We start from the raw sequence: 72,089 nt of genomic DNA, 5'->3' as shown, positions 1-72,089 counted from the left end.
CATCAAAATCCTTCATCTCTAGGGAACTCACCCACTAGAAAAAAAAAAAAAAAACCTACCATCTAAGTTTACCTCACAAGATCTACAAATATCTTCTAATACTATTGTTTCTCCTAATGGAGTAGACATGGTAATACAAACATCCCAAGGCTCAAAGGGAATAGACAATCCACGTAGAAATCTAGATGCTAACTCTTAACCTTCAAACTGAAATCAACAAAGATTCAACACAAGTTTAAACAAAACTGACTCAACCACACACTACTAAGGACTATAAGGACTCAGACCTCGTCTCAATGATGAAATGCAAGATATGTAACTTAATAAACTACAGCTCTCATATCACAATTGTCACACCCCAAATCCGGGCATAACCGGCCGTGGCCCACAGGGACTTAGCCCAAGGCACGCGTAAGACTAAACATGAACCCAAAATCACAAAGAATAAATGTGATGATAGCCCAGAAATAAATAAATCAAAACTCAATCCAGTGACATGCCACAATTGAAAAACGAGTCATAACCAACTTCCTAAAAATATATATATACTAAATGGGACACAAACCGCCCACATCCTAAAATAATTCTAAATAAAACTCAACCACAATGTATGCACAAAACTCAACAAGAAACCTAAAACAAATTAAATAAATGCCCTAGAGGTCCATGAAATTTAGTCCTCGCTACACCATGAGTCCACTCTAAGTCCTTCTAACACCTAGAAATGCTAAACAACTAAGTCAGCTGATATCTCAGTGAGTAGCAACATGGATAGTAAATACAGTTTTAAAAACATGGTTCAATTCCAAAATAAGATATATATCACAGAAACTAGATTGACATACAGTTTGGTAAATACAATTTGTTTCAAAAAGAAGGTTCCACAGTTCAACACTTAAAATACTCATGTCTCAAGAACATGATAAATGACATTTTTCACTTAAAACAGATTATAACATGAATACCAATAATTTTCTGAGTACCAATAAAAATAAATAATATGCCACACAGTTCTCAAGGCTATAAGCCCCGTTGGATCCAATACCGAACAAAGAGTCATCCTCAGGGTGGCACCTGGGCCTTTTCTCAAAGACGATCCGATTGAAGGTCACCTAGTTGTTTTCAAATGTCTTTTCCTTACAATTGTTGAGTACTAGAGTCATCACGGCCCAACTCGGATCTGTTCCGTAGTGGCCAGAGTCACCACACACAGTGGAATAATTTCCCTAGACGAAATACACACATGGTCCCAATAATCAATACACATCAGTTTCGCAAAACATGATAGTTCATCATTATAAACATGAGACCAAAACAAATAGTTTACAGTATGCCAAGTTCACACATGTTTTAGAAATAATTTGATTCAATTGATAATATTATAATTTATCAAAACAGTTTAATCATGAAACAACAATTTAATTTTTCCAACAGTTCAGGGTAGGGGAACATTTATAAAAGTATGTAGCATGAAACTACTCACCTGAAACCGAAATAATATAATCCTTGAATAGAGTATAAAAGTCCAACTAGTGCCCTGAACAAAGTATTAAAACTACACGTCACCACTAATTCAAACATACTAAAAGGAATAATAAACTAAGTAACCCCAAACTAAAGCGTACTAACACGACTCAACCCAACTCACCGTTACTCTTAAATATTACCTAAATTCATGTTCTTCAAGGTCTAAAATCACCCAAGACATGGGTTCCGATTGACACTTAACTAAAAATAACTTTAAGATAAAATAGAGTTTTAAACAAGTTTTCCCAATCTATTCGCTAACTTTGAAAATTACAAAACCCACTCCACCCTATTCAAAAAATTCCAAAAATCTCCAGATATCAACTAATATATCCTAAATTTCAAACCCAATTGGTTTCACTTGATTTTCTTATCAAAATAATTATCTACAATATATTATATCCAAATAGGTTGTTTTCTGCATCACTTTAAAGAAATTGATGGTTCTATTAATATACACGAGCAATCAATGCAAGGTAAAAAACATACGAAACTAAACTCGTAACCGGTTCTAATGACACTAATTTGATAATTTTTGGGCTTATACCCAAAGAGAACAACACTCCCGAATTTACTGTTTAAAACCAGCTTTCTGGACAGATTTGAACGCATCAGATTATATGGTTTTCTTATCCCAAAAATTATGAAAAAATTCAGATATGCAATTCAATATGTAATTGATCAACTGTAAAAATTTTAGTTTAAAACTCACTCGTTTGATATGGTTTCTTGATTTTTAAAGTTCGTAATTATGTGAAGAATTTTTGAACTAAGAATAATACCCATTCTTTATACATGAATTTAACTCCTCAAATTTCTTAACAGTATATATATATACACAAAATACATAAACCTACAACCTCTCCTTCAATGATCTAAATAATAATAGAGGAAGGATAAAGAACAAAAACAAAGAGAAGAAGAAAGATAGAGACCTACCACACACCCAAAAGTTATTCCTTGTTTGCAAACCCCCTTTTTTTTTTTCTTCTTTTCTCTCAACTTTTTTTCTCCCCGTGGCTGTTGTGGCTTCTGCTATAGAATGTATTAGGCAACCTAGGGTTACCTTATGTATCTACACAAAAGGCCCTAAAATATTCTCTTTTGTTTTACTTTATTTTCTAACCCATTAATTTAAATAAAATATAACAAAATATACTTACTAACTGGGCACTTAAATTTATTTATTTATTTATTTATTTTGAAATAATAAATATTACCTCTAAATTAAAGACTTTCACCATAAATTTATTTTAGGTTTAAAAATTAATTAAAAGACTTTGCAAATATTTAATTTGCACTCTAGGATTCACCACCAAAATATTTGAGATTTGTAAAATTATTATTATTTAATTATTTACTTAATTTGTATATTCGGGTTCTCACATGGCGTGCATGAATGCAACTCTAATATGTAACCTAAACATAATGCCACTAAATGATGCAAGCATGCAAATGATGACATGCAAACATGCTACTAGAATACACAATACTATGAAATAATCAATGGCATACTCAATGCACGTGAAAACTGTATGGCATACGCAATGCACATATGGAGACTAACAATGAAATGATCAAGGCATACACAATGCAATGGTCAATCATGCAACAACATGGACTAAATGGCATATACAATACGAGATGGACTTAAAACCAAGATAGGTGAGCCTTAGCCACACCCAAATCAGTGTCCAAACATGATGAAATTAGGCAACAAAAACACATGCAAACATGCACAAATGCAAGGGACCAAACGTAAGGCACCAAATGCAACTCTACCAAAGCATGGCAATGGATGAAATATGGCATACAATCACACATTTTCCAGCTCTGAAATGACATGCAAGATGGTCCCGAATCATGTAAACACCTCGCACAATGCATGCTAGATGGACCGGATACCGAAACTAGTGAAGTGTATTACACTAGAGGTACACAAAGCAATGCACAAATGGCCAAACCAGTCCTAAACAGACCCTAGGTAGGTCCAAGACTGTGGGAAAAGTGGACTAAAATGATGGCTCGAAAGGCATGGAAATGAAGCTCATGCAATGGTCCAAAAACGAGGCATACAAGCACAACTCTCAAACGCATTTAAAGAGTGGAAAACATGAGAATATGGCCTACATGTAAGTACTGAAATATGACGCACAATGCTCCCAAAACATGGAAACACCTCCACATAAGCATGCCATAGGCTCCAAAACTCAAAGCTAGGTAAGGGTATTGAACTACAACCATGCATAGCAAGCATCATTCAACCATGAGGCATAAAAACAGAGCTAAGGTAGTCCAAAAATGCACAAAATCAGTTTAAAGCATGGCCAAAAAGTGCTAGAAGCAAAGGCCAAAATGGCATGAATGTAAGCTACTAAAAAGGATTTGCACTACAAGCATGTGACGCAATCAAGAGGTCACCAAACCAAAAAAAACCAAAGGAATGACATGCCAAATAAAGCCCAAAAAACCATTGAGACATGGTCTATGCATGCAAGAATGATAGGTTCCTTTGATAGGCTATAAAGAGGGTTGTTCTACACATGCAAGATAGACACCCAAAATGGAAAAATGGGCTCTGGACAGAGCCTATACAAGTCCTAAAACCCACCAAAAATGGCCTAAAACATGGCTTGGAAGCATGCAAATAAGGGCTCCTTTGTTAGGCCAAATATGCTAGTAAATAAGACAAGGGGTGAGAGGGTCACCCCTCTTTGATTTTGGTGCCCAAAACAGCATGCTAGCCACTGAAATTCCATTGGATTTCAGTGGCTAGGAGACCAAACAAAGGTCAATGCAAAGGCCCTAAGGCATGGCTCAAAATAAGATGAAATGAAGCATACAAAGGGGGTAGATGACCCCAACAGAAAAATGGCCTTAAACAAACATGTTAAGGACCTCAAAATAAGACTTTTTTCAGTTTTTGAAAAAGCCCAAATATGCTTGCAAGTATAGCTAAAAGATGAAACAAAATAAAGACCAAAAAAGGTAATAGGGTGTTACCCTTGAAGCTCAAGCACTCCAGCAGCTTCTGGACCAAAACAGCAACTATTTAGCCTCTGAAAACAAGGTCCAAGGTGCTTAGGTTGATAGTGGAGGTTTTATGCTAGGAGATGGTATGCAAAGGGATCAAGAACTTCAACCTTTCAAGGCCTAAGCGGAGAGATATAGAGGGATATGTAAGTATGAGCCTTAGTCAACTCTTGAACACTTGCAAAGGAAGAGGAGCCCTTTTTTTAAAGAGCCAAGGGTCCAAAGCTTCTCCTAGAAGCTTAAAAACAAGAGTGAAGATCCTCCATACACGTGTATGGAGGATCCAATCTGTGCCCTCCAACTGGCACAGCTGGAATCAACTTAGTGAGACAGAAAAGGGGAAAGCTGGCCGACTAGTTCAAGTGGTCGGCCGACCACTTGCCCTGGTCGGTCGACCAGGGTCAAAAGGGTCAATGCATAAAAGCTGGTCAGTAGCCTCTAATGAGGGTCTCCACATGAAATGCATGCAAGTGGTATGGTGGGAGACCAGCAATTGTGGCCCAAAAGTGAGGGAGACCAGCTACCTGACAAGAAAACCGGCCGGTGGGAGAAAAGTGGTCTCCAAGAAGAAAAGGTGGTCTCCCACCCTTGTACCACCTTCAAAACAATGAAAATAGGGTCGACGCCAAAAATGAACCAAGACGGATGCAAAATGAGGGTTCGGGGGCCAAAACGGGCAGCCGGGTGCCCCGAAAACTGACCGTTAAGCATCGAAAGTGGTGTACGACCACGAAGGTAGTCTCCCGGGCCACAGTGTCCCTCTAGAGAGAGGAAACAAGGTGTGCCAAAAACCGGAGCAAACAGAGAAAGTTAAGCGGTCCCGAACCAAGGCGCACGGCCGACGGCTCCGAAAATTGGGAACTGGTCTCCCAATGGGAACAGTGGTCTACGACCCCGAAAAGTAGCCTACGGCCACTGAGAGATGGTCTACGAGACCTCTCCCTCCCTTCGGGAAGAGAAAACAGAACCTAGTTCGCAAACCGAGGCAAAGCACAAAAGAGTCCCAAAGTTCGGAGGCAAGGCTCTCGGCCAAGACTCCGTAACCTCAGAACGAGCACATCATGCGCAGTCATCGGGCGCTCACTCGATGACGTCTGAGTCCTAAGGTCGTTCAAAAATGGGGTGTCTACACCTAATGGTCATCATCGAGGCCTTGGCCCTCCAACGAGTTACGAAGTCAGAAAAGCTCTCCTTCGGCTCCTGTCCAGTCGTCTCAAGATCACGAGTTGTGATCTCGATCTGTGTGTTATAGAAGTATTGAGCTACAAAGGCCTCAGCCATTTCCTCCCAGTTCCTCTTGACGGAATCTTCCAATTTTGCATACCAAATGGCCGGTACACCCGACAAGGTCCGGTCGAATAAAGAAAGCTTTTGTATTCTGGTGAGGCCCATCGGCCTTAGTTTGTCCGAAAACAGCCGCAAATGCACCATGGGATCCCTAGATCCGTCAAAGCAGTCAATACGTTGCATCTTAAACCGTTCCGGCAAAGTGATGGCTGCATCGGTATACCCGTCCTCAATGTCCGGAATGGACTTCACACCTTGAGATTTCCTAAATAGTTTCTCAAGCTTGCTCACCTTTAATGCCGTGGGGTCCACCTCGAACTCAAAAAGAGAATCCGGTAGATTGATAGGCATGGGTGCCTTGGATAGTTGTGGTAGAATCGGGGGTGAAGGTGGCCCCGTTGGGATGTCTGTATCCTCCTAGACATTCTGGACATTTGCCGTCTCCCCGGGTATTGGGACTCTTGGTGGGGGAGGAGCTTGGTGTGAAGCAGATGCTCCGGTTTGCTGTTGTAGCCTGGCAATTAACTCTGCCTATTGAGCCATGACCTCTGCCAGTTGTTTGGCAAATTCTGTTTGATGCACAACGTCTTGCTGCATAGTTTTCATACTATCTTGGAGTTGACGCATCATTTCCTCCATTCTTGCTAAACTGCCCTGAGCTAACTGTACTGCCGGTATATCTGCCTCTACAGTAGACTCGAAAATCTCAACCTGACTGCTCAAGGACCACTGATCTGGGAGCCGCGGTACCGATACACTGTGCCTCACTGACCTCTGTCTAGCAACCGTGGGTACAGAGTAGAACAATGGTTGTCCATCTATCAAATCCTCAGATCGATGGAGTCTGCGACTTCTAGTCCAGAGTGCTTAGGGAATATCTGCTTGGTCGAAAACAATTGTGCTAAACTACCTAGCAAAAACATAAATAAAGCATAATAAGGAAATAAAAAACCAGAAAAACGGACAGCATAACGGCTTAAATAAACACAACACACAGTCGGTCATTGACAACACACAGTTGGTATTTATAAGCTGAATATACTGTTCTCAAACACTGATTGTTGTTTCCAAATCATTGCCCCAAATCAGAATCTAATACCCACGGGTAAAATTGATTCCCAAATACTGATACTGATGCCCGCAGGCCTGATACCCAGACTTGCATACTGATACATGCATTCCTGCAGAGACACAATCTAAAAGCACATAGCAAGCAAGTGAGAGCCAAAACACCCCTATATTGGGGTAGGGTTTCCCTATCCTATTTTGTCAGGAGCTAGGGTTTCACTATGCACACAGCGGTTTCAAACAACCTATAATCGGGTAAACAACCTATCCTAGTTTGGAATAGTCACTATGGATCCCGAATATGCACTAGGTCGAATGGTCAAAAAGGGGGCCCCGGTAAAAATCGGGGTTTGTGTTCCCATCATGGCAGAGCCCATAACCGGACAGCCTCATGACAGGCTTCTTAAAGCGAGCCTCTGGCAAACCGTTCAGGAATAGCAGATGGCAAACACAGTGTCCTAGGCGCACCAATGCAAATGCAATGCAAAGAAACATATAAGTGTAGTCAAAACAAGATATCATGAGTTTGAGTCAAGTTCTCTAAACACCCTAGCAGAGTCGCCAGAAACTGTAGACGTCCCCGAACGTCCCGGAAAAATCCCGTTTTGTCCATTGGGCTCACTACAGTTCAGACTCAATGTCATGGTTCTTAATCTGATCTCACAAAGTGAAATACGAGATTGATAAATCACCAAAGAGTCCAAATCCGGCAAATCATTTTGAAAAACAGATTTTTAGAAAGAAATGTCAAACATGAACTGCTTTGCTAGATACAGAGTCACCACTTAAGTATTTTATTTTGGGGGAATTTAGGAAACCCTGACTCGTGCCTAAGGCCACGTGCCCGTCATCACCAAAGTTGTCTTGGCTGGGGAACTTGGGTACGATTGGGGAAGGTCATGCAATGAGCACACCCGCTCACCCGATCAAAGATCGGCCACTACTAAACATGATATCTTGTTTTTGAAAGCATATGTGCTCTTATTCCGGTTATTAACCTAGAATCACTATGTGATGCGCATAGCATACAAGTATAGACTGGATCGCCTAAGTTGCAACATCTCATGTTGGTTTTTGAAAACGGTTTGCTAATCTCGAGTAGGCTAAAATGCGGATTTTTCCACCCTCAAGTGGGCTTAGAAAACATGGTGATTTGTCACTCTCAAGTGGGTTTAATACTCGCAATCAATGAATTGTTCCAATTCAGGTAATCCAACCTTCACCCACAGGCATTTAGACAGATATATCACATAAGCAGTTAGCCTCATGGCAAGCATGCTATCATGGCAGTCACTCACACACATGCAAGGATGCTAAAGCATAAACACTTACTGAGTACTCCAAGCCAAAACAGAAACTAGTTAGTAATCAATGCATGATCCTAGTTTATGTTAAGATGGCTAATGCAACACAAGCAAAATGCGACTAAGATGGGCTCGGCTATTCTAAGATGGCATATGAGATGCTACAGATAACACGTATTCAACTCGGAATTGAAATACAATGCAGTTAGTATGATGCGCCAAGCCTGGTGCATGCAAAACAGATGAATGAATGCAAACCTGCGAAGAATAAAGATGCTAATTGAAACATGCCCTAAAGCTAACCATCGTAAGCTGGTAAATAAAAGGGAGAAAGACGTGGGGTTGGAAGACATGCATCACACACACGCACACTTATTACAATAGTTGGCCCTCTCGACAGAGGGTCCGAATAAGTAATACAACGCCAACTAGCTAATCTAAGCTAATCTAATTAAGCTAGTTATTACACAACCAAAATGAATAATAAATTACAGCTCATTATTACACAACTCTAATTAATTAACAAACTAACTAAGTAAGAAATTAAACTAGCATGCAAACTACATGAATGTGGACTGCCTCAGCTCTGCCTTGAATGATAAGGGATGCATGCATGCTTGAGTCGCCTTGTCGGGAAATCCGTCGCGATGCCCCGGTTTGCCTTTGTTTGCCATTGATTTCAAAAATTTGCACAAAGCTCTAGAGAGATGAAACTCCACCCCGGGGACGGTGGGAAGGCTGCCGACCAACTTATAGGCATGGGAGACCAACTACCGACCACCTTTTGTGGTGGAAACCAAAGAAGGTGGTCGGCCTGCCTGAAAACCTGGTCTGCCGAGCAGGTTCTTCTCTTGGATTCTATTTTTCTGTAACAAAGGGAAAGAGAGAGGCATGACACGGTATTTGCAATACATGTGTGCACGACCACTCTCATCATCATTGCAAAAGCTCAAGGGAGTGTAGTCCTCGACCCTCGAGCCACCAATCACGCATTTTGATGCATGATGGCCGAGGAGCCGAATTGCACGACTCAATGTGAAATGAATGCACACACAAGCACCTAAAGCCAACAACTCCGTCATGGGTAGTCAAGAGTGTCGGTGACCGGGAATTGAGGCACGTTTCATCACTTCAAGTATGAAACATCCCTCGTTTCCCGGGTTCGGACTAACTCCTATTCCGAACACAATGCAACAAATAATGGCATGCACAATGTAACTTTAAGTATGCAACCTAAATGCTATGCAACTAAGTGATGCAAACATGCAAAGGATGACATGCAAACATGCAATTAGCATACACAATGCTATGAACTAACAATGGCATACTCAATGCACATGGTACTTAGCATACACAATGCACCTAAGAACTAACATACATAATGAGATGAACAAGGCATGCACAATACAATGATCAATCATGAGAAAATGTGGCATACTCAATGCTATGGAATACAATGGCATACTCAATGCAAAAATGGGCTTAAACCAAAATGAATGGGCCTCAGCCACACCCAAATCAGTGGCCAAACATGATGAAAACAAGACTCCAAAACTCATGCTAGCATACACAATGCAAGGACCTAAGCCCAAGGGCACAAAATGCAACTCTACAAAAGCATTGAAAGGATGAAATATGGCATACAATGACACATGTTCCAGCTCTGAAATGACATACAAAATGGCTCCAAATCTTGCAAACAATTCACACAATGCATGTTGAAAGGCTCAAGTACCGAAGCTAGTGAAGCACATTACACTAGAGGCATGCAAGGCGATGCTCAAATGACAAAACCAACTCCAAACAGACCTTATGCAGGCCCAAAATAGTGGCAAAATAAGCCAAGATGGTGGCTTGAAAGGCATAAGAACGAAGCTCAATGCAAACGCTCATAAATGGGGTATAATGATGCAACTCTCGAACACATTGAAAGAGTGACAAACATGAGAATATGGCCAAGAAATAAACTCTAAAATATCATGCTCAATGATGCTAAAACATGCAAACACCTCAAGTTAAGCATGCAAGGGGATTCAAAACTCAAGGCTAAGCAACGCTATTACACTACAACCATACATGGCAGGCATCATTTGACCAAGGGACCTCAAAAAAGAGCTAAGGAAGCCCACAATATGAACAAAATCAGTTTGGAGCATGGCCAAAATATGCTAGCATGGAGGGCCAAAACAACATGCATTATAAGCTAGTGAACATGATTTACACTACAAGCATGTGATGCATATGAGAGGCTACCAAACCAGCCACAAACAGAATCATGGCATGCCAAATGGTGGCCAAAAACCCACTGAAACATGACCAATACATACAAGAATGAGGTGTTACTTTGATAGGCTACATGGGATTGTTCTACACATGCAAGAGGAAAACAAAAGGTAACCAAACCAGCCATAGACAAAGCCTAGGTAGGTCCTAAAAGTCACTAAAAAGGGCTTGAACTAAGGGTAGGAAGTGTGGAAATATATGCTCCCTTGGAAAGCCAAAAATGCAAGCAAACAAGGCCAAAAGAGAGAGGGTCACCCCTCTTTGATTTTGGCCCTCAAAACCACATGCCAACAACTGAAAATCCGCTAGATTTCAGTGGCTAAAGGGCCAAGCTAAGCTCAATACAAAGGTCTCATTGCATGGCTGAAAACAAGGCTAAATGGAGCATGCAAGAGGGTAGATGACCCCCAACACCAAAAGAGCCTTAAACAAACATGAAAATCACTTAAATATGAACCTTTTTTCGTTGACAACAAAGCTCAAATAGGCATGCAAATGAGGCCAAGAGAAGGATCAAAATAATGCTTAAAAGAGGGAAAAGTGATTACCCTTGAAGCTTAGCAAAACCAACAAACTTTGGGAGCAAAAACTTGCTCTTTAACCTCTAAAACCAACCTCCAAGGACCTTAAATCAATGGTGGAAGTGTATGGATATGAGGTGTAGTGTAAAAGGGTCAAGAACAATGCACCTTATGAGCCAAATATAGGGATATAGAGCGATATGTATTGTTTTGCCTGAGAGGAATTTTTCAACCTAGTTCAAGGAGGGGGAGGGCCTCTCTTACAGACAAACAAGGCCAACGGTTCTTCAAGAAGCAAAAAACAAGGCTCAAGATCCTTAATACACGTGTATGGAGGATACAGTCTGTGCCTTTTAGCTGGCAGAGCTGGCACCTACTCAAACAGACAAAACCAGAGGGAGGTGGCCGACCAGAAAAGGTGGTCGGCCGACCACTTTCCTTGGTCGGCCGACCAGGACAAGTGGTCTCCCAGATAAAAAAGTGGTCGGCCAGGGAAAATGGTGGTCTCCAAACTGAAAGAAAGCCAATGGTGGGGTGGGAAAGCAGAAAAAGTGGCCCAAAGATCAAGAAAACTAGTTTCCCGACAAGAAAATCGGCTGGCGGAGAAAAGTGGTATCCAAGGAGAAAAGATGGTCTCCCAACCATGTACCACGTCCCAAACAAGGAAAACAAGGTTCATGCCAAAAATGAACCAACACAGATGCAAAACGAGAGTTCGGGATGCAAAACGCACGGCCGGGGACCTCGAAAACTGGCTGTTGAGCACAATAAGTGGCGTACGACCACAAAAGTGGTCTCCCGGATGACAGTGTCCCTCTATACAGAGGAAACAAGGTGTGTTCCAAAAACCGTACCAAACGAAGAATGTTAAGCACTCCCGAACCAAGGCGCATGGCCAACCGCTCCAAAAACCGAAAACTAGTCTCCAAACGGGAACAGTGGCCTACGACCACGAAAAAAAGTAGCCCACGACCCCAGAGAGATGGTCTACAAGACCTCTCCCTCCCTCCGGGAAGAGAAAACAAGACTTAGTCCACAGATCGAGTCAAAGCACAAAGGGTCCCGAGGTCCGGAGGTCAGGTTCTCGGCCAAGAACTCTGAAACCTCGAAACGAGCACAACATACGCGATCACCAAGCGCTCAATCGATGACGTCTGAGTCTTAAGGTCGGTCAAAAATGGGGTGTCTACACCTGTGTTTGGATCAACATCCGATTCCAAACACAATGTAATGCAAGGCAAGCACACACAATGCAATGCGACAAGCATGCAAAAGTCATGCAATGCAACAAGCATTCAACAACGTGCAACAACATGTTATCTAATCAACATGCTAAACATCATGAACGTGCAACATGCAAAAACCATGAGCATGCAACAACATGCAAACAACAATGTCATGTAACAACATGCAAATGTCAATGCAATGGCAAGAGCCATGAAATGCAACAATTAGTGGACTTAAACCGCATATGGACAGACCTGAGAGGGTCCAAAAATAGTGGCCAACATACCAAAACTTAGGCACAAAAGGGGCCAAGGACACATGCTCGTGTGATGGCTCCTCAACTAGGCATAAGAACACAACTCTCAAACATGATGAAGAAGTGAACTCTGAAATTACATTCCAAATGAGGCTAAATCATGCACAAATGGCAAACGAAGCATGCTAGTGGGCTCAAAGCTTAAAGCTAGCCAAGAGACTTACACCATGGCCATATCAAGCAAGCCCCAAAGGGGGAAGGTGACTCAAAACAGTCCCAAGGCAGGTCAAAATAAAGCCAAAACATGCATGGAATGAAGCCAAAACAAGCGATCATGGTGAGCACAAAACATGACGATTACAAGGCCAAGGAGGAGGATTACACTACACCTACCAAAACCAAGCATGAGATGACTTCACCCACTAAAATCTAAGTTATGGCATGTCAAAATAACCCCAAAAATGCACTGATATGGCAGCCCAAAAATTTAGGCAATAAGGCATGCACCTAGACTCATACATAAGGCATCAAGCAAGACTCACCAAAAGCATAGAAATAGTGGAGCATGGGAGAGTATGGCCACACTATACATATTGAAACCATGGTCGAAATGAGACCAAAGCATGCAAACAACTCAAGTAAGCCATGCTAGAGACCAGGAAACTCAAAGCTAATGAGCAAGAATGCATTATGACTATACAAAGCATGGCATGCATGACCAAAACAACATAAATTAGAGCTTAAGCATGCTAAAACATGGACAAAATCTTCTTGGAGTTAAGCCAAAACATGCTAGAATGATGGTCTAAACACATGATGCATGTTAGGCTAGTGAATGGATTTGCACTACAAATGCAAGGAGCATGCATGATATGATCAAACCAAGCCAAAACAGTGTTATATCATGGCAAAACAAGGCCTAAGATATACTGAAATGGAGCCACAAAGAGGTAGAAAAACATGCCAACTTGGTGAGCCATCAACACAAGCATTCAAGAGAAGAAGAGGGGGGACAACCCCCTCCTATTTAAGGCCTCAAAACACACTTTCCACCAATGAAATTCTTCTGGAATTCAGTGGTAGAAAGGCCAAATAAAGGTGAAAACAAAGGCCTAAAGAGATGATTCAAAACAAGGCCAAACAAGGCTCTAAAGGGGGTAGACCACCCCCAACACCAAAGAGGCCTCAAACAAACATGTTAAGCACTTCAAAACAAGACGTTTGTCAGTTAAAAGCAAGGCCTAAAACAATATGCACGGATGGCCAATATGGTATACAAACAAAAGATTAAAAGGGGAATACACTCACCCTTGAAGCACAATTTTGAAACCAGCAGCTTCTGAGGCAAAAACCCACTTTCAGAGCTTAAATAGCACTACCAAGAATCTCAGCTCAAAGATGGTGGTGTATTGCTAGGTGTTGTAGAGCAAAGGTGAAGACAAAACACACTTTAAGGCTCAAACTCAAACAAATATATAGAGAGAGGAAGAAATATAGAGAGATATATATCTTGTATATCAAATCTCAGAACCTCTGGAAAGGGAGAGGGGCCTCCCTTCTTATAGAAAATCAAGTCCCAAGCTTGTTGAGCAAGCTTGGAGCTTGTTAAAATCCATCTATGCACGTGTACGACAAATAACCAACAGCTGGCACCAGCTGGAAGAAAAATATCGGCAAAAGCAGAAAAAGGGGTCTCGGCCAAAAAAATGGCCGATCGACCAAAATTAGTGCCGACCGGCCAACACTGATGGCTGATGAAGAGAAAAATGGCCGATAAGCACAAGGCTTGGCCGATGGGTTGTAGGGAGGCCAACAAGCCACCCCCTTCCCTCAGAAACAAAACCACAAGCTCTTGGTTCACAACCAAGCACAAAACAGACAAGTTGAAAGGCTCCAAGGCAAGGCGCACGGCCGAGACCTTCAGAAACTCAAAACGAACACGAGCATAGATGATCATCGAGTGTTCAAATGATGACATCCAAGTCTTGAGGACAGTCAAAAATAAGGTGTCTACAGTTGCCGATCTTTGACAGAACTCGGAAGTCATAAGATGACGAGAGTGAATGTCAAAGCCCAGAGACGACCCATTTTTGACAAGGTCGAAGACTTAGACAAACATACACGATAACAATAAGATGCGCCCGCAGGCAAGGGCAAAATGCAAAAGACATGCACGATGCGGAACATAACTTATGATTATGCAAAGAGGGATGTGATAAAGCAATTATGCAAAATAAATGCAACACTTTAAGCGAATGTTATGCAAGCAAGTAAACACGAGCCAAACTACATCTCATGCAGAAAGGATGTAAGAAAATTATACAATTCTCCCTGCGTCTCACGTGGAGAAGGCTAAAAGCAACTACCGAGAATACCCGGAGTCACAACCACAACATCTCTCAGCGTATCATACGCAAGAGAGGAAAGAGCAACACTTCTCAGCGTATCAGACACAAGAGAGGGAAAGGTACACCTCTTAGTGTATCACACGCAAGAGAGGGAAAGGTACACCTCTTAGTGTATCACACGCAAAAGAGGGAAGGAAGCATCTATCAGTGCATCACACGCAAGAGAGGAAAAGAAGCATCTCTCAGCATATCACACGCAAGAGAGGAAAAGAAGGCATCTCTCAACGTATCACATGCAAGAGATGAAAAGAAGCATCTCTGAGCGTATCACACGCAAAAGAGGAAAAGAAGCATCTCTCAGCGTATCACACGCAAGAGAGGAAAAGTAGCATCTCTCAGCGTATCACACGCGCAAGAGAGGAAATGAAGCATCTCTCAGCATATCCCACGCAAGAGAGGAAAATGTAGCATCTCTTAGCGTATCACACGCAAGAGAGGAAACGGAAGCAGTGCTAGGACTAAGGAATTACATAAACATCGAAGTGAATCCCAATGCTCCTAACAATGTAGGGCACGATAACAATGGAAAGGTGCACAATAATGCAAGTGAGTGTGCATAATAATGCAAGTAACGTGCACGACAATGCAAGTGAGGTATGCATAACAATGCAACGAATCGTGTGCGCGACAGCGCAAGATGTATGTTCCATGCAACGACATAGAGATGCGCATATTCAATGTAGGCATGACAAAACACTGTAATGCAACACATTCAAAAGCAATTTTCGCATCTTGCGATATAAAAAAGGATACGAAAAAGGATACATCTTGTGCGTATCGAGTGCCGCACACGGAAGACATGGTTCGAGGTCACCACGGAGGCCGCTTAAGCTTCAAAAGTGTATTTTCTCGCACTTTCTTGAGATATGAGGACACAAATTAGCAGAAAAACCCAAAACAAGGGTATTGGAGGTTCATCGGCCACAGGAGGCATCCATCGGCTAGCCATCGGCCATAAAACAAGCGTATCGACTAACAATTTAGCTGACCGGTTAACAAATTAGCCGATCGGACAAAAGTAGCAGATTCGGGGCAGTTTTGTCCATTTGCCTCGGGTCTTTAAGTATAGGGTTCAAAACCCTATCCTTTCACTTTCACTTTGCCGAAAAACATTTCCCTCTCACTCTAGATCACTTTTTTCCCTTTGATCCGAGCTTTACACACTTTTCCAAGCGTCCCACAACTTTCGATTCGCGAAACCCTCAAGATTTTACACACTTTGAACCGATTGGAAAGTGATTTCGGTGCCAGATTCTTGATTTCCATCACTTGGGGGTTTGTTTCTCCCGAGTTATCCTTGGTTTCTGAGCCTCGACATTTTCTTCCATTTTTCACCCCTCAGGGTTGACTTTCGGCTGACTTTTGGCATTCTCAGCCATTTTCTATACCATCGACCATTTTCTCCCTCTTCTTGAGATGGCAGATGATATTCCAGAGGGTGGGTCTTCTCCAAGGATGGAGATGGATCCCGAGTTCGAGCTCTTGCTGCTCAGTGTTCAACCTTTCGACCTGGCAACGTGCGAGCCTGAGGTACATGTGTTGCCTCCCAAAAGTATTCGCCAGTTTAGGAGCTTCGCGCAAGGTGTGCTAGGGGAGCTCCTACTATGCAAGCTAGAGTCGCGCTTATGCTACGGCGCTGCCATGGTGCAGTCTTCTCTTTTACTTTCTACGATGTAGATCACATGTCTTGGATAGCTAATACTGCCCTTTATCTGATAATCACAAACACATTTGTACATCGTATGCTTTGTTCACCTTGAGCACATTCATACACGATATCTGTCTCAACTCGAACATATGCACACACACTACATTTTTATCAACTCTGAACACATCCAAACACTGTATTTGTGACACTGCTTTGCATCTGTTTGTCTTTGAACACAGGGAGATTCCCATGCCTTCCGGGGGTATGGGAATACCATCGCACGAGGCTGGTACATAGAGCTACCCGACGAGGTTCACCATATCGTTGATGAGGCCGGTTTTGGCATTTTCTGCATGGAACTCTCGTGCCTCACTGCGAGTAGGCCCTTTCTTGGTCCGCAAGTGGAGAGGTGGTGGGACACCACCGATTCCTTCCACCTTTCTACTGTAGGGGGGATGACGATGACTCCCTTTGACTTCTCCATTCTCACTGGCATCGGAGTAGGGCTTGATCCGATCCTCTTTGACACTGACATGGGCGAGTGGGATGCTGCCCAGATCTTCTTGCTTGGCGCTCGTCCATCTCTCTCCCGGCCAGGGTTCATGAGACACTCATGGTTCGAGGACCAGTTTCGGGCACAGACGCTGAGGACCCGCAAGGAAGTTGGGCAGTATGCCCGAGGGTTTCTTATGTTCTTGCTGGGCACCACTCTCTTCGAATCTCAATCATCATTAATTGAACCACATAAAGTCCACTGAAATAAACAATTTAATGTAATTGGAAAAAATGAAACAAATTCGATCATTTGTATAATACATACAGACACACACATACATATGTATGTATTATAAACACATATACCAGTCTATAGATATATATACATAATAGAGAAGAAGAAGTTAACGTAAGAGCTGAAGAAAGATGAAGCCAAAACCTTTACCAAGGATAGATTGGGGAAGAATCAGAGTTGTTCATCATTGACACAAATGTTTAAAAAGAAAAACCTAAAAATCTCTACACTACCAAAACATCGATAACACAAATGTTTCAAGAGCCCAAAATCGAAACTATACGTCGATCAAACAAACTAACCAAATACAAACTAATTGAATATAGATCCAGGCAATTTCAGAAGCGAAAATCACTACAAGAAAAAACACTTTCCGTGACCAACATTGTGGTCGCGAAAAGTAGCATATTTGGTCGCTAAAACCTTTTCGCGACCAAAATATGTTGGTTGCGAGTTGGTCGCTGAAGCCTCGTCACAGATAGTTTTCTGCGACCAAAAAAGCCTTTGGTCTTTGGTCGCCAAAAGTTAGCGCCTTGACCCAAAAAAAATAATTCTTTTGTGGTGCCTGGGACTTGAACTCCTGACCAAGGAGCCACCATGCACCCAATCCACTCTGCCAATAACATGTTTCTTGTTCATATTCGGCAAACAATATATATAACCTATAAAAATTGGGTTATATATTATTTCATAAAACTTTTAATGCCTAAATAGAAAAATAGCATGTAATTATAGTAGTATAATTTTTTTAAAAATTTATCCCGCCATAACTTTCCGCGACCAACTTTTTTTTTTTGGTCGCCAAAGGGTAATCTTCCGCGACAAAAAAAAAATTTGGTCGCCAATAGTATACTTTCCGCGACCAACTTTTTTTTTTGGTCGCCAAAAGGTGATCTTCTGCGACAAAAAAAGCCTTTGGTTACCAATAGTATACTTTCCGCGACCAACTTTTTTTTTGGTCGCCAAAGGGTAATCTTCCGTGACCAAAAAAGCCTTTGGTCGCCAATAGTATACTTTCCGCGACCAACTTTTTTTTTTGGTCGCCAAAGGGTATACTTTCTGTGACCAACATTTTTTTTAGTCGCCAAAAGGTGATCTTCCGCGACCAAAAAAGCCTTTGGTCGCCAATAGGTATACTTTTCGCTACCAACTTTTTTTTTAGTCGCCAAAAGGTGATTTTTCGTGACCAAAAATTACTAATTTTTGATGGCACTAGGTGTAAAGACACCCCTACGGGCTTAATAACTCGAGTTGAAAAGGCTACGAATCCGAACAAGTCATTCTTCTTATTTTTCCTTAACTGTGCAATGTCCATGTCCCTTAAGCTTTCTAATTAACCCATGTAGCAAGTTTTGGGCCAATGGCTCCCAAACCAGACGGTTTTAGGGCATTAGGTGTAAAGACACCCCTACGGGCTTAATAACTCGAGTAAAAAAGGCTACGGACCCAAACTAGTCAAGTGGTTTTTTTTTTTTTTTTTAAGAATCTTGGCTCCTCATTTATTCTTTTCTGCAACTCTAGCTATTATCAATGATGTACACCAGGGATTATAATAAAAAGATCACTGCTATGATAGTGTGCTCATGTGAATTAAGGCATACTCATGACAAGTGTACTAATACCGCAAACATAGACAACTCTCCTCGTGCAAACATGGCATGCAAGTATCTACCCAATAAATCCTTTTCATACAAGTCTACTATGATCTCCAAATAACATATGCAAATATCATCACCCTACTAGCAAAAAGTCACATCAGGTGAAGTAATGCAGTCAAGTGAAACAGGTATAAGCATGAATTATGAGCCAAGTAAGAATGCACAAAAGAAAATATAACCCTCATCCCCTAACTTGAATATGACATTGTCCTCAATGGAAAAGTAAAGAGAAATGAGAGAAAATTACCAGAATTGTAGGTGCACATCCAGGTAGGCAGAGAGTAACATATACACACTTCACTCTTTTTTTTTTCTTTTTTTTTGAAAAAAAAAACAAAAAAGAAAAAGGAAAATAAAAAGAAAAATAAAAGAGACAAAGCAGTATACAGGCGGGTACTACGGAGAAGCCGGTGGTGGTGGTGGTGGGAAATATTGGGCAAACAAGGCTTGCATCAAAGCGCGCGTCTCGAAGGCGTTATCCTGACCCTGTTGCTGGATGGCGAGGTTGTCGGCGTGTAGCTGATCGAAGCGCGCCTGAGAATAGTCGCGATGAGCTTAAAAATCCGTGCGCAACTCCATGAGACTCTGGTGGTGATCACGAACAGTACGGTGGACTTGATCGACAGAGTGCTGAAGTTGTAAGTACTCCTCGCGAGTCATGTAGAGTGGGTCCCCTTGGGGAGGCACGGGGGGAACAGGATGAGCTAGGTGGTCATGGACGGGGTCCTGGGCCTCATCAACCGAGGCACCTACCGGCTGCGGGATGTGAGATATGCTGTGCTGCCATTCCCGCTGGCCGAATGTCAGATACCCTCTATCAATCTCCTCATCCTCAGCAATGGGGAGGTGGTTCAGCTCAAACACAAGTGTTAACAAATTGGCGAATGGTAGGGGCCAAGTCAGGTTCTGCATAGGAGTAGGCCGAACTGCCTCACGTAGAAATTTCTGCAGATGCAGCAAAATGAAATCCTCAAGCGGGACCTGATAGCCAAGCTGATACCCGTGTAAAACCCGCACAAACTCCAAACGGCACTCAGCTCGATGCCCAAGTGGAAGGACATTCTTATGGACCACGGAATCAAGGAAAAGCAAGCGGCTAGGTAGCTTGCTCCGCCGCAAGCATGTGAAACTGGGGTCACCGTGGGCTCCCGGGAAGTATTGCTGGATGAGGCGATGTATGGGTTGGCGATCCTCAACTTCCGGGAAAGACTGATATTCCGGTTTGGCGAAAAACTCTAACACTGTGGCAATCATGGCTGAGGTGATGTGAACAACATGACCATCAATGTTAGAGAGCAGTCCAACCGCAGTGGGTGTCTCATGCAGGTTTTGGTAGAATAGGCGCACCAGACGAGGATAAGTGGGCGCTGTCACAGCGCAAATGCCCAACTGTTGCCGGAGTCGGAGCTGCTCAACCGCCCAAGTAGTGTTCTCGTCATGCTGGAAAAATGGCAGGTTGAACTGCGTGAGCTTGTGAAGAGGCCGTGAAGCCCACTCCGGCCGGGGCAAGTCTCCTGGTGGTGGTGGCGAGGATGGTGGTGATGATGGTGGTGGTGGCGCCGAAGAGGAGGCACCCCTGGCCTTTTTGGAGGCCCGAGAAGAGACAGGGCGACTCATATCATGCACACACCAACAACAAATACAGATACCTGTGAAACCAGCATGAGAATCAAATAAATTATGAAAGAACAAATTTGCCCATTAATGTACCACATGCAATTCCCACTTTTTTTTTTTTTTTTTTTTTGTGTAAAAACGAAATTAATTAAATAAATGAAGTAAAATGTCATTAAATTAAATTAACTAAACTATAAAATAAACTAAACTAAACTAGACTATAAAATAACTAAACTGCAAAATAGACTAAAGTATGGAATCAAACAACCAAAACGAAACATGTTTATTTATTTATTTATTTTTTATTTTTTTATTTTATGTTTTTTTTTAATTGAAGAAAAGAAAATTAAATAAAACTTCAGAAAACAAAATAAAATAAAAATTAAACTACTGAGTAATTATATGAACAATGACCTCATAGAATAAGATAAAAATAAAATCATTAACTACACAAGTATAAGAAAATAAAAAAAATAAAACCAAATTTCACTAACTAATTAAATTAACCCAGAATCACTACAAAGCAATTAAACTAAACAAATATAATAAATAAAAAAAACTAAATTAGGATTAGTGTTAGTACCAATATTTATGAGGTTTTTTTTTTTTTTTTCGCACGTGCGCCATAAAGGGCCGCACGTGCGGCGCTCATCTTGCTTATGTGCCCGAGTTTGGTTCTGGTGTTTTTTTTTTTTTTTTTTTTTTTGAACAAACTAACAAACATGCATTCTACAACTAAAAGAGCACAAATAAATCAGTCATGGCCAATTTTTTTTTTTTTTTTTGATGAACACTAGATCAAGATGAAAAATAAATAAATAAATAAAAACCAAAAACTCTACAAATTGATTCCTACCTTCACAAATCTACGCAAAAGAAAGAAAAGAAGAAAAAGAAAAAGTTATCTTTAAAAAGTGGAGAAAGAGAGAAAAAGAATGGAGGTTCGCCGGAAAAAATGGTGGTCGCCGGTGTTTCGCAGGACGGAGAGGGAAATGATGTCGGCAGTGAGACGATGGTAGTGAGGAAGAAGAGAGAAAAAGAAAAGGGAAGAAGAAGAAGAAGAAGAAGAAGATGGGTGTGTGGGGTTAAGAGAGAGAGAGAGAGAGAGAGAGAGAGAGAGAGAGAGAGAGATAGAGATAGAGAGAAATCTAAGAGTGAGAGTGATTGGGAGAGAGTGAGTTGTGTTAGATAAGGTGGTTTCTTTTTCTTTTTCTTTTTTTTTGTACGAAAATTAAAAAAAAATTAGTAAATGAAAATAAAAATAAATAAATAAAAAATAATAAGAAAACAAAACAAAATTATTTTTTTATTATTTTTATTTTTTAATTTTTTTTTTAATTTTTTTTTTTTGAAATTTCCCCACCCCGCACGTGCGGCGATTCCATCCCCCGCGCTTCTCCTTTTTCTTTTTTTTTTTAAATTTCTTGGTCCCGCACGTGCGGGAGTCAAGCCGCACGTGTGGCTGGTCAACGCACATCCCTCCGCACCTGCATATTTAGCAGAGTGCAAGGCTGATGTTTCCGAATTTTCCCGCACGTGCGGAGCCCAGTCAAAAAAAATATATATATATATATATATATATATATATATATTTTTGGCAAATTGGCGTCCCGCATGTGGGGGAGTCAAGCCGCACGTGAGGCTGGTCAACGCACCTCCTCCGCACCTGCATATTTAGCAGAGTGCAAGGCTGGTTTTTGCCCAATTTTCCCGCACGTGCGGCGATTTCAAATTTTTTTTTTTAATATTATTTATTTAAAATTGATCAAGAATAAACACAGAAAATAAACATGAAAGCATGCTTTTAAACACTGAGAATAAACATTTCTGCCTTTAATTGACATCCGGAATAAATATAGCACAAAAGAAAATACGGAATGCCCATTAAAGGTATAATCTTCACGCGAAAATTACGGGTACTACTTTTCTCCCTAACTGTATTTGTAACTTTCCCTATTCTCCAACAGGGTGACAGACTAGGTTGATTTGGTATCCAGAATCGATGCGCATAAAGCTACCTCAATCTATGGTGCTGCCATACAGAGTTCAAGCCGAGGTAGTTTTGAAGCAATCTCCACACCCCTGGGTATTTAAACCAGACTTTAGTCTCGGAAATCCCAAACCTTTGTGTTCTAGGCTTTGCCATTCGAACTCTAGTTTCCACCGTCTCAGTTGGTCTCCTAGGAACTCACTACAAACACGGTTAGGTGGCTATACCAGACCGTCAGATGCCGTTCGGGCACGGCAAACACCAAAGGAATTACACCTTTAGAGGATTTAAAGTCTACTTGATGCAAGTAAAGCATAACGAGAACAAAGAAAAACAAAATAGCATAGAAGGGAAAGAAAAGAGAACAAGAAATCAATTTATCAATCATAGTAAAATGGGTCCATCAAAGCAATGGACTCAATCATATCCCCATTCCCAATCCCCTCTATATATGGTTTCAATCTTTGGCCATTCACTTTGAAAGTGTGGCCAGTTTTTGGATCTCGCACCTCAACGGCGCCATGACTAAATGCCTCAACAACCTCAAAAGGGCCATCCCATCTTGATCTTAGCTTACCCGGAAAGAGTCTCAATTTTGAATTAAAAAGCCACACTTTTTGGTCGGGTTCAAAAGATTTTCTATTAATATGCTTGTCATGGAATTCCTTAGTCCGAGCTTTTAGAACTCTCGAACTCTCATATGCATCATTCCCGATTTCCTCCAGCTCATTGAGTTGCAATTTCCGGTTGAGCCCAGCCGCGGCCATATCGAAGTTAAACTTCTTTATGGCCCACAATGCTCGATGCTCAAGTTCAACCGAGAGATGACAAGCTTTACCAAACACTGCCCTATATGGTGACATCCCAATGGGTGTCTTATAAGCAGTGCGGTAAGCCCATAATGCATCAATTAACCGTTGTGACCAATCTTTCCTATCCGGTCTCACCGTTTTCTCAATTATGTGCTTTACCTCCCTATTCGAGACTTCTACTTGGCCACTAGTTTGAGGGTGGTATGGAGTGCCAATTTTATGGGTGATAGAGTATTTCTTAACTACCGACTCAAAGAACCGGTTACAAAAATGTGTACCCTGATCACTTATTATGGCTCTAGGAAACCCAAAACGACTAAAGATATTTTCATGCAAAGATTTGATTACCACTCTATGATCGTTTGTTCGGGTAGCTATTGCCTCCACCCACTTAGACACATAATCTACTGCCAAGAGAATGTACTCAAACCCGAACGACGACGGGAAAAGGCCCATAAAATCAATTCCCCAAACATCAAATATTTCTACCACAAGAATAGGGGACATTGGCATCATGTCACGCTGAGACATCGAACCCATTTGCTGACAGCGCAAACAAGTTCTACAAAATTGATGGGCATCTTTAAAAATTATGGGCCAATAAAACCCGCTTTGTAAAATCTTGGCGGCCGTTTTATGCCCACTAAAATGACCGCCACATGCAGAAGAATGACAAAATGTAAGAATGCTATGCACCTCACTCTCCGGCACACACCGTCGGATCACTTGGTCAGAGCAATATTTAAACAACTCCGGATCCTCCCAAAAGTAATACCTGACCTGTGAAAAGAATCGGTCTTTGTCCTGCTTAGACCAATTCTGCGGAGTTTGCCCAATGACCAAGTAATTCACAGTATGTGCAAACCACGGGGGGCTCGCTTGTGACAACTCAAAAAGTTGTTCGTCCGGAAACGAATCATGCAAAATAAGAGGGTCGCTATTATACTCAACGAGGATTCGGGAGAGATGATCCGCCACCACATTCTCAGATCCTTTCTTATCACAGATCTCAAAATCAAATTCCTGAAGCAACAAAATCCATCTAATCAACCTAGGTTTGGTCACTTTCTTAGATACTAAATACCGCAAAGTGGCATGATCAGTGAAGACTATGACCTTGGAACCTAGGAGATAAGACCGGAATTTTTCTAAGGCAAAGACCACAGCTAGCAACTCTTTCTCGGTAGTAGTGTAGTTCAATTGAGCATCCGAGAGAGTGCGACTAGCATAATATATAGCAAATGGTGCCTTATTGACCCTTTGGCCCAACACAGCCCCGACAGCATAATCGGAGGCATCACACATGATTTCAAAGGGAAGAGACCAATCTGGTGATTTCAGGATTGGGGCGGTAGTCAAGGCCATTCTTAGTGTTTCGAATGCCTTTAAGCATGCTTCATCAAAGACAAAAGGCGCGTCCTTAACTAGTAAACTACACAAATGACGTGATATCTTACTAAAGTCTTTGATGAACCTACGGTAAAAACCTGCGTGCCATAGAAAAGACCTAATTTGACGCACGGAATTGGGTGGAGGAAGGCCTGCAATGAGGTCGACCTTAGCCTTGTCAACTTCTATACCTCGAGGGGACACAATGTGCCCCAACACTATACCCTCACGAACCATAAAATGGCTCTTTTCCCAACTCAAGATTAGGTTTGCCTCAGTACATCGTTCTAACACTCTAGTCAAGTTCCTAAGGCATTCCTCAAAAGACGGTCCAAACACCGAAAAGTCATCCATAAAAACCTCTAAGAATTTCTCCACCATGTCGGAGAAAATAGCCATCATACACCGTTGAAAGGTCGCCGGTGCATTACATAGCCCAAAGGGCATGCGCCTGTAAGCAAAAGTGCCAAAAGGGCATGTGAATGTGGTCTTTTCCTGGTCAGCAGGGTACACCGGGACTTGATTATACCTCAAATAGCCATCAAGAAAACAATAGAAACCCTACCCCGCTAACCGCTCTAGGATTTGGTCAATGAAAGGTAAGGGAAAATGGTCCTTCCTAGTCGAGGAATTTAGTCTCCTATAATCAATGCACACTCGCCACCCAGTAGTAGTTCGTGTTGGGACTATCTCTCCTCCTTCATTCTCAACAACAGTGATGCCCGATTTCTTGGGCACTACTTGTGTGGGACTCACCCACTTGCTATCTGAGATGGGGTATATAATACCCGCATCCAACAATTTCAAAACCTCCTTCTTCACCACCACTTTCAAGTTAGGATTCAGTCTCCGTTGCATTTCGCGAGAAGGTTTGGTGTCCTCCTCTAGGTGTATATAATGCATGCACACGGAGGGATCTATCCCTTTCAAATCAGCCACTGACCACCCTATAGCACTCCGATGTGCCACGAGAACACTCATCAACTGACTCTCCTGCTCTGCAGTCAAGTCAGATGCAATGATAACCGGTAAAGTATCTTGGGGCCCTAAAAAGGCATACTTGAGTGTGGCCAGAAATGGCTTCAACTCAAGTGTAGGTGGTGTGACCAAAGAAGGTGTGGCAGTCTCTCTTGACAGAGGAGGAAGTGACTCAAACCGAGCTTTCCATGGAGGAAAATCCGGTGTAGAAGAAGAATTAAGCAAGACATTCACCTCCTCAACTGACCCATCTATATCAAAATTTTCAAACCCAAAATGAGCTAGACAAGCCTCCAAAGGGTCCTCTACAAGAATGGAGGGCAAAGCCTCCTCAACAATCTCATCCACAACATCCACTAATAAGCACTCCTCTCTCTCATGAGGTTGTTGTGATGCTTGGAAAACATTAAGTTTCACTTGCATGTTACCAAATGAAACTTCCATAACCCCGGTCCGACAATTAATACATGCATTGGCCGTAGCCAAGAAAGGTCGACCCAAAATCACCGGGATTTGTTTCCTCGAACTGGCTACCGGTTCCATATCTAATACCAAAAAGTCAACAGGGAAGTAGAACCTATCAACCTTAACTAGCACATCCTCAATCATGCCACGTGGCACTTTGAGGGACCGGTCGGCCAACTGAAGAGTAACAGTAGTGGGCTTCAACTCGCCAAGCCCAAATTCCTTATACACAGAGTACGGCAACAATTTAACACTAGCACATATAGAGTGTGTCATTCAACAAGATGGAGCTTACTTGCTGCGTGAGTAGGACCTTTTGGGACACATGTGTCCAAGATTTACGCTTTTGCATACAAAGGTCCTTAAGAAATTTGGCATATGATGGTACTTGCTTAATCACCTCCAACAGGGGGAGGTTGATTTTCACCTGTTTAAAGACCTCCATCATTGCCTCCATAGATGCCGCCTTCTTATTAAAAGGGGACGGTGTATCAAGGCACTGGGGAAAGGGTGCCTTAGGCACATATGGAGTGCTAAGGACTAACTCATCCCTCTTAAGTGTTTCCCCCTCACCCTTGTTGTCACTTAGTGAACCACCGTGGTCACCCTTCCTAACTCTAGTTGCATCAGACGCAGCTGATTGAGGCTCTAACTCCCTACCACTTCTTAAAGAAACCACCGCCTGCACTTGCTCATGTTGCTTACCATTCCCACCCGAACTCTCTGCCCCGTATTGTCCCTTAGGGTTGGCCACAGTTTGACTTGGTAATTTTCCCTCTTCTCTCCGATTCATGTTGTTAGCCATTTGACCCAATTGGGTCTCTATCTTGGCAATGGAGTGAGTGTGGGAGTGAACTATCGGTGCTAACCCCTTAAGTTCTGAAAGAACTTCCAACACCTGAGTCTCAAAGGCAGAGTTGCCCTGAGGAACAGGTGGGGGTTGTGGTTGACGGTATGGTTGTGGGGGTCTATACGGTTGCGGTGGTCGGTAAGATGATTGGTTGGCAAAATTATTGAAATTCTGCCTTGGTAGTGGAGGATTGTAAGAAGTGCCTTGTGAAGGGGGCCTCCATGAGAAATTAGGGTGATTTCTCCATCCCGGATTATATGTGTTGGAGTATGGGTTATTACCCGGGTTGGAGAATCCTTGAGCCGCATTCACATGCTCTTGGACTAACTCCGGAAATTGTGTTGCCGAAGGGCACTCACTCAAGTCATGAGCAGGGCTCGCACAAATAACACATGCCTCATGAAATTGATGCTGATCATGTTGGGTAGGAGCATGTCCCGTAGCTAATAATTGGTCCATCTTGCAGGACAATGCCTCTACTTGTTGGGCTAACTCTAGGTTTTGCCCGACCTCATAAATGCCCCCTCTTTTCGGGGCTCCAACTATGGGTTGCCGGACTTGCCGGGCTGCGGAGGCATGGTGAAGGGAATTATCACTTAGGTTCTCAAACAATTGCCATGCCTCGGCATCATTTTTAGACATAAATGTCCCACCACAGGACGAATCCACCATTTGGCGGTGTGGCTCAATTAAGCCATAATAAAATGTTTGAACAAGTTGCCAATTAGGCACTTGGTGGTGGGGACACTGTTGGAGAAGGTCTCGAAGTCTTTCCCAAGTCTCATGGAATTGCTCGCCATCCATTTGAGCAAAGTTTGTGATGGCTCGCCTAAGTTGGTTGGTTTTACCTATGGGAAAATACTTCTCCAAGAACCGTTGCTGTAATTGGTCCCAAGTTGTGATTGAATTAGCGGGTAAAGAATTTAGCCAGTGTTTGGCTTTATCCCTTAACGAGAATGGAAACAATCGCAACATTAAGGCCTCATTTGTGAAATTCTGGATCCTTACTGTCGAGCAAATTTCCAGAAATTCATTCAAATGCTTATAAGGGTCATCATGAGTTAGTCCATGGAATGATGGGAGCATTTGTATGGTGCTGGACTTAATCTTATAATGAGCAGCAATGGTGTTGGGCAATTGGATGCATGATGGTGATGTATATGCAGTAGGTGTAAAATAATCCTTAAGTGTCCGGTTGGGCACATCCGGGACATTAGGATTTGCCATCTCTAATGGCTCAATGTATGAATATTCAAGCCTAGGAATACGGGTAGAGGTCCTAAGTCTCCTAAGTGTCCTTTTTAGTTCGAGGTCCAAACTCCACAATTCAGGGCGACAAGAACGACGCCCGTGCATACACTACCCAAACACACAACAAGTTCCGACTCTGTGCACTAAGTATGAAAGCAAAATACCAAAGGAAGAAATACTCACGGCGGTTTAATGAAAACGCTTTACTCGTCTTGCGGATGCTTGACGTGTAGACGTTGTCTCCAACCTCTGTTTGAGCTTTGACTTCCGTTTTAGCACTTTGGTGCTTTGCTTGTGAGTGTTTGCTTCTGTTTACTCACTTTAGCGCTGCGGGTCTTTTTTTATTTTTATTTTTTTGAAGCTCGGCTGTCATCTGCTTGCACTTCAGTGATAGCTCCAATTTCAAACGCTCTGCACACTTAGCAACACCAAAAGCATAAAATCCTATACTAAAAATTAAAATAAGAATGTAACTTTAAATTAACTAATTTCGCCATAAGTTCCCCGGCAACGGCGCCAAAATTTGATGGGTCGTTGAACACACCAAAATTAAATACTAAACTATACCAAATTCTATCAGAATAATGGCAAGTCTAGGTATCGTTCCACAGGGACTATTGTGAAATTAAACTAATTTAATTGCCAAATTCCTAAATTAATTTTGATAAAGAGGTTGGTTGTTTATAACCTAATTTAATAACGAATAAATTAAACTAAGGAATTAAATTATCAATAAATGAAATTGGGTTTACTGAATTGGGGAAAAATCCTAGGGTAGAGAATTCACCACTAACCACATAATTAGGGTTTCCAATTGAAATTAATTATGCTACGGCTTGAACGGATTAATGCTTCGCAACTACAAGCTCAAAACATTTAACAAGAAGATTATCACATTCAATGTACGAGCACAAACCATCTCAAGTAATACGAATCGTTCACTCTAAACTAGGGTAGTGATATGACTCGTTCCTTGTAGCATGGTTCGTCCCATACCTTGAATGTGAAGGAATAGAAAACTCACGTATGGATAATATTCAACAATCATAGAAGGTCAAATATTTGAAAAGATAATGAAAATTATATATAAAGAATTTCTAAAACACCATACAATGGTTCAAACCTTTACATAATATAAAATCAAACAAGAAAAACCTATTACATGGCTAGGGTTTCTTCAAAACCCTAGAAAAGGAGACTAGCCACTCATGGAGGAGTGGGAGGAGGTAGATGGAGAAGGAACCACCATGGGAGACATCTTTGAAGCTTCTTGTTTTCTTCTTCCTTTCCAAACCCTAGCCTCTCCCTTTAGGTCAAAACAATTTCAGAACCCTAATCCAGCCTTTTACTTGCCTTTTTATACTTCCAATCTCGTCCAAACAGGTTTAAAACGTTGGTTTGACTTTCCCAGAAAAAGTCAACACATGTGCGGGAAAGTCAACGCACGTGCAGGGAAGTCAACGCACGTGCGGAAAAAGTCAACGCACGTGCGGGAAAGTCAACTCTGCCCAAATTCTGGTTTTTTGCTCATTTTATGCTTCAACGTTGTCCAACCTGATTGACACTCAACGCATATAAAATATACAGTTTGACCAGCAAGTGAAGTTAAGAGATTCTAATTAATGGACTCAATGATATACATTTCGGCCTTAATCAGTATACTTTCTGTGACCAACTTTTTTTTTAGTCGCCAAAAGGTGATCTTCCGCGACCAAAAAAGCCTTTGGTCGCCAATAGGTATACTTTTCACTACCAATTTTTTTTTAGTCGCCAAAAGGTGATTTTCCGCGACCCAAAAATTGTGGTCGCCAAAAGTTAAATTTTGGTCGCAGAAAGTGGACTATTTGCGACCAAAAAAAATAGGTGGTTGCCAAAAGTGTTTTTTCTTGTAATGAATGAACAAAAACAATTGAAATTGAATGCAAATCAAAATGTCTATTCCGTAGCCATGGAAAACTCCTTATCTCAAGTCATTACAAAATGAATTAGGGTTTCGAATCATCTAATACTTGAATTCAAATGCAAAAATGGGAGGAATGGAACATGTTTAAGAAATGAAAAGGAGATTCAAGCTTCGAACAAACACAACAAAGCCAGAGAGAGAAGATTAGAATCTTTACCATAAATGAATTAGGCCTTTGAATGATCAAATGCTTGAATTCAAAAGGCAAAGACGAAGAATCAAGCACAATGATAGAGAGATTTAAGCTTTGAACAAGAACAACAAAGCCAGAGAGAAAGATATACGTACAACATAATTATCTAAAATCAGAACCTTGCGTTGAATATGAGGGCTCTGTGTTGAATCTGTTGATTGGAACCCTAGGGTTGAGATTGAGAGAGAGAGAGTGAGTGTGTGAGGCGATCGGTTTCTGTCGTATTCAAAATAAGGATGCTTATGGGAATATTTGATCTAAAAATAAAATCTAAAATATATATATATAAAATCACACGTTAATTAAAAAATGTGATTTAAAAAAATATACATAACCACACTTAATTAAAAGGTGAGATAAAAAATAAATATTATCACACTAAATTAATTTAAGTGTGATTAAAATATTAATTTGATTTTTTTAATCACACTTTCATTAAAAGTGTCATGTTTTAATTTCTTTAAGTGTGATCTTTAAGCATTTTTGTAGTAGTATGGAGCTATGATTTTCATCCTTCAATCTGGTAGCGGTGTCTGCTTTGCACACGGACAAGGTCATTGAACTTGCCCGACAACGTCTCTCAACCATTGGCATGGGCTTCACGGTCTGCATTTTCACAAACTTACTCATTTGTCCCATGTGGGCTAGTGATGAACTTCATCACTCTATAACCTCCAAGTTCCAAAAGCTTGCTTCCTGTATTCAAGGTATAACAATTGAACAAAACAACAATAATACGAATAACAACCATCTCAATTTTTTATGCTTTATGATAGAATTCTTCTGAAAACTCAAACATCAAAAAAATTTTGAATTCATTTTTTAGCTTATTTATAAGCTTTTGTTTTTTTATTCATTTTTTTCTGAACTTTTCAAAAAGATTGAAATGCTTTTGTGTGATCAATGTAGGAATCTTGAAGGAGTACTTCAGAGTAGTCAATGAGAAGGAAAAACAGCCCGATGCCAATTTTGCCAATTGCAAATCAGTGATACACTCCAAGTCGAGTGATGAGTCTCTGGTATATTTCTGTCAACTTACTAAAAGAAAATATTTTGTAAATGGAAATTAACTACTTTTCCATTCAATTGGAGAAAATTCCAATGACATTAACCTTTTTTTGATCTACTTTCCTTCTCATTTTCTCGGGAAAATTTAGTAGCGTACACGCATGGATCAAAATCTCTATACTATCTCAGGCATATTTTGCGAGATGGGAACCATGGCATGGAAAATTTGGGTTCTCATATCCCTGGGATAAATACCTACAAATCGGAGATGTTCTTCGAGACCTTGCTACTACCATTATTTCACTTAAAGGTGTCTTCAATATCCTAGACAGGTCCGGAATTCATACTCTTCCTCTTGGTTTTGTTTACTTTTTAGACCTGTCTCGAATAGATAATCCTAAAAATTTGAAAAGAGAAAAAAAATTATTAGACAAAAATAAGCTAGTTTTTGGAAGTGTTATTTTAATTATATATATATATAATTTAGCCTATTTTCATTTTTAATCCTAAAAATTAAAACGAATTCACTCAAAGTTTAGAGAATCCTATGTAAGATTCCCACTCCGAATGGTACCGATATTGTTAGCTTTAGCTAGGCCCTCACAGCTTTAAAATGCATTAACTAGAAAGGGATGTAGTAGATATGTAGCCCATAAACTTTTTCTACCTAAACTATGTGAGACAGGATGTTACAATTTATATTGACATTTTGTTCCAATCGTGTGTGATCAGCCTTCATCAAATCCACGACAGCCGATCAAGGAACCGTGTCAAGCAGTTGGCTCGTTGCTCGCGTGGATTCTTGGAGAGCTCGGAGAGAGCATTATAAAAATGGAAAAATGCCGGCTTAAATCCTTGATGGCGTCAAAATTGCAGTCGATGAGAGCAGAGCTTAGCCTACTCGCTTCTCCTTCCAAGCTAGGAGCACCGGAAAACGGTGAAGGACTTGCTATGGCTAGTTTTGTATTCTTGTTGATGGAGATAGTAGAGAAAGTAGAAGTATTGGCAAAAGAGGTCGAAGAACTCGGTGAACTTGCTGATTTTCATGCTAGATAGATGGCAGTTTTGATTGAGATGTGAGCATTTCAATTTTTTGGCCCTTTAAATGTACATGTATGCATAAAAAAGATTACTTTATTATTGAAGCAGAGGAGATCATATGGCCCCAAAGGGATTATATATATATATATATATATGTTACTGTAGGATGATGACAAAATATGGGATTATATATGCATGTTTACAGATTTATATAAATTAAACTGAGGGATGCTAGTTTTCATTTCAAGGCTGTGGGCTGTTCTAATTTCAATTTTGGTCCCCCTTAAAAAAATGATCTTAAAAATTAAAAAACAATTAAAAAGTGTTAAGCACTTGCAATGTGTCTTTCATGAATTCTTTCAATTAGACACTTGCCAAAATTCATTAATGTCATTAAATAATTTCAAGTTTATAATAATAAGAAATCCACTAAGAATATGATAATCCCCAACTCTAGCCGTTTCTTTCTTTATAACCAGACTATACCCTGTCACATCCTATTTAAACCAAAGAAAGGAAATTGTCTTAAATTCGAATTGCATGGCGAATCTTCTTTCTACTCGATTTATTCCAATAACCAAAAGGAAAGACCGAGAAAGATTTTAGTTGAACATTGTTTCTCTTGTGATTTGTAACTTGGTTATTTCAAAACCAGGGATAGTACTCTGCTATAATACTGAAAAATCTAGATTAGAAGAAGAGGAAGAAGTAGATGACCTTGGAAGAATTCAACATGACTCGACTCCAGCGTGAAGCTGCGGTCTCTGGTTTGGAGAAATTGAAGAATGTAATCGTACTGTGATTCAACTGACCATGATCGATTACTTGCCACCTTCAAAAGAATATATAAACAAACATCTACTGTAATTGATTTGAGCTTATACATATATACATACGTATTTAAAAAAAAAAAAAAAAAGGGATCAAAACCCCCAACCAGAAATCGTTGAATTAAATGCCCTAATTCAAAACCCCCAACCAGAAATTGTTGACTTGAAATCCAAATAGTTTAATCAAATGCCCTAATTTAAGAAGGGAAGGGTTTCAGAAAAGAAAAGAAACAAACTCTAGGTTTAGAACCTTTCCAAAATTGTAGGTCTTTCCGAAGCCAATGAGTTTCGAAAGCTTGTAAGGGAAATGAAGAGCACCGTCTATAGCGATGAGGGTGGGTGTCTATTGCGGAAGAGGATCAGAATTCGGGAAAGAGGAGGAGACACAAAGGTTGTGTTGATGAGGTGTTTATCGTTCCAAGAGAGAGAGAGAGAGAGAGAGAGAGAGAGAGAGTAGAAGAAAAGAAAAAACTGTTGCGCGTGTGTGATGGGTGGGAACTCTGTAATGTGTAAAATGATCTTAGCCATTTATTTGTTGTAAGATCTGTGGACCATTCTAATCAATTATAAAGGATATATATTTCCATTTGAATAGAAGTAGCCAAAGAGTTAAATGTATTTTGAAATATTTTTTTTTTCATTTGTATTTTGGTGTTGGAAGTAGCCAAAGAGTTAAATGTATTTTGAAATATATATTTTTTTAATTTGTATTTTGGTGTTGGCGCTTTTTTAAAAAAAAAAAATTAGGAATTGTATATTTTATATAAAAATTAAATTGGAATATTTTATACAAACACACCTATTTAGGAAGTGTGATTAAATATATATATATATATATATATAATCACACTTATTTAAAAAGTGTGATTAAAAAGTAATAATCTATATATAATCACAATTTAATCAAAATGTGTGATTGAAAAATATATAAATAATCACACTTTAATTAGAATGTGTGATTAATATATATATATATATATATATATATATATATATATATAATCACACTCATTTAAAAAGTGTGATTAAAAAATAGTAGTGTATATATAATCACATTTTAATTAGAATGTGTGATTAAAAAATATATAAATAATCACACTTTAATTAGAATGTGTGATTAAAAAACATATATATAATCACACTTATTTACAAAGTGTGATTGAAATGTGGTAGTGTATATATAATCACACTTTAATTAAAAGGTGTGATTAAAAAATATATATATATACATAATCACACTTAATTGAAAAGTGACATAAAAAATAAATATTATCACACTTAATCAAATCAAGTGTGATTACAATATCAATCTAATTTTTTTTATCACACTTCCAATAAAAGTGAGATATTTTTTTTTGTCAAAGTGTGATCTTTAACTATTTTTGTAGTAGTGCTACCTTGCAAAAAGATAAATAGAGCATAATAAGGAAACAAACAACCAGAAAAACGGACAGCATAACGGCTTAAAATAAAGACAACAAACAGTTGGCACGACAACACACAGTTGGCATTTATAAGCTAAATACACTGTTCTCAACTTTGATCACTGTTCCCAAATCACTGCCCCAGATCTGATACCCTCAGGCAAAACTGATTCTCCAAATACTGATGGCCACAGGCCTGATACCCAAACTTGCAAACTGATTCATGCATTCCTGTAAAAACACACTCTAAAAGCACATAGAAAGCAAGTGAGAGCCGAAACACCCCTATAGAGGGGTAGGGTTTCCCTCTCCTATTGTTTGGAGCTAGGGTTTCACTACGTACACAACGGTTTCAAACAACCTATAATCGGGTAAGCAACCTGCCCTTGTTTAGAATGGTCACTATGGATTCCGATATGCACTAGGTCCAATGGTCAAAAAGGGTGCCTCGGTGAAAATCGAGGTTTGTGTTCCCATCGTGGCAGACCTTATAAGCGATCTGCCTTATGGCATACAACCTCTGGCAAACAACTCAGGAATAATAGATGGCAAACACGGTGTCCTAGGCGCAGCAATGCAATTCCAATGCAAAGAGACACATAAGCGTAAACAAAAATAGAAATCATGAGTTCGAGTCAAGTTCTCTAAATCCCCAGCAGAGTCGCCAGAAACTGTAGACCGCCCGAAACTCCGCTCTCCGCGCATGAAGGCGCGAATCTTTTTGTTCTTAGCTACTACAGTTCAGACTCATGTCACGGTTCTGAATCTAATCTCGCAAAGTGCAATGCAAGACTGATAAATCACCAAAGAGTCCAAATCCGACAAATCGTTTTGGAAAATCGATTTTAATAAAGAAGTGCCAAACATGGACTGCTTTGCCAGATACGGAGTCGCCACCTAAATGTTTTGTTTTGGAGAAATTTAGGAATGACTTGTGCCTAAGGCCACGTGTCCGTCATCACCAAAGTTGCCTCGGCTCGGGAACTTGGGTACAAGGGGGGAAGGTCATGAAATGATCACCCCCGCTCAGCTGATCAAACGATCGGCCTTGACTAAGATGATTGTTTTTTAAAACACATACGTTCTTATTCTGATTATTAGCTAACATTACTATGTGATGCGCACAACAAACAAATATAGACTCAATCACGCGGATTGTAACCAAGCAACTCATGTTTGTTTTTCGAAAATGGTTTGAGGATGCTACTTGCAATGCGGTTTTGCCACCCTCACGTGGGCTTAGAAAAACATGATTTTGCCACTTCAATTGGGCTTAAAAAAAGAACTCACAATCATCGAGTTGTTCCAATCCAGGCAATCAAGCCTCCACCCACAGGCATTCAGGCAGTTAATCACTTAAGCAATTAGCCTCATGGCAAGCATGCTATCATGGCAACACTTACACACATGCAAGGATGCTAAAGCATAAACACTCACCGAGCACTCCGAGCCAAAACAGAAGCTATGTTAGTAAAGCAATGCATGCTCCTAACTATGTTAAGAATGCCTAATGCAACACATGAAAAATGCAACTAAGATAGGCTCGACTATTCTAAGATGTCATGCGAATGCAACAATAGATACATGTATTCAAATTGGTATTGAAATACAATCCAGTTAGTATGATGTGCCGAGCCCGGTACATGCAAGACAAATGAATGATGCACGCATGCAAAGCACAAGGATGCTAATTGAAACATGTCCTAAAACTAACCACTGAAAGTGGATAAGTAAAAGGGAGAAAGAAATGGGATTGAAAGACATGCATCACACACACGCACACTTATTTACAACATCGCCCTCTCGGAGGAGGGTCCGAATGAATAATACAAACCAACTAATTAACTAACTATCCTAGCTAATTAATTATTACAAAACTCTTAACTAATTAAACAAATTAATTAATTTACAAAACCAGCTAAGTAAGAAACTAAAGTAGGTTGCCACAGCTCTGCCTTGGAATGATGAATGATGCATGCTCGGTCGCGTCCTCCCGGAAATCCACCACCGTGCCTTGTGATGCCTCTGTTTACACTGTTTTAGACTTCTAAAAATCATGCCAACGTCCAAAATACTTTTGATCCACCTTAGGAACAATCTGAGGGGTAGTCGGCCAAGGGGAATGGCCATCGGCTAAACAAAATGATCATCGGCCATTTTGATGGTCGATCGACAGACTTTGATGGCCGGTCGGCAGCTCTGATGGCCGATCGGCTACTGTTTCCTGTAAATTCTCCTTTTGCTGCAACAGAGCACTAACAGAGGCATTGCAGTGTATTTACAAGAAAATGTGTGTGCAACCACGCTCCTTATCATGTCTAAGGCTCAAAGGAGTGTAGTGTTCGGCTCTCGAGCTATCAATCACGCATCTCAATGCATGATGGCCAAAGAGGCCGAGTTACACAAATCAATGACAATGAATGCACACAAATATCACATAGGACTCAATGAATCTCCACCTCATCATGCATGATCAAAGGTGACGGCGGCCTAAGGAATGAGCCGCGTTTCATCACTTTAAGTATGAAACGCCCCTCGTTCCCCGTGTTTGGATCAACATCCGATTCCAAACACAATGCAATGCAAGGCATGCACATACGATGCAATGCGACAAGCATGCAAAAGTCATGCAATGCAACAAGCATGCAACAACATGCTATCTAATCAACATGCTAAACATCATAAACGTGCAACATGCAAACGCCATGAGCATGCAACAACATGCAAACAACAATGTCATGCAACAACATGCAAATGACAATGCAATGGCAAGAACCATGTAATGCAACAATTAGTGGACTTATACTGCATATGGACAGACCTGAGAGGGTCCAAAAATAGTGGCCAACATACCAAAACTTAGGCACAAAAGGGGCCAAGGACACATGCTCGTGTGATGGCTCCTCAACTAGGCATAAGAACACAACTCTCAAACATGATGAAGAAGTGGCAAATATGGGGATGCGGCAATGAAGTAAACTCTGAAATTGCATTCCAAATGAGGCTAAATCATGCACAAATGACAAACAAAGCATGCTAGTGGGCTCAAAGCTTAAAGCTAGCCAAGAGACTTACACCATGGCCATATCAAGCAAGCCCCAAAGGGGGAAGGTGACTCAAAACAGTCCCAAGGCAGGTCAAAATAAGGTCGAAACATGCATGGAATGAAGCCAAAACAAGCTAGCATGGTGAGCACAAAACATGACGCATACAAGGCCAAGGAAGAGGATTACACTACACCTACCAAAACCAAGCATAAGATGACTTCACTCACTAAAATCAAAGTTCTGGCATGTCAAAATAACCCCAAAAATGCACTGATATGGCTGCCCAAAAGTTTAGGCAGTAAGGCATGCACATAGACTCATACATAAGGCATCAAGCAAGACTCACCAAAAGCATAGAAATAGTGGAGCATGAGAGAGTATGGCCATACTATACATACTGAAATCATGGTAGAAATGAGACCAAAGCATGCAAACAACTCAAGTAAGCCATGCTAGAGACCATGAAACTCAAAGCTAATGAGCAAGAATGCATTATGGCTATACAAAGCATGGCATGCATGACCAAAACAACATAAATCAAAGCTTAAGCATGCTAAAACATGGATAAAAGCTTCTTGGAGTTAAGCCAAAGCATGCTAGAATGATGGTCTAAACACATGATGCATGTTAGGCTAGTGAATAGATTTGCACTACAAATGCAAGGAACATGCATGATATGATCAAACCAAGCCAAAATAGTGTTATATCATGGCAAAACAAGGCCTAAGACATACTGAAATGGAGCCACAAAGAGGTAGAAAAACATGCCAATTTGGTGAGCCATCAACACAAGCATTTAAGAGAAGAGGAGGGGGGACAACCCCCTCCTATTTAAGGCCTCAAAACACACTTTCCACCACTAAAATTCTTCTAGAATTCAGTGGTAGAAAGGCCAAATAAAGGTGAAAACAAAGGCCTAAAGAGATGATTCAAAACAAGGCCAAACAAGGCTCTAAAGGGGATAGACTACCCCCAACACCAAAGAGACCTCAAACAAACATGTTAAGCACTTCAAAAAAAGACTTTTATCAGTTAAAAGCAAGGCCTAAAACAATATGCAAGGATGGCCAATATGGTATACAAACAAAAGCTTAAAAGGGGAATACACTCACCCTTGAAGCACAACTTTGAAACCAGCAACTTTTGAGGCAAAAAACAACTTTCAGAGCTCAAATAACACTCCCAAGAGTCTCAGCTCATAGATGGTGGTGTATTGCTAGGTTTTGTAGTGCAAAGGTGAAGACAAAACACACTTTAAGGCGCTAACTCACACAAATATAGAGAGAGAGAGATATATATCTTGTATATCAAATCTCAAAACCTCTGGAAAGGGATCATACATGCATCTGAGATGAACTCCTTATGGCCAAAACACACAACTCACCCTCTTTAATTTAATACATACATATACCTGTGGCAACCAGACACCTTACATTGCACCCACAAGGACTGATAGGTTCAATAACACCTGCTTCACATAACTCTATTATATCACCCGTAGTTCCACTAACAAACAACGAACACACGCGCAAAAGTAACTCAACTCTATCAAACATTATACCCTTCAACAATACATTAAGCATATTATTGCCACACCGAGGCAACCTCCTAGGATAGTCCCATGACCAATCCTTTCTCCACAAACACTTAATTCAATTTAAGACTCATAAACCAATACATACTTCATTCAGGGAATAAAAACAGTTACATAACAAAATCCTAAGATTACAATTTCTTATAGTACTTCCCAACATAAACAGGTTCCGAGGTATAATTACATTACCAGATAGTTGGATTTCGACAACACACATACATATATATACATATACAATATTTGAAAATACACTTCCTTGTCTACTTCATCATAGTATTATCATACCAAAACAACAATAGATCACACTACTCCCTCCCAACATTACAGTCCTTACTAGAATCAACGAACTGGTTTTGTTCTCTCTCGGGACAATAGTGCTTAACATGGCCCGGTTGATTACACTTAAAACAAATAGGTAGTCTCCTATCTTATAAATGGACTGACTATTGGAGTTGTTTTTGGTTTGGATCCGATGGAAGGTCATGTGATTGCTTAGGGACTCCTACCAACTGAGGGCAAAGTCTCTTCACATGCCCTGGTTGTCCGCATTGATAACAGGTGGACACTCGACCACTACCCAAAGACTGGCTCTGAGGATGAGCCAGTCGCTGTTGTAGTCGGCTTCCTTCCCTTTGAGGGCAAACTGAAGCCTTATGACCCTGTTGGCCACATCGAAAACAAGTCAACTTATTCCGAATGGTACTTCCTATGCTCGTCCATGTTGCCAAATTCTGAGGCTCGGTCTGCTGCGATTGCAAAAGCATTCTAGTACTACCTTTTGACTTCTTAGATATTCTCGAGTCACCTAGTGACTCGTTTTCCCCTTGTCTCTTACCCTTTTGTTTCTCTCCCCCTTCCAACATGATTTCCACATATGCAGCTGCTTCTACGAGTCTATCATAATTTTAAATCATACTACCAACCACTTTCATTTTAATTTCCCACCTAAGTTTCTTTTCAAATTCCAAACAACGGCGCTCCTCAATCGCCACTAACTCCGGTACAAACATAGACAAGCTAGTAAAAGCTGCCTCAAACTCCGCTACTATTGTGTCATGTTGTTCGAGCTCTTCAAACTATTTTATGAAACGCTCTCTAGCTGTGGGTAGAAGGTACTTCTCCTGGAAAGCATGAGTGAAGGCCTCCCATGTGTGCACTATACGGTCTTTGGTATATTTTCGCCATTGACCAGCGTCCCCTTTCCATTGAAAAGCCCCTAACGTAACCCGAAGTTCATCATCCACTATGTGAAACACCTCAAATGTCTTCACTATTTGTTCAAGCCACTCATCTGCTAGAAGTCAATTAGCACCGCCATAAAACTCCATAGGGTTAGATTTAAAGAACTCCTTAGCTAAGGAACAGAATCTAGTCTCTCCTACGGCGGCTCATGTCGCTTCTTCAGCCCTCAAAATATTCATAGATTCCCGAAGTGCACTTGCCAACTCCCTAGCCAACAAACCCATAACACCTTGCACCTCTTGTTCGGCCATACTAGCTTGGCCGACCCCATCTCCTCAAGAAGAGACACCCCGACCACCATGACGAGGTCTACCACGGCTTCCACCATTACGTCCAGACATCCTAAATAAGAATAATAATAAATCTAACTCACAAATTAAGCCAAACAAAACTCCACACTCTACCCAAAATGTCTACAACTATCTATGCACATAATGATTTTCACAATAACATACCACATAAACACCTAGTCACATAAAGCACATACGGATTATCCTCCAAAGATGCCAATTTGTCCCACAAACGTTCAAAGAACTCAAGTTAGAATCGCATTGATCAGGTGCCTCCTAACAAGACTTCTAAGAAATTCATGAGCACAAACTTCATCCTAAGAGTTTAATCCCATACCCACAGAGTCACGTTGACACACACCAATCAGAGTAAATAGTAAAACGTCCCATTAGAACCTAGTAACCCATTGTGACAAACGTCACTTCCCACTAGCCCAAGGTATTCAAACCTGGTTGGCTCTGATACCAAGTTGTAACACCCTGATATTTACACCACGATATGCTACCAACCTAACATATGAACAATAAGCAAAGGTAGACAATTCAATAATTGGGATCTATCACATTCTCATAAATTTCTTGTCAAGCTCAAAGTAATAAAATTACAATACATGGTAATGTAAAAATATCCATCTTAATTGCCACAAGGGCTTACACTTTTCAAGACTAAGAGTCTTGATTCAAACAAATTAAATTCCTAACTCGACAAACTAGTACAATGGCAGAAGGCAAACACCATCAAAGAAGCTTCGGCACTCCACCTTCAATTCAATTCGCTTTTCGACACAATCATGGTACAACTTCGACACTTGAATTTTTAGGATATCCAGCCCATAAAAAGGGAGTGAGCTTTGACGCTCAGTAGGAAGTAAACTTAACAACAAATAAGCATGCTCAAAGTGATTATGTTCATGCAATGTCATGCCATGCATACAACTTGTTTTTTTTTTTTTTTTTTTTAGAAAACCAATTTGTAACATGCTAAATTTGTATTCCAGGTTTTGATCCAATTTATTAACCAATGAGTTAACCATGAACCTTCATTTTATAATTAATTTCCACATTACATGTCACAAACACTCCCCACATTTACTTGCCACCAAGCACAGTAGGGCAAGCGGGCACCTCTTACTTTTAGAAAACCTCCACATTTACCGGCCACCAAGCACGGAGGGGCAATTGGACACCCATTTCATTCTTAAAACATCTCCACATTTTTCGGCCACCGAGCACGGAGGGGCAATTAGACACCCATCAATCATTGTAACTTTTTCTGCACATTTACCGGCCGACAAGCACGGAAGGGCAATTGGGCACCTTTACCAATATACTGATAACATCCTCACATTTTTCGGCCTACAAGCATGGAAGGGCAATTGGGCACCTCTGCACACACAACACATTTCAAAATAACCCATTTTATTTAACTCAACACACTTGACCCCCAAAGCCATGAAGATATGATGCAATGCAAATGGGTTTGCCAAAATTATAGTTTGCCTAAGGTTCAAATCATTACTACAAAAATAACTATCATGAAACATAAAAAAGGCAATCTCAACAATTTCTATAATTATCTCATATAGCAACAACAATTAAAAATTCTCCATTATTCCAACATCATGTGAATATCAACTCAAAACAACTCAAGTTCCACTTAGAAACATTTCTTAAGTAAGTTATCTCATTCCCAATAAACTTCCAAGCTAAGGTTCCAAAATAATTTAATCCACAATCCCCACACTAGTTTTATCAAATTATTCGGATTTATGCATTTCATAGTTTCCATATATCCCAATACCATATTAATACCAATTTTAACATAAAATCGTCAATTAGTTCAAAATCCCATTTTTACTCAACATTTCAAACCTAGGGTTTTAAAGAAAATTGGGGGTTTCCCTCTTTTCTTAGTTAAATCCTCAAATCATCAATTACTATTTATCAATATGCCAAAAACATTCAACACCCTTTCAAAATTTGAGTGAAAACCCCATTTGTGAATAAGCAACAAGCCATTAATGTTTCTAACCATAATCAACTCAAAATCCCAAAATATCACCAAAATCACTTTGAATCATAAATATTTAAGGCTAAGAGAACTCCCTACCTCAAGATTGGAAGCAAAGAAGTTAGATCTAAAAGCGTCCTTTCGAAAATCCAAAATCTAATCGGTTGAAAATGTTGATCTACACTTATTCTTCATCTTTGATGCAAGATCCATGGTGGATTGTTGGTAAAAATGGATGAAATCAAAGGTTTGAGGGCTAGGTTTTCGGAACTAGGATGAGAGGAAGGAAGAGGGCAGATGAAAATGTGAAGAATGATCTAGAAAATCACTTTTAAGTTGCTGAATTCGCGCTATCTGCTCGAGCGTTTCTTTTCCCGCTCGAGCGGACATGCTTCCAACACATATTCCAAAACTTCAAACGGGCATAACTCTCCCATCCGGACTCCGTTCGAGGTCGTTCTTGTGTCTAAATAGAATCCCCAGAAATAAGCTTTCCAATGGTTCTAGTCTCACACCCAAATTCAAAGTGCGGAAAAATGAAAGGGCAAAAGAGTGACGGTTGTTCGTAGGAAAAATTATCCGAATTAAATTCTTGGTTCACTCTTACTTTGCCATCATGTTACCACTTCAATCAATACCCCAAAATAAAATAAGAAGGTTCCAAATACACTTATAAAAATGTCAAGGGCAATCTCACTTTCCACGCTCGAGCGTCGCTTTCCAAGCTCGAGCGCGTAGACCAACAAAACCGTCCACTTGAGCGACCACTTCTACGCTCGAGCGGGCATTCACAACTCTCAGAATTTTGGACAGACTGTAAAAATGCTGGGAGCCTCTCAAGTCTGCTCGAGCATCGACTCCCCCGCTCAAGCGGAGGGAAAATTCTATATCATTACAGCATTTGCATGCATGGTGCACTTAAGTCACTGTATTTGCCATTTGACATCCGAGATGGCTTGCCAGACATAGGCTCTGTCATAATGAGAATACAAGCCTCAGATCGAGATCACCAACATACCGCTTGATCCTCTCTTCACTTATAAGTGTTAGGAAGGCTAGGTATTTATGTGTCTTGTTGGGGTACCTTTTTAACGAAACTGGCCTAGTACATATACCAAACTATAGCAACTTTCCAACTAGGACATGATACTCGTTTGTGTCAAAGATGTGATGATACCACTTGTTTGAATAGTGAAGCTCTAGATCATTCCAATTCTAGAATAGAGTAACCCTAACCCTCTATAAGGGTGATTGTTCACTTTACCTTTTATGTGCTATGTGTTAAGTCTATATAGGGGTTCTCAAATTCAAATAAGTGGTTCAGGCATAATCAGTTTATGAGGCAAAGTTTAGTTTATTAGTGAGGCGTGCAGTGGGTTTTACAATAGCCAGTTGTACAGTTGTTAAGTCTTGAACCTGAGTATTGAGCCAAAGTGTTGTCGATTTTTGTGCCTGATTGTGTAGTTCTTTGTTTTCTTTTCTTTTGCTGGTAGTTGTTTCATCATAGTTTCAAAAAGTTCTGACATCCCTCTCCTATCAGTAGTTAGAAGAAGACGGGTCAAACAAGTATAGCCCGCTCAAGATCTATATCAATCACCTCTCAGATTACCCCCATCCAGCTCCCTAATTGCCAACTAACTAACTTTTGTGATGGTGTAGAATCCAATAGATTTGTTAAATACGCTCACTACCTTTTAGTGGGTTACAGATGCTCTCAACCACATAGTTGCCACCTAGGCCAATACCATTTTCAGGTTATAGCAACCTTCCAGGGCATCAACTACTCTTCCACCTCCAACCAGTCATTTGATTATGAATCTACCTCCACTAGCAGAAAACACTACTAGAAAAAGCACATTTTGCGACCGCTGTAAGCCGTCACAAATAATAAAAATACAGTCACAAAAGTCCTTTTGTGACGACCCATACGATCACAAATAGGGGATGCGAATGTGGGTGTGGCAAATACTTTTTGCAACGTCAAAGCGGCGGTCCTAAACTACTTATGGCGGCCACTATTTTGCCGTCGTAAAAAAAAATAATAATAATACTAACATGTTTTTTGGAGACCATTTTCTTACCGTCTCAAATAGTTTTCAATGACATTTTATAAATAGTACAATAATAACCTTTTAGCAACAAATTTTTTGTTGTTGCAAATAATTTTTTTATTATAAACATCGTACATCATTTCTTACAAGTACAAACACCTAACAAAACTCTTTAAAAAATCTAGACAATGTAACCAAATTTACATAATATGCCTTTCATAAGCAATGATACAAGCATGTGCCTCTACAAACTCGTGTAACCAGATTTACATAATATGTTTTTCATATATAGGACTATTAAGTTTATAACTTGCATTCCACAAACTTATTCTATAATAGCAAGTCATACAAGCATTCTAGGCCATAGGTAAAGCTATGTTTAATAGAGCCACAACAGTTTTGTCTATTTTTCATTTTTCACTTTTTTTATAAGATGCCATAGAATAGTTCCAAGTTTTTAAAAGCAAAAAGCATATTTCCAGCTGTAGCAGCATTATTAGCATGATTGGCAGCTTCCTTCTACAAAAGTTCTCAAAATACTCTTTTTTGAAAATATAAAACTAATTTATTTAGATTAAAGGAAGGCTCCAAAACCTTGAATTATCCAAAAATGAAAAAGAAGAAAGGTCAAGTCCAACCTCGTAGGTAGGTGATCATGAAGACGGTTGAAAAGAGTCCAAATAGGATCACTAATAAAAAGCCACATTGCATACAAAATTAAATTCTTCATCAGAAACAAATTTATGTTTTTCTTAATGACAATAATCATTTTTAAACATGGGCAGCCTTTTGCAAATGGAGTTTAGTTCATAACTTGCTAGTGGGGATGATATGTAAAGAAGTCCAACAACAATGACTTAAAAGCAAAAAACATGAATGCAGTTGATTCACAAAGTTTTATGATAGCTAGCAAGTATTCAATTATGGTGTATTGGCATAGAAATCAAGAAGTTTTAATCCTATAATTTTGGGACTGAATCATTCATGCAATTTTGGGACTATCCAAAAATAATAAGAAACTACTATAAAAATTCTTTATTTTCTGCTCTTCGATAAAGATTAAGCTTTATAGGGTCAAGGGAAAAAAGGGACTACTACTTTGTGTGTGCCTGTATGATCAAGTAAAATCACTATCAATATGTCATGAAAATACCTTTAAATAATTGTTCGAATCAAGTGTAAAGCGATGATAAATTCCAGCAAGCAAGATAATCATTAGATAATCATTACACCTTTCTTTACCAAGACACGGATCCAAACATCGTTACAGTCCCTCACATCAAAATAAACTTCACCACAATGTAAAAAATTAAAAGGCCCAACTTGGTAGACAAAAATTACAAAATCAATTCAAATCTCAAGTAAAATTACAGTTTCCTACCACACAATAGTAGATCTCTTCATTAGTATGAAAATGTTCTTCAAAGAAGTTTTTGATTTTCTCTTCATAGTTTGGCAACTTTTTTGGGCAAACCTCACAAAAGTCTTGAAGATAAATTTGCACTAAATTGAAAGCAACAGAAAGCAACAAATATTGGTGCAATAGAAATTCTGGAAATTGGTGCTGTTGTGGCACTGCAATCAACATATATGGAAAAATTAACATGCCAACCATCGTTAATAGGCCTACCCTACCTCCTCCATAGACTATATCAATGTTCCTTGAGAACTTCTAGAGACAAAAGTCAAACAACCCCAAAAAGTGTTTGTAACAAAGTATATGAAAGAAATAGATAAACCCATTTGAAAAGAATACCACAGGCTTTCATCATTTCATTCCCTTTCTAGTAAAAAAGAGAAGAGAAAAAACAAAGAATCAAAATAAGCACAAAACTTGGTGAAACTTAATAGCATTCAAGAAGTGAAATGAAGTAACAAGTTGGACAATGATGGTATAAAACGATGATAAAGGTTTTACAGCACTAATTTCCAATTGTTTGACGAAATACATAAAAATAATATGTGGCCAACAAAATTCCAATAACATCCACTATAATAGTCTCACTTTATGGTCAAATAAGATGTCCACCAATTAAATTTAGTACAAATTGATACATCTACATGGAGAATCGATGACTAAACAAATTTCATTTCGATCATAGGATTGTCATAACTATTAGTCCTGTTAGGACAACAGAATGTAGAATCAGAAATGAAATCTTATTAGGAGGAATAGGATGTCATTATACATAGGTGCCATGTTCAATTGTTCAAACATGACAAAAGTTCTGCCCTAGAAGAAAGGCATTTTCTGCATATGAAAGTCTCATTAGACTTTATATAGACATTAGTAGTTTTATAGGTGATTTAAAACACTTGAAACAAAGTCAATGTTTGAGGTTAATTTTTTTATATGTTTTATAGGATATATTATTTCCCATTCAAAAGAATGTGAGTTGCTCCCATTGTGCACAAGCGTAAACTTAACAAATTTAAAATAAAAAAAAAAATACCATGTATTAAGCATATTTGGGCCCATAAATACTCCTAGGAGTGCCAAACATCACTACATTAAGCAATCGACTTTATAGGTCAATTACTTGTTATCATTCACAAGCGCATAAAAGCCAATATTTGTTATTGTCACGACCTAAACCCGCCCCTATAGGTTTAGCATCATAGCCAGTAATCATTGGATCACTGAAGGCCTCTGAACAGATTAACAAAATTAAGGAGCTAGTGGAAGCAAATACATAAATATAATTGTCTAATGAGCTGTGTAAACTTACATGAAACATAATATTTAAAGCTTTATATACATAACCAAAAGTCAGTCTTGCATTATACCTACACACATAGTTAAGTGCAGCCAACAAAGACATCAAAGTCTGATGTACATAAGTATCTAGAACTCATAACATGCGACACGTCCGGAACCTCCACGTGAGGTGCAATGGTTGGTTGACAACAAAACACAGATCCAAACAAAAACCCTTAGGCTCAGTGTCCAAAATGCCCACCCACATATATATACACACAGTGAGCTAAAGCCCAGCGAATAACATTAAGGTAAAGGAGTTAGTGAACGAATTCCGAACATGTCATAAGCGAAAAACAGATAGTAACATAATCATTCTCATATCTGAACATAATAATGGTACATCCCATAAAGCACATCACATATTGTCTTCTGACTAGAGTAATCGGTTCCGGATACCGATTAAACACATATCACCACAATGAAGTGGTTAACGAGATCTCGTAATCACAAGTATGTCATGGACTCGCATTAACATGTCGTCCTCCATGGCTTGGAACTATCTATGGATGCCATAATAAATTTCAAACATGGAACATTCGTTCACGAAAACAGATATCATTTCAGAAATTGTAACTTATCATATTTCATTTGGAACATAATTCATATGAACATATCTTTACAATAACGTTACTCACAGTGGTTCCCGCAAACGGTCAATCAGTCTTCGAGTCTTGTCCTACAACCACAAAGTACATAACACAAAGATATCTATCATTACACATGTACTTGGCCATCATGGCTTAACTTTCTCATTACATAGGTTTCTTGCTTAACACATTGTTCCAAACACACTTTTGAAATCTCTTAACTCAGTACATTCTTTTCTTAGTGTGTTTCTATTCCAAAACCACATCACTATGGCTTAATTACGGCTTAGGAATGCCTGACATGCAATGAGGATGCCAAAACATGAATTGAAACACTTGGTAAATTTTCTGAGAATGAGGTCCCCGCTCGAGCGTAGCTTTCCTCGCCCCAGCGGACATGCAACACGAGAGGGGTCGCTCGAGCGTGACTTCCTTCGCTCGAGCGATATGTAAACTTGGAAAAAGTACTGGTTGGCCTCAATCTATGCTCGAGCCACAACTCCCATGCTCGAGCGGATCAACAATAAACAAAGGGGTTCGCTCGAGCGTCCAAGTGATTGCTCGAGCAAAGCGCTCATGCCTGCAAAAATACTGAGGGCTCGCATTCTCCGATCGAGAGCATGTTTCCTCGCTCGAGCGGACTGTGAAGTTCTGGGTTTCCAAAAACAGAGTTTTGAGCTTCAAAATGCAATATCAATGGCTACACTCATGCGTAGCTTGACCAAAACACTTGGAAAACTTTTCTAAAACACAAACATATGATCATTTACAAACCTTTAGCTCAAGACTCATGGATTTAGCAAATTTGAACTCAAAAGCTCATGCACGAAAGATTTTCAAACTATTTTCTTGATTTCTTCAAAACATGCAAATGGTTGATATGAATCCATGAATTTCCAAAACATGATGCAAGATATGAACTCACATGCTTGCAATGACTTCAAAACTCTGACTCAAAATGATGGAACCAAAGGTTAATCTCCAAGTATACACATGCAAGTCATCTACAAGCCCAAAGACCCACTTCTCTTGCTAATTTCATGAGATTGGTTCAAAGATGTATTAAAGTCATGATGCATGGAAGTTGGCTGCAGAAAAATATGCAGAAAAATATGCTCAAGACTCTTACCAAGAGCTTTGATTTCAGAAATGTGAGATAAATATCCCTAGTTTCTTTCCTTCTCATCAAACTCTCTCTCTCTCTCTCTCTCTCTCTCTCTCTCTCTCTCTCTCTAGCCAAACTCTCTCAACACAAGGGACCAAATAAGCAAAAAGGGATGATATTCCCTCACTCAGCTGAATATAAACATACACACTTCTCCTCAAAACACCCACGTGGTTATGCATGCAAGGCTCCAACACACACAAAGGTTGTGATCCCCTACACTCAACATCACCAAGGCCTTAGCATACCATACTCTTAATCACATCTTGGATTATTAATAGGATTAGATTAGGTACCAATCATGCATCATTTAAATCAAATATAAGTAACCTTAATTTATCCAGGTTAGCTCAAAATTCAATTAATCCAAAATAGTTCCCATCAAGGCTCAATTTAATCACATGCGATTTTTACTGAACTGAATCAATTTTTAATAAAAACTGCCAAATGATTCTATAAATTCCAAATGACACATCCATGTAATCAATTCAAGTTTCGGACACCGGTAAAGCTTTCTATTTTCAGATTAATACAAAATTCACAACAGATAGAAAATCAAATAGCATGCGAAATTACACAATTAACATATAATTATTTTTAATCACTTGCTTAACATCCTTAATCACAGTTTAGTAACTAATTACGGATGGGGGTTGTTACAATTATATAACAACCTCTTTGGAAAAAAAAACTAGAGCACTGCCACAAACATATGATATAATCATTATTTGCTCATATATAACTAATATAAAAAAAATTAAAAGTTATCCAAAAATAATCTGTAACATGAAAAAGAGCATGATAAACATCCTATGAGCCCCAACATGATCAAGTGTATAAGAGATCTCATTCTTCTCTACCAATCAAATCACACTAAAAATAGAAACTTAAATATGTTCAAAACACAAATAAAAGATCCTAATTAGATAACAGAAACAATAAACAATTCACGATAACCAAACATATATAGAGGCCAAATTCATACTAAATTGAAGAAAAGAACAAAAATGGAATGGCCAAAATTAAATTGAAGGATACAGGCATTAATGAACTAAATAAACATAAAATTAAATGAAAATTACAAAGTGGACTGAGTAAAAAATTACAAATTCACATTTTTAGGAGAAGCAAAGGGAGTCTTTGTTTGTATCTATGTTTGTATCTGTATCAGTGAGTGTGGAAATTTTAAAAAAGATAAGATTAAGAAGGCAAATGAGAAAAAGATATGATGATGATCCTATTATTACCTCTGATGAAGGATTGAGCAATGTTAACTCTCATCAAATACCTCATGTAAAACGAGTGAGAGAGAAAATTCCATGAAACATCAATCAACAAACCCTAACACACTCTGCTATTACTTTATGTTCTATCGATTTGTAATACACTGAAAAATCCCCAAATTCATCTGCTAAAAATCAACGGTGGCTCAATGCTTAACACACACACACACACATACGCATTTCGAGAGTAAAGATGTGAAGCAAAATTTCAAACCGAAGAGATGCGAGATTGCCAAAGTTGAATAGTTCAAGATCTTGAAGAAGTTGAGGATGGTTACACCCATTCTTGCTCAGACCTCAATAGAATAAATTCAATTTCAAACATTGAGATTCACATATACATAATATATAGAGGTACATATACATGTCTGTTTACCTGAGAAGGATGAAGGATATTAGCATAGCTGAGGTGTTGATTCAAGAAGAACATCAAGGAGATAGAACACAAGACTGAGATTGAGAGATGGAGAGAGAAAGAGTGATATCGAGAGGATAGAGAGAGGGAGAGATAGAGAACAAGACTAAGAGGCTAGAGAGATTCATATTGTGATGTGAGAGAGAGAGAGAGAGAGAGAGAGAGAGAGAGAGAACGATCAGTGTTTATGAAGGGACTAGGGCAAATATAAGGATTAAGAGAAAATAAATAAAAGAAAATAGGGAATAAATTGGTTATTTGCGACAGATAATTAAGTGGTTGCGATTATATGGTAGCAAAAAGTCATTTTTCTAGTACTGAGGCTTCCAGGGTCCCAATCTACATGAAGGGTCAGGTGACACTCATATTGCTAAAGCTACGACACAGCCAATTGGGGGACTTTTTCGCCATTGACCTTACTGAGTTTGATCCGGCTGTGCTAAAAATAGCCAAACTGGAGAAACTAATCAAGAAGTCACAAGGGATCAATTCCTTTTCGGACATTGAGGACAGATATACAGAAACTGCTTTGAGATTGCTAAAGAGATTTAAGATGCCATACATAGACAGCTTTAATGGATCTGGGGACCCCATGATTCATATCCTTCTCTTCTTAGTTATATTAAAACCCATGGGATTGACTCATGCCTAGAAGATGCCTCTATTTAGAAGAACTATGTTAGGTGCAGTTGCCACTTGGTATGTTAAGCTGGAGGCTTCAGTAAAGCAAAGTCAGGAGGAGTTAGCCAAGGCATTTATCGCTTAGTAGTCTTGCAACACTCATATCGAGGTAAGTACCCAGTAGTTAGAGGCTATATGCTAGGATACTAAAGAAAGTTTTATAGAATTCATAACCAGATGGAGAGCCAAGTTGGCCATGAAGAGAAATAGCTCCTTTGAGAAGGACCAAATCCGCATGGTAATGAGAAATTTGCATGGGAAGATATTGCAAAAGATGATAGTCCTTCCACTCTTTAGCTTCAAAAAGTCACACAAAATGGGAGTTCAGATTGGGATGCTATTCAACAAGGAATCATTGTAGATAAGAAAGAGCTCGTCAAAAAGACCTTTGTTCGTAGTTCCAATGCTACCACTAGTGGTAGAACAGTTGCGAAGGTCCCATAAGTCAACACTATTACCACTGCAACGAAAACAATCAACCCATTTGCTAACACCATTCCACAAGCACCTAGTTTAACCTGACCTCAAACCCGAAGTTTTCGCCCTCTCAACATGGCCCCATCTCGAGCCATGAAGGGTCTGCTAGAGAAAGGGCATCTTAAGCTCCTTGACTCATGACTCCTTCCTGATCATCTTCTACCCAGACATGAGTCAGCCATGTATTGTGCCTTTTATCAAAAGCACCATCACAAGACTAATTGCTACATCTGCCTCTGTCATGAAATCCAAGATCCCATTGATCACAAAAGCATAGCTCCACCTCAAAGGCCCAATATTACCACTAACTCGCTGGCAGTCCCTGATCAAGTATCGCCACCTTCCCGCCTCAACTTAATCCATACACTGCCAACCACTTTCAACCCAGTATACATCACACCATTTCATCTATCTAAACCACGAGGTGATTATTCTAGAAGGCACTAATTTGTACATGATGGATACACCCGAACCTCCAATGACTACCCAAGAGTCTTATGGTGGCAGTGGTGTTACCTTCCGAGGAAGGAGAAATAGTGGTGAAGAAAATAGAGGAAGTGGTCATGGAGGAAGAAAAGTTAAAATTAGAGGAGTCTAACATTCTCATAATAGAGAAAGGGAGATTGTCAGAAGAGGGGTATGATTTGAGTAAATACATTGTGCTTGTTGGTCAACCAAAGCCAAAAGTGTTTTTTCCCAACTCTTTCAATGTCAAAGTTGTTAGGGAAGACAGACTTGAACAAGGCTCGGACAACCTGGCAAACCTATAAGAGGACTTGAATAATCTCTATTTCTTTGAAAAACACAATCTAGGGAATATACAGATTGAATGGTGGGAACAAACAATTTAAAGACCAGCAATGATGGACAAACAGTGAAGAAGAGTCCAAAACAGAGAAAGATGATGAAGAGATACAAGAAAAAGTTCGGAAAGCCAAGGGAAAGATGAAAATAGGCAAGAGTAGTAAAATCGAAGAGAGTAGTAAGAAGGAGGAATCTAAGGATAGAAAGATTGAAAGGGAAAAAGTGATAGAACAACAACACCAACAGGAGAGGGGGGAATTTCAAAGAGCAAGCCAAGCATGGAAGAAAATTAAAAGAATGGAGGTTTCCTCCGAAATTCGACCAGCATCACCTTATCAGCCATAAGGTGATAACCATAGTGTTGGATTGATTCATGCTCAACTGAATAACTGTCTATCGATCAATGAAATCAAACGGTGGGATGATAATAATCTCCATCTTGCTCATATCGACAAATGGAGGGGGAACAATGCCCCCGATGATACATGGTACTTAGAAGAAATAGACCATTTAGCTAGGAATGGGCAAAGGAAAAAAGAGACAGTTACTGGGGGTTAAAGAAGAGGATCTGGACCTAAAATAACTAAAAAAGATCCAAGCTAATATCTCTATCTAGGGGTTTCTCATGGCTTCATGAAAACATCACCAGGCAATGTTCACAACTCTGAGAAAATTAAAGTTGTTAATTGATACCTGTAGACGTCCCCGAACGTCCCAGGGGGAATCCCCCGTTTTGTTCATTTGGGCTCACTACAGTTCGGACTCAAATTTTCATGGTTCTTAATCTAATCTTACAAAGTGCAATGCAAGACTGATAAATCACCAAAGAGTCTGAATTCGGCAAATCGTTTTGGAAAACAGATTTTTAGAAAGAAGTGCCAAACATGGATTGCTTTGCCAGATACAGAGTCGCCACCTAAATATTTCATTTTAGGGAATTTAGGAAACGCTGACTCATTGCCTAAGGCCACGCGTCTGTCATCACCAAAGTTGCCTCGGCTCGAGAACTTGGGTACGATTGGGGAAGGTCAGCTTTGAGCACCCCCGCTCGCTCGATCAAAGATCGGCATCTACTAAACATGATATCTTGTTTTGAAAACATATGCGTTCTTATTCCGGTTAATTAGCTAGAATTTACTATGTGATGCGCACAACACACAAGTATGGACTAGATCGCCTAATTTGGAACGAAGCATTGCATATCCGTTTGCTTTGAAAATAGTTTGAGATTCGCTACTCGTAAGTAGGCTAAAACACGAATTTCAATGAATTATTCCAATTCAAGTAATCCAACCTTCACCATAGGAATTCAGGCTGTTATATCATATAAGCACATAGCCTCATGGTAAGCATGCTATCATGGCAACACTCACATGCATGCAAGATGCTAAAGCATAAATGCTCACCTAGTACTCCGAGCCAAAACAAAAACTAGTTAGTAATCATATGCATGATCCTAGTTCATGTTAAGATGGCTAATGCAACACATGCAAGATGCAACTACAATAGACTCGGCTATTCTAAGATGGCATATGATGATGCTATAACTAAAACATATTTAACTTAGAATTGAAATACAATGCAGTTAGTATGATACGCCGAGCCCGGTGCATGCAAGACAAATGTATGGATGCACGCATGCGAACATAAGTATGCTAATTAAAACATGCCCTAATCTAACCAACATAAGCTAGTAAATAAAAGGGAGAAAGAAGTGGGGGTTGGAAGACATGCAACACACACACGCACACTTATTACACAATTGCCCTCGCTCGGAGGGTCCGAATAAATAATACAAACCAAACAAATAATTAACTACACTAGCTAATTAAATATTACAAAACCCTTAATTAATTAACAAATTTACTAAGCTACGGAAAGCAATAAAACAGCCTCGGGAAGAGAGTCCAATGCATGCATGCTCGGATTTGCTTAGAAATCCGTCGCCATGCACAAGGTGCCTCTGTTTACACTGCTCTGCGTCTCTGAAACTTGCACAAGTCCCAAAGATGCTTCAGCATCACTTCCTGATCACTGTGGAAGGTCACCGGCCAAGAGGGAATACCACTGGCCATGGTAAAGTGGTCATCGACCATCTATGTGGCTCTCAGCCAGAAATGGGTGGTCGACCGGCACTCAATGTGGTCGGTCGGCCATCTATGCCTGCAGAATCCTGTTTTGATAGCAGCAGAGGGCAAACATAGCATGGCAATGCATTTTCAAGCAAATGTGTGCACTAACACCCTCCTTATCATGTTCATGACTCAAAAGAGGATGATGCTCGACCCTCGGACCACCAATCATGCATTTCAATGCATGATGGCCAAAGGAGCCAAGTGTGTAATTTCAATGTCAAATTAAATGCACACAAAAACACACAAATGGTCCCAACCTCTATCATGGTTGATCAAGAAGCAAGGAATGCATGCTTAATGCTATGCAACCTAGGCATGCAAGCTAAGCATGCAACATGATCTTGTGAACAAGCATGCAAACATGCAAGCATGTAATCAACATATCAAACATGCAACAACAACATGTGAGGTAAACATAACAAGAGGTGCATGCCAAATGCAATACTATTTTGAACATACAACAACATGTTAATAGGCCAAGCATCTAGACATACAAACACACATAGCATGCAACATCATGCAAAGGGGGGAAGTATGTGACAACATACAAGGCAAGCATGTAACAACATGCAAAAGAAAGCATGCAACAACATGTGAGAATGGTCTTAAACCAAAATGGGTAGCTCTCAAATAGGCCCAAATCAGTGGCCAAAATGATGCGACAAAGGCATGAAAACACAAGGGCCTAAACATGGAGCATAAGACATCAACTTTTCAAAGCATTGAAAGGATGGAAAATGAAAGCATACAAGGAGGAAACATGGACTGAAATATGATCTCCAATGATGCCAAATCACGAGAATAAGCCAAGTAAAGCATGCTAGTGACCCATACACCCAAAGTTAGCAAGCTAAAATGCATGATGGCTATACAAATCATGGAAAACATGATCAAAACAACCAAAACCAAACCTCAAGCATGGCAAAACAAAGCTAAAATCTTCATGAGGTTAAGCCAAAACATGTAAGCATGGTGGTCTAAACATAAGGTGAATGTTAAGGCAAATGAGAGGATTTGCAAAGCAAGTACATGAAGCATGTAAGAGCCAACTAAACCAGTAAAATTCAGAGCTATAACATGCCAAATAAAGCCCAAAAACCCACTGAAACATGGTCAACACATGTTAGAATGAGGTGCTCCTTTGGAAGGCCATTCAAGGGGTTGCTCTACACATGTAAGAGGCAAGCCTTGAATGAAAAAAAAAGCTCTGGAAAAGGTGCAAGCAGGCCCTAAAACTCACTGAAAAATGCCTGAACCAAGCTCAAGAAGTGTGCAAATAAGCGCTCCTTTGAAGGGCCAAAAATGCTAGTAAACAAGACAACAAATGAGAGGATCACCCCTCTCCTTCTTAAGACCTCAAAACACCATCCCCACCACTGAAATCCCTTTGGATTTCAGTGGTGGGAAGGCCAATACAAGGTGGTCCCGAAGCTCACAAAAAAGGCACAAAAAAGAGGCCAAACAAGGCCTAAGAGGGGTAAACAACCCCAAACACAAAAGTGTTCTTAAACAAACTTCAAAAGGAGCTCAAAATAAGACTATTTTCAGTTTATGACAAAGCTCGAAAATGTTTGCAAGTATGGCTAAAAGATGAAGCAAGATAAAGATCAAAAGAGGGTAAAGTGTGTTACTGTAGACACCCCATTTTTGACCGACCTTAAGACTCAGACGTCACCAATTGAGCACTTGGTGATGTTGCATATTGTGCTCGTTCAGAAGTTTCAGAGTCGCGGCCGCGAGCCCTACCTCCGGACTTCCGAACCCTCTTCTGTGCCTTGTCTCGATTTGCGAACCAGACTCGATTGTCTCTGTTTCTTTTCCTGAGGGGAGGGAGAGGTCCTGTAGACCATCTTTCAGTGGCCGTAGGATACATTTTGTGGCTATAGGCCATTTTGCCCATTTCGGAGCCCGGTTTCCGATTTTCGGAGCCGTCAGGCCATGTGCCTCGGTTCGGGACCGCCTAACCACTTCCATTTGCTCTGGTTTTTTTGGCATGCGTATTATTTGCTCCCTTTTGAGGGACACTGGGGCCTGAGAAACCCACTTCGTGGCCGAACGCCACTTTCGATGCTTAACAGGCCACTTTCGGGACCCCGAACTGCGTGTTTTTGCCCCCGAGCATTCAATTTGCATCGGTTTTTGTTTATTTTTGGAAGGTGCCTCTGTTTCATCATCAGGGAGGTCACTGGAGGGTGGGAGGCCAGCAATTATCTTGGCAACCAGTTATGTTCCATTTTCGCCATCCGGCGCCCGTTTTTCGCGCTTCCGGGCCAATGTTGAACACCTTGGAGCCATTTTCTTCAAACCCAAACCACATATTTGTGATGTACACACATGGGAGGACCCTAAAAGTTCATGGCCGGCCACTAATGCTTCTTGACCCTTTTGAACCCCTCATTCCGAGCCAATGTTGAACACCTTGGGCCCATTTTCTTGAACTTTGAACCACATATTTGTGATGTACACACATGAGAGGACCCTAAAAGTTGGTGGCCGGCCAGTAATTCCACCTGACCCTTTTGAACCCCTCTTTCCGAGCTAATGTTAAACCCCTTGGACCCACTTTCTCAGACTTTTAACCACAGGGTTGTGTTGTATACAGATAGGAGGACACCATCAGTTAGTGGCAGGCCACTAAATCTGATTGACCCTTTTGACCCCTAGCCGGCCGGCTAGGGGGTGTGGCCGGCCGGCCACCTGCAGCAAAAGTAACAGGCCAGCCGAGCTCCTTGCACTGTGCACTTTACAGCTGTGGAGCTTTATCCCCCAGAAAATATCAATATCCGGGGGATATTTTGTGGGGGAAAGTTGCTCTCCTTTTCCCCCACATTTACACCCCCTTTTTGGCCCTTATAACCAGCTGGTGGCTTCACATGTAGGGGTTAGAAAAATTGTTCTTCAAGCTTCCATACACAAATCCCTTTCTATACCTCTCATTTCCTTGAAATTCCTAAGTCCCTAAGCACCATTTCTTCTACACCACCAAGCTCTACCAGCTGGTGGCCCATGAGTAATCTGTTTTTGAGCATGTTGTAAACTGATATTAGGCTTATTTTGAGACCCTCTTCAACATTGAAGAAGGGCTCAACACCATTTGGAACTTCCATGTTGTACTTACCTTTATACTCCTCTTTTCTTCCCCATTCTTGCATGCAATGGCAGCCTACCATGCTTTTGTTTTTGGCCATTTTACAGTTCTAAAAAAGTGATTATTTTGGTCCATTATTCATATTTCATTTAAGTCCTTTCATGGTTTGGGACCTCCATATGCCACTTCATGTTATATCTCTCTTTTATTCCCCATTCTTGCATGTTTAGTTAGCCTATCATGCTTTTGTTTTTGGCCATTTTACAGTTCTGGAAATAGTCCTATTTTGGCACATTCTACATGTTTTATTAAGGGTCTTTGGCTGTTTGGTGAATATTTTGCATACCTCATGTTATAGCCACTTTTGAGCCTCATTTTGCATCACATTTCTATCATGTTTGTATACTGATTTTGGGGCTGCCATATACTGTAAATATTCATATTTTTGGTCCCTCTTCAGTGTTGTAGAAGGGAATTTTTCAGTTTGGATTTTTCTTATATCACTTGCTTCATTACCCCTCTTTTGGCCCCTATTCTTGCATGCCATTTTTTCCATACCTATGCTTGCTGTTTGGCCATGTTTATAACTGTGAAAGTGCCGTTTTTGGGACTTTCTAGCTTCTGTCTTTGCATTTCATGTCCGTATTGTGCATGTTTGGCATAGCTATAGGCCATTTCGGGTGCCAAAATTCGCATTTCGGGACAATTCCATGCATTTGGTGTCATTTCGCCTCATTTCGGGACTGTTTTCCCCCATATTTTAGTGCTGAAATTCCATTAGAATGATTGCATGCCATTTCCATGCCATTGCATCGCATTTTGTCATCGCCTCGGTTTGCGTGCCCGTGTGCACGCATTTCGAGGCACCTCATTTTTATCCGTCGGCATCCTTTGTGAGTGTGGCTGAGGCTCACTCATGTTGGTATAAGCCCATATCATGTTTCCATGTCATTACATCACATTTTGCCATTGCCTCGGTTTGCGTGCCCGTGTGCACACATTTCGAGGCACCCCATTTTTATCCGCTGGCGTCCTATGTGAGTGTGGCTGAGGCTCACTCATGTTGGTATAAGCCCATATCATGTTTCCATGCCATTTCATCGCATTCCGTCATTGCCTCGGTTTGCGTGCCCGTGTGCACCCATTTCGAGGCACTTCATTTTCATTTCCCGGCATCCTATGTGAGTGTGGCTGACGCTCACTCATGTTGGTATAAGCCCATATCATGTTTCCATGTCATTTCATCGCATTCCGTCATTGCCTCGGTTTGCGTGCCCGTGTGCACGTATTTCGAGGCACTACATTTTCATTCACCGGCATCCTATGTGAGTGTGGCTGAGGCTCACTCATGTTGGTATAAGTCCATATCACATTTCCATATCATTTACATCGCATTCTGCCATCGCCTCGGTTTGCATGCCCGTGTGCACGCATTTCGAGGCACCTCTTTTTTCATTCACCGGCATCCTATGTGAGTGTGGCTGAGGCTCACTCATGTTGGTATAAGTCCATATCACATTTCCATATCATTTACATTCCATTCTGCCATCGCCTCGGTTTGCGTGCCCGTGTGCACGCACTTCGAGGCATCTCATTTTCATAGCATAGTGCATACTAGGTTGTATCTTAGATTGCATTCTGTCATTTTCTCAGTTTGCGTGCCTGTGTGCACGCGCTTCGAGGCATCTCATTTTCACAGCATAGTGCATACTAGGTTGTATCTTAGATTGCATTCTGTCATTTTCTCGATTTGCGTACCCGTGTGCACGCACTTCGAGGCATCTCATTTTCATAGCATAGTGCATACTAGGTTGTATCTTAGATTGCATTCTGTCATTTTCTCAGTTTGCGTGCCCGTGTGCACGCACTTCGAGGCATCTTATTTTCATAGCATAGTGCATACTAGGTTGTATCTTAGATTGCATTCTGTCATTTTCTCGGTTTGCATGCCCGCGTGCACGCATTTCGAGGCTTGTCAACTCGTAGCATTGTTTATGTTAGGATTATATCTTAGTTGCATTTCATGCATATCATGCATATTACATCGTGTCCGGAATAGGAGTTAGCCCGCGCACGGAAAACGAGGTGCATTTCGTACTCCGAGTGACGGAATGTGTCTCAATTCCCCAGTCACCGACACTCCAGATTATCCATGATGGAGTTAGGTTTTAGCTGTAGTTTCATGTGCATTCATCCTATATTGAGTTGTGCATTTCGACTCCTCGGCCATCATGCCTCGATATGCGTGATTGGTGGCACGAGGACCGAGACATGCATATATCTGTGCAAATACATTGCTATGCCCCTTTCCTGCTCTCTGTTGCAGCAAAACGAAGAATCAGCAACTTTTTGGGGCTTGGCACGCATTTCAAGAACAGGTGTAAACAGAGGCTAATTGGGGCATTCCGGTGGATTTCCGCGCAAGACAATTCGGACATGTATCATCCATTAGAAGCAAGGCAGTCCCTGGCTTGCATGCCAGTTTTACTTGTTTTCTTAGTTAATTTGTTAATTAATTAGGATTCTGTAATATTTTGGACTGTAATATTCTTTTATTCGGGACTGTAATATTTGGACTGTATATTTATTCGGACCCTCTGCGCGAGGGCACAACTGTAATAAGTGTGCGTGAGTGTGATGTATGTCTTCCAACCCCACGTCTTTCTCCCTTTTATTTATCCGCTTATGATGGTTAGATTAGGGCATATTTAAATTAGCATACAGTATGACAGCATGTTTGCATTCATTCATCTGTATTGCATGCACCGGGCTCGGCGCATCATACTAACTGCATTGTACTTTCAATTTCAAAGTTGAATACATGATAGTTGTAACATTTCATATGCCATCTTAGAATAGCCGAGCCTGCCATAATTTCATTTTGCATGTGTTGCATTAGGCATTTCTGTATAGTTAGGATCATGCATGATTTCTAATGAATTCCTATTTTGGCTTGGAGTACTCGGTAAGTTCTATGCTTTAGCATCCTTGCATGCGTGTGAGTGAATGCCATGAATAGCATGCTTACCATGAGGCTATGTGCTTATGTGATATAACTGCCTGAATGCCTGTGGGTGAAGGTTGGGTTACTTAAATTGGAATAAATCATCAAATGTTTTAAAGCCTACTTGCGGCTAGCAAACCATTTTCAAAAACAAACATGAAATGTTTCGTTCCAATTCAGGCGACCCGGTCTATATTTGTATGTTGTGCGCATCACATAGTAACCTAGGCTAATAAACCGGAATAAGAACTCACAATGTTTTCAAAAATTGATATCATGGTTAGTAGAGGCCGGTCTATGACCGGGCGAGCGGGGGTGCTCACGAAGTGACCTTCCCCAATCGTACCCAAGTTCCCGAGCCGAGGCAACTTTGGTGATGACGGACACGTGGCCTTTTGGCACCGAGTCAGGGTTTCCTAAATTTCCCAAAATAAAATATTTAGGTGGCGACTCTGTATCTGGCAAAGCAGTCCATGTTTGGTACTTCTTTCAAAAATCTGTTTTCTTAAAACTATTTGTCGGATTTGGACTCTTTGGTTCAGACTTAGAACCGTGACTGACAAAGTCGAGTCCGAGCTGTAGCGAGGTCCCCCTGCGGGCTTGTTACAGTTTCTGGTGGCTCTGCTGGGGATTTAGAGAACTTTACTCGAACTCATGATATCTGTTTTTGACTACACTTGTGTGTTTCTTTGCATTGCATTTGCATTGGTGCGCCTAGGACACCGTGTTTGCTATCTGCTATTCCTGAACGGTTTGCCGGGGGCTTGTCTTGTCAAGGCATGACCATTAGGCTGACCGGTTGTGGGCTCTGCCAGTATGGGAACACAAACCCCGATTTTTTCCGGGGCACCCTCTTTGACCATTCGACCTAGTGCATATTCGGATCCATAGTGACCATTCCAAACTAGGACAGGCTGCTTACCCGTTTATAGGTTGTTTGAAGCCGCTGCGTGCGTAGTGAAACCCTAGCTCCTGACAAAATAGGACAGGGAAACCCTACCCCTTCATAGGGGTGTTTTGGCTCTCACTTATCTGTTATGTGCTTTAGAGTGCGTCTCTACAGGAATGCATGTATCAGTGTATGAGTTTGGGCATCAGGCCTGCGGGCACCAGTTTGCAAATTTAGGCATCAGGCCTGCGGGCATTACTATCAGTATTTGGGAGTCAGCTTTACCCGTGGGTATCAGACTCAGATTTTGAGGCCGAATTTTGGGGCAGAATTCAGTAGAGAGCACACTCATTCAAATAGGCTCATATCTATTCAGGTGGAATCAGGCTGAGATGCTGTCTGTTTTCTCTTTTGCTAGGGTAGTCTGGGAACCTTAGCTTCAGAAGGCTCTGATATCCCCCGAGGTTCATCGAACATGTGCTGATAGACTTTGTTAGGTCAGAAATTCAATTCAAGGGCAACCAGTGTTCTTTCGTAGAGGCAAGGTAAAGAAAAGCCGGTCAGGGCTCATCTGCTCATCTAATCCGTCAGTCGCCAGTCACATCACCTTTGTTCAGACTCAGCAGACCGTAATGGTACAAGGTTCGGAAGAATTTGCGGCCGTGACAGCAGCGCTAAATCAGGGGACTGCCATGCAGGCCGAGACCAGTATTGAAACGCAGCGCCCATCTGGGGCATCTGCCTCACATCCAGCTTTGGGACCCCAGCCGAACTTTGACCCAATTCCGCCAGTTGAAGATTTGCAGTGTCTGAATCCTCGAGAAGGGTCGGCTCAAGCTCAGGTGCTCAGACCCCTGGTGCAGCCTAGTGAGAAAACTCAACCCTTTCATGTTGATAAGTTCAATCCGACTGCAGTGAAAATTGCAAACCTTGAGAAGCATTTCAAAAGGGCACAGGGCCTTAACTCCATTCCTGGCATTGAGGATGGGCACACCGAGGCTTCCATCCGGCTCCCAGACAGATTCAAAATGCCATATATCGACCGTTTCGACGGGTCTGGAGATCCAATGGTACATATCCGACTTTTCTTGGATGTCCTAAAGCCGATGGGTCTGACTAAGCCACAAAAACTCTCTCTGTATGGAAGAACCTTGTCTGGTGTGGCAGCCACTTGGTATGCCAAATTGGAGGATACAGTGAAACAAAACTGGGAAGAACTGGCTGAGGCCTTTGTCGATCAGTATTCCTACAATACCCAAGTTGAAATGACCATCCAGGAGCTTGAAGCAACCCGCCAGAACCCAACAGAGCCTTTTGTGGAATTCGTTGCAAGGTGGAGAGCAAAGGCAGCACAAATGACAGATCGTCGCCCTTCTGAGAAGGATCAAGTGCAGATGATGGTCCGAAACCTCGAGCATGATATGTTGCAAAAGTTGATAGTCGCTCCACTATTCACTTTCAAAAGTTTGCATGAACTGGGGGTTCAAGTCGAGAATGCGTTCAACAGCGGGATCATTCCAGGACAAGGGAACTGACAAGGAAGGTGATTTCAGGGAGTACCAACGCTGGTAGTAGCGCTATTCCCAAACCCACCGAAATCAATACAGTCGCCACAGCCGACCCTTTTGCCAAACCAAGCCTACAAACAGCTGGCCCAGCCCGAGCTCAGGGTAGAACTTTCACCCCCCTCTATATGAGCCTGACTAGCACACTGAAAGCCTTGATGGAAAAAGGGCATCTCAAACCCCTCGATCCTCAACCTCTTCCCAACCCACTCCCAGCCAGACATAACCCCGCCAAGTACTGTGTGTACCATCAGCAGCGCGGTCATGGCACCGACCGCTGCTACCGCCTTCGTCATGAGGTCCAAAATCTCATCGACAACCGGACAATAGCTCCACCTTCAGACCCCAATGACCAAACATCTCCTGCCTACCTCAATCACATCCACATACTGCCATCCACCTTTGACCCCAGCATATACATCACCCCGGCCCATCTACCTAAGCCTGAGGTGTTTATCCCAGAAAGCATGGACTTATGCATGATGGGTGCACCTGAACCTCAACCATCTCAAACCCGTGAACCCAATACTTTTGAGTTGATGGGAATGATTAAAGATCTTCAAAAAACCGTGACGGATCTGGCCTCCGGGACATTGGCTCCATCATCGACCATACCACATATCGGGAACTTCGTGTCAAGAGACTCCCCGATGTTGGGACGGGCTGCATTTGAGGAAAGCCAATCCCTTGGCGGAATGGAGGTGAGTGGGAGGAACAAGATAGCAGCGGACATGGATCCCAATGAACATCTTCTGTTGGCTGTTGAGGCTTTGAAAGCCGAGGGACTGAACAAAGAGCAAGTGCTCGCAGTTGTTGCAAAAGCTGTGGACGACACTTTCGCTACTCAACTTAGGGGCAGTCTGAATCAAGGAGCAAGCCGGGAGAAAGGTCATCACACCAGAGACGATCCTACTAGCTCTAATCATCCACTCAGAAGAGATCAGCAAACCCAGTCAGCGCCTGCCAATCCCTTTGCTGGTGCACCCAGTAAAAATCCACAAGCCCTGAAGTACCAACCCCGAGGTCGGAGGGTCTTCCATGCCCTCTATATGCCCTTGTCCAAAGCTCTCCAAATCCTTGTTGGAAAAGGCCATCTCAAACCCCTTGAGCCTCGGCCTCTCCCGAACCCTCTTCCGGCAACACATGATACAACCCAGTACTGTGCGTACCACCAACAAACTGGCCATACTACCGACGCCTGCTTCCGTCTTCGCCATGAAGTACAGGATCTATTTGACAATGGGGTCATCCTCCCGCCAGGTCCTGCAAAGTCTATCGGCACTTGATCAGTGAACTCGGGGGATAATGTGATGTGATTGGAGGGATGAACCACCTGCGGGCAGCGCTCAGTTTACTCCAGATAGGGTGGATGGCATGCACTGTTTTGAGCATTTGCGAATGCTAGCTTTTGTGCTTTCTGACCTGGGTGTTGGGTCAGTCTTGTTGTTTTGTACAGAGTCAGTCTTTTCTTACTGAGTCAGTAGGGTCTGTCTTGTTGTATCGAGTCAGTCCTGTTGTACAGAAGTCGGATGATTCCGGGGGTGTTACCTCGGATATCATTATTTTGTTTTGCTTCTGTGTTTTCGCTTCCTTGTGAGTCTGTTTCTGCCTTGGAGCCAGTTGTACCAACAGATTTGAATGGAACAGCAGTGGTTTTTCATGCTTTGTGCTTGCTTCTGCTTTGTACCAATTGTGCCAGAAAGTTTGAATGAAACAGCAGTACTTTTCGCCTACTCTTCTGCACCCCAAAATCATTGCATTTGACCTAAGTTTTTCAAAACTTTTTGAACACCGCGGTGAAAACAAAGAGGAAGGAATTCCTCGGGATTTGCAAAACTTTGATCATTTGAGAGAAAGAGAGGCATGCTAAGCCTTGTAATGAATGAAATCATGCTTGTCGGCGTGAGTACTGAGAAGGATCCTGGCTAGATCCATATTAGTTCCACACTATCTTCAGCGCGAGCGATTTGTCGCTTTCTTAAAAACTTTCAAAAACAAATGTTTTGCACGGCCCTGTGAAGACCTGTGTGGAATCGCTCTTGAGATTGTGCAGCCTAGGATCGCTCTCAGCCTCAAGATTCAACCCGTTCGTTTTTGAACCTTGAACCTGTTCAGAACGTTCAACGGTCAACCGCCATGTAAAATCTGTGTGGCCAGTTTTGAAGCAGCCCTCGAACGAGAGGCACCAAAATCAGATCAAGAAGATCAGATCTCACTGGAAGAAGCGTGTGAAGCAGCCATGATGGATTCTTCTGCAAATCATTGCAACAGCCGTTCTCCTAGATACAGAGAGGCTTCAACTTCAAAAACCATTTGGCATGGACTTGTTACACTTTTACCCTTTGAGAGGCTCGCTGGGCGGAAAACCCAGAAGGGCGACCCAGGCAAAAGTTAGAGCAAGAGAAAAATACAAAAAAAAAATACAAAAAAAAAATGCAAAAAAAAAGAAAAAAGAAAGAAAAAAGGTACAAAGAAAATAAAAAAGAAGAAAAAGAGAAAAAGGGAAAATGAAAAGAAACTCGCAAGGTCGAAAACCCGCAACGGGCGCCTTGGCAAAAGTTAGAGCCTAAAAAGGAGAGGTTAATGCCCGAGTGTACCTTAACCCCGAACTACGTAAGGCTTGATACTCTGAGGACTGACTACAATACACTACGGTGCCATTCAGACAAGGGGCAACTTTCTGTTGCCATTCAATACGCCGCAGTGTCATTTCAAACAAGGGGCAACATTCCATTGCCATGCAGTGTCCTTCAGACAAGGGGCAATTTTCCATTGCCATGGATCCGAGGTTGCGCATCTCAAGAGTAGGTCCCATGCTCGTTGAGCAGTAGTCGTTTGCGAAAATAGTTTTTGAGAATTTTTACTGAGGTTGACTAATCTTCTCGAAAAGTATTCTGTTTTCAAAACTGGACCATTTCTTGGACCCAAAAAAGGAAAACTCTCAGTGCTCACTACCTAACTTGCATGATTTTAAATCAGAAAATTGAACAAGCATGTTAATCTAACTCTCATTTTGGTCAAAAAAAATTTTTTAGGAGAAAACTAAAACTAAAAAATGGTCAAAATGATGAACTACGGGCACAGTTGAGTCAGGCTTCCTGTCTTTTCCCCATTGCCAACATACTTGCCAGAAAGGCCACTCTACCCGCCAAAAAAGGGGATGACCGAAGTTAACAACAAAGGGCAGAAAGCTCTCTCATCCTCCAAGCAGCGAGGTATCAAGCCGAGTGCGAAGCACGAATTGGAATGGATCAAGATGCTCCATTCCCTCATCTGGCGCATCGACAGATGTCACCGAAGGAAATAGCCGCGAGCTGATTATGTTGGGCGTGAGCCCGCAACTTCCTGTTCATCCATCAACCACCCAGGGGAGGGATGAAAAACGAGAGATTGAAGAATAGAGAGATGTACGATGAGAGAAAAAGTGAGAAAGGGGCTTTTTCAGAAAAAAACAAAGCCAGAGGGCCGAGTGATGTGAGAATCACAAATGAGAAAGGGTGGGAAACACTACCCGGTGAAACAGGCTTCCTGTGCACGTCTGCGTGTCATGTCTTGTATTTTATTTTGTCTGTCTCGATTCTTGCTTTGAGTCATTCCGAGCGTGTCTCGATGTGTTTAGGTTGTTTGACTTTGTTTTTCCTTTGTTGAGTGATGTTTAGGTTGTGTGCCTTTTATTTCCGTGTTGAGTTGTCTTGCTGTGTTCAGTCGTAGGCTCGATACCCGGTCAAGAGCTCATTTATCAATTTCAAAATAAAATTGTTTTGCGCTCCGAGTGCCGTGCCGTTCTCCACATCTGTGCAAAACAAGATTCATTCTTTCATAAAACCGCAGGGTTCAGCCCAGGTCATGTCAGAACAGCAAAATAAGGACCTATCTGAAGCTATATAAGTTCCGGACTACGAAGCAAAAGAAAATAGGGAAAATTTTGAGCATCTGAGTGTGTTTCACCTTCAGAAAATTCTGGGATTGCAACCCGTATGTACCTCTTCAGGCCTTGCCAGTGCCCTGAAGAATGAGCGTGCCTCTACTCCAAGCTTAAGCATGCTTCAAGCCAGAACGGCAATTAAAGCAGCGGTAGCAGATGTTATCTCTCGCCAATATGAACAGGGTGTGCCCTTTTTGAGCTAAGTGTGTTGCAAAGTCCTCTAAGAGGAAAATCAGAGGCACCAGAGTACATGTTTGATGCTCCTCTACTACATAGAATGTGCATTTTCATATACACTTCTGTGGCATACGTGCCGCGCATCGTTATGATTCATGCATAGAATATGCTTGCTTTCGATTCTGCATAGAATTTGCTTTCAATATTGCATAGAATATGCTTGCTTTCGATTCTGCATAGAATTTGCTTTCAATATTGCATAGAATATGCTCCTGTTTCTTGCATAGAAAATGCTCGTATCTTTTGCATAGAAAATGCACTCTTCCATACTTGCATAGAAAACGCACCTCATTTGCATAGAACTTACATTTCAAATCAATCGCGCTGTTTAGCGTATCGCACTGTTTAGTGCATTTCAATCGCGCTGTTTAGCGTATCGCACTGTCTTGTGCATTTCAAAATCAATCGCGCTGTTTAGCGTATCGCACTGTTTAGTGCATTTCAAATCAATCACGCTGTTTAGTGTATCGCACTGTTTAGTGCATTTCAATCGCGCTGTTTAGCATATCGCGCTGTTTAGTGCATTTCAAATCAATCACGCTGTTTAGCGTATCGCACTGTCTTGTGCATTTCAAAATCAATCGCGCTGTTTAGCGTATCGCACTGTTTAGTGCATTTCAAAAATCACTCGCGCCATTTTGGGCATCGCACTGTTTTGTGCAGTTTACATTTCGCGCTATTTTGCGCATTTCACTCGCACTGTCTTGTGCATTTCAAATCACTCGCGCTTTCTTGCGCATTGCACTGTTTTGTGCACCTTACTTGCATTTTGCATGCATTCCATCGCGCTATCTTGCGCATCTCACCTGTACTTGTTAGTGCATTGTATCGCGCTATCTTGCGCACCTTATTTGTATCACACTGTTTTGTGCATTCACCTTGCTCGTACTGTTTTGTACACCTTTAGCATTGCACTATTTTGTGCATCTGTTTAGCACTGTTTTGTGCATTCACTCTGCATCGCACTGTCTTGTGCACTCCCCGGTCTAGGAGACCTTAAATCCTCCGGTCTGCGGAGACCTTAAATCCTGCATCTTTATTCGCACTATCTTGTGCACTCTCGGTCTAGGAGACCTTAAATCCTCTAAAGGTGCAATTCCTTTGGTGTTTGCCGTACCCGAACGACTTCCGGTGGTCTGGTATAGCCACCTGCCTGTGTTTGCGGTGAGTTCCTAGGAGACCAACTGAGATGGTGGAAACTAGAGTTCGAATGGCTTATGCCTAGAACGCAAAGGTTCGGGATTTCCAAGACTAAAGTCTGGTTTAAATACCCAGGGGTATATCTTCGGCTTGAAATCTGTATGGCAGCCCCATAGATTGAGATAGCATCTGTATGCACCTCATTTCTGGATACTGAACCAACCTAGTCTGTCACCCCGTTGGAGAATAGGGAAAGCTGCGACCTTGGTCAGGGAGAAAAGTTGTACCTGCAGTTCAACCAAGAAGAAGCGAAAGATCCCCAGCAGCATGAGGTAAGTCATTGCCAATTGCCCCTGTAAGGTACCTTTACCTCTTAGCTATTACATTGCATTTTAGCCACTACATTGCAGTACATTACATGAATCCTCAATTTTCGAACCGGCTTCGCGTAGCGTATAAGTCCAACTTTCAAAACCGGCTTCGCGTAGCGTATAAGTCCAACTTTCAAAACCGGCTTCGCGTAGCGTATAAGTCCAACTTTCAAAACCGGCCTCGTGTAGCGTATAAGTCTAATCTTCAAAATCTTCTTGCATGTCATTTTGCATTCTGCCCCTGCCTGCGGGCACATCTTTGTTATCCTGCCTGTTTGTCTAAGTCTTCGGCCTTGTCAAAAATGGGTCGTCTCTGGGCTTTGACATTCACTCCCGTCGCTTGTGACTTTCGAGTTCTATCAAAGAGGGGCAACTGTAGACACCCCATTTTTGACCGACCTTAAGACTCAGACGTCACCGATTGAACACTTGGTGATGTTGCATATTGTGCTCGTTCAGAAGTTTCAGAGTCGCGGCAGCGAGCCCAACCTCCGGACTTCCGAACCCTCTTCTGTGCCTTGTCTCGGTTTGCGAACCAGACTCGGTTGTCTCTGTTTCTTTTCCTGAGGGGAGGGAGAGGTCCTGTAGACCATCTTTCAGTGGCCGTAGGCTACATTTTGTGGCTATAGGCCATTTTGCCCATTTCGGAGCCCGGTTTCCGATTTTCGGAGCCGTCAGGCCGTGTGCCTCGGTTCAGGACCGCCTAACCACTTCCATTTGCTCTGGTTTTTTTGGCATGCGTATTATTTGCTCCCTTTTGGGGGACACTAGGGCCTGAGAAACCCACTTCGTGGCCGAACGCCACTTTCGGTGCTTAACAGCCCATTTTCGGGACCCCGAACTGCCTGTTTTGGCCCCCGAGCATTCAATTTCCATCGGTTTTTGTTCATTTTTGGCAGGTGCCTCTGTTTCATCATCAGGGAGGTCACTGGAGGGTGGGAGGCCAGCAATTATCTTGGCAACCAGTTATGTTCCATTTTCGCCCTCCGGCGCTCGTTTTTCGCGCTTCCGGGCCAATGTTGAACACCTTGGAGCCATTTTCTTCAAACCCAAACCACATATTTGTGATGTACACACATGGGAGGACCCTAAACGTTCATAGCCGGCCACTAATGCTTCTTGACCCTTTTGAACCCCTCCTTCCGAGCCAATGTTGAACACCTTGGGCCCATTTTCTTGAACTTTGAACCACATATTTGTGATGTACACACATGAGAGGACCCTAAAAGTTGGTGGCCGGCCAGTAATTCCACCTGACCCTTTTGAACCCCTCTTTCCGAGCTAATGTTGAACCCCTTGGACCCACTTTCTCGGACTTTTAACCACAGGGTTGTGTTGTATACAGATAGGAGGACACCATCAGTTAGTGGCCGGCCACTAAATCTGATTGACCCTTTTGACCCCTAGCTGGCCGGCTAGGGGGTGTGGCCGGCCGGCCACCTGCAGCAAAAGTAACAGGCCGGCCGAGCTCCTTGCACTGTGCACTTTACAGCTGTGGAGCTTTATCCCCCAGAAAATATCAATATCCGGGGGATATTTTGTGGGGGAAAGTTGCTCTCCTTTTCCCCCACCTTTACACCCCCTTTTTGGCCCTTATAACCAGCTGGTGGCTTCACTTGTAGGGGTTAGAAAAATTGTTCTTCAAGCTTCCATACACAAATCCCTTTTTGGCCCTGTTGAGCATGTTGTAAACTGATATTAGGCTTATTTTGAGCCCCTCTTCAACATTGAAGAAGGGCTCAACACCATTTGGAGCTTCCATGTTGTACTTACCTTTATACTCCTCTTTTCTTCCCCATTCTTGCATGCAATGGCAGCCTACCATGCTTTTGTTTTTGGCCATTTTACAGTTTTGAAAAAGTGCTTATTTTGGTCCATTATTCATATTTCATTTAGGTCCTTTCATGGTTTGGGACCTCCATATGCCACTTCATGTTATATCTCTCTTTTATTCCCCATTCTTGCATGTTTAGTTAGCCTATCATGCTTTTGTTTTTGGCCATTTTACAGTTCTGGAAATAGTCCTATTTTGGCCCATTCTACATGTTTTATTAAGGGTCCTTGGCTGTTCGGTGAATATTTTGCATACCTCATGTTATAGCCACTTTTGAGCCTCATTTTGCATCACATTTCTATCATGTTTGTATACTGATTTTGGGGCTGCCATATACTGTAAATATTCATATTTTTGGTCCCTCTTCAGTGTTGTAGAAGGGAATTTTTCAGTTTGGATTTTTCTTATATCACTTGCTTCATTACCCCTCTTTTGGCCCCTATTCTTGCATGCCATTTTTGACATACCTATGCTTGCTGTTTGGCCATGTTTATAACTGTGAAAGTGCCTTTTTTGGGACTTTCTAGCTTCTGTCTTTGCATTGCATGTCCGTATTGTGCATGTTTGGCATAGCTATAGGCCATTTCGGGTGGCAAAATTTGCATTTCGGGACAATTCCATGCATTTGGTGTCATTTCGCCTCATTTCGGGACTGTTTTCCCCCATATTTTA

The 72,089-nt window shown here is 41.1% G+C and overlaps 1 pseudogene; it reads left to right on the top strand.

Annotated features, from left to right (window-relative positions):
• Positions 1 to 21,582: 21,582 nt before the first annotated feature.
• LOC114316362 (aluminum-activated malate transporter 8-like) lies at positions 21,583 to 32,582 on the top strand (annotated as a pseudogene).
• The last annotated feature ends 39,507 nt before the right edge of the window (positions 32,583 to 72,089 follow it).

Source organism: Camellia sinensis, chromosome 8, assembly GCF_055761805.1.
Source record: "Camellia sinensis isolate YWXY chromosome 8, ASM5576180v1, whole genome shotgun sequence".
Taxonomy (NCBI): Eukaryota; Viridiplantae; Streptophyta; class Magnoliopsida; order Ericales; family Theaceae; genus Camellia; species Camellia sinensis.
The sequence above is the reverse complement of the archived record's forward strand: the minus strand, read 5'-3'. Positions and strand labels throughout refer to the sequence as shown.